This window comes from Lonchura striata, chromosome 15, assembly GCF_046129695.1.
Source record: "Lonchura striata isolate bLonStr1 chromosome 15, bLonStr1.mat, whole genome shotgun sequence".
NCBI classification, from domain to species: Eukaryota; Metazoa; Chordata; class Aves; order Passeriformes; family Estrildidae; genus Lonchura; species Lonchura striata.
The window spans coordinates 12,257,336-12,329,424 of record NC_134617.1 but is presented as its reverse complement, the minus strand read 5'-3'; positions in this window follow the sequence as shown (position 1 = coordinate 12,329,424).

The window sequence follows — 72,089 nt, the reverse complement described above, 5'->3', positions numbered from 1 at the left end:
ATCACAGGAGTCAGTGAAAGGTTCACTTCTCCAGAAGAATTGTTAAGACTTGGTTTGCTCTCTGACTTGAAAAGGAAGTTTCTCAAAGAGAAAGTGACCCAAAAGGGAGGGGAACTGCTTTTTTTCCCAGCATTACCCAGATTGTTGCAGCAGGTATCAACACAAAATCGATGTTCTTGGCTGCTCACACGAAAGGACAGGGAAGGGACCACTCACAGTTCCTGTCAGGTTGCTGTTGGATCGCAGTGGCAATTCACTGGACAGGTTATCAGACAAGATGCTCAGCTTGGCCATGGGATATAATGGCTGGAGGAAATGAATCTCTGGAGCTAACAGATGGTTCAAACCCACATCCTTGCAGCAGTGCACCTCAGTTGTCTCCCTTGCCCACAGATTACCTCTCTCCTCCTCAGCCTTGTTCCCAGCACCTGTGTGTCCTCAGCTGTGAGTGGAGAGATCTGCCACTGGGAAAAAACCTTTGAGAAAATCCTCCAAGGCCCCAGAAACTGCTGCTGCATTCTGGATTTGACTGGTGCTGTTTCAAGGCAGAAGACAAACTTCTCTCTTTCTAGAGAGCTAGAATTCCCACTCCTTCTGCTGTGCAGGGAGCAAAGGGTGCTGAGGAATTCTAGCAGCCCCCTCTGCCACTGTCCCAAGCAGAAGCTGGTGAGCAGGAACAACGGGAAGCTCTAACGAACAGATCAGGTGATTTTCAGTAGCTCTTGTTCTCATATTTATCTCTTTTACCTCAACTTTTACACTGACCTACTCCCATTTTTAAATGGAACATTTGTTTGTGAATGATATACAAATTCTACCACATATTGTGTGAGTGCCCCTGAAAGATCTCACAGCAAGGCTCTTTGCTCTCTCCTTATCCCAAGCCTGATGCAGGAAAGTGGCAGGGCAGAACCACAGGATTTACTGTGTTTCATTCAATTGTGCTTCAAACTGTTCAGGCACCTTCATTCCATCTCTTTCCTCTTTAAAGACTTTTAACAGTCTTGGAAAAAGCCCTAGAGAGTGTAAATTAAGTATAAAAGTAAATTTGGACTGCAGAATGCATGTTCTTGTACTTAGTACCAAGATGTTTGTGTTTTAAAAGGATTATTTTTATAGTGTATTAAGGAAGGTTAAAGAAATATTTGTATACTTTTGATTTTAACAAGAGGAAGAAGAAATGAGATTGGGTTATAATAGAAGAATTACAGTACAGCTGTTACTCCCTAATTAATTCTGTCTGTGAGTAAATCAAAGCTCTAATTATAGACATGAAATATGCTCAATATTGTGGAATATTTATGCAAAACATTATTCCTGGCACTTATCAGCTAAAATATAATGTCTCACCAGAGCCGAAGCAGCAATTTTTAAGTGTCATCATTTTTTTGCCACTTCTTTATAGCTCAATACATGGAAAGTACCTGATGAAAGTACATTTTCATTTTTAAGTACTTTGTAAATCCCAGTTGACAACTGGTACAATTCTTCCTCTAAGAAACACCTGTCTTTATCTAAAGGAAAAAAAACCTAGAATGTCTAAAAGTCCTTAAAATGGCATTTCTCTTACTATTATGAAATAATGCCCTTTAGTTCCACAGCACACTTAGCAAAGTCATATTTGATCTTCTTCTCTATGTGCTGTCCCATGCATTGGCACAGCGTAACCCATCATCCATATTTCCTCTATATCATTAATTAATTACTCCCTCTAAGTTCTAATCCTGAAAGTTACTCCGAAGAGGAGGACTTGATTCTACCCTGCTCCACTAAGTGAGCTGAAGTTATTCAGCTTTCTGCACAGACACTGCTGTCCAGCCACACCTCCAGAGATGGCAAAGAGGAAAGGGACACAGACTTCCCATTAGGGCATTAGCCAGAGGGCATTAGCCAAAGAGTAATTACACTTTTATGCCAATAAAAGATAATATAATTGACATATGACAGCAATGCCATTCAATTCAAAAGCTTTTGGGTGATGGCTTGGTGGTTCTTTCCCTGACAGATAACAGAAACATTCTAGTAAAATCAGACTGAGTCTCTAAATTGTTTGCATTTTGAATATTTTTCCTTTATTCCTTGAAAATGCAAGAGGAAGTTGAAATGCAGACCCTTAAATGTCAGTGGACCTACTTAATAACCTGTGCAGATTACTGTAGTTCCTTTGTTTCTTTCATTTATTTATTTTAAAACTGAGCTATGACAGTTTATAAATGGAAAAGAAAGCTCAGTAAACCTCACAGTCACCAGCCATTATCCAGTCTAATTTTATTCCATGGAAATTCAGAGCCTACAAAGACTACACAGGCTACTGATTGACACTCACTACAATACAAAAGTTGCGGCAAGCATCTGATCAAACATCATAAATACCTAAAAAATAAGCAAGTAGTACTCGAAAAAAACAATGATGTTGGCAAGATGGCACAAACCCATTTTTTCAAAGATTAATTAATATTTTCACTAGCTCTGCATCTTTCACAAAGGGTAATTAATGTTTACAGTAGATATGCATTTTCCTCTAAAAGGGTGGACACCACAAGTCTCTGCTAACCTTTAAGGTAATTCAAAGAAGATACAGAGCACAACGATTTTGTGAAGCACAATAACTTCTATTGCCCTAAGAATATTTTAGGGTTTTGAATCTGGCTTCAACTTTAAACTGCACAGTTTCAAAGGAAGTGTGATAATGATCACTTCACTCCTGTCCTTTGAAGTCTCTTCACCTCCTCTTGCTTTATACTCAGATCTCCCATTTATTTTGCACAAACACCTAGAAAACACAGCTTATTAATCTTTCTGGTATTATTAGGGCTGACAAAATAACTCTCACAAATGAGTTCAAAGTAGTGGTGAATGTTGCAAAAATTACCATTTCTGGAACACTGTGAAAAGGGAAAACCACCACAGAAATTATGTGTGTTCATCAACTGGAACATGTGAAAAGAAAGGAAAAAAAATCACTGACAGCATGGAACTGCATTTATCTCATTTACCTGCTTCAGCCAAAGGTACAGGGCAAGCCTCTGGCAGGCTGGGAAATGAAAGTACAACCCCTGTGCTAGAAACTCAGTAATTATAACTTCAGGGATCAGTGCAGGAATCAGAACAAGAGAAATCCAAATTTTGCTAGCTTGAAATATAACCCTGAATGATCTTTGTGAGCCTTTAAAACCAGACAAATGTCTGGTTTTTGTTCCCAGTCCTGTGTATGGAGTGGAGGAATAAATGGAACATACACATGCACACACACAAATCCACAGAACTCGCTGTCCCTGACAGAAAACTTCAGGCTGATATGTGCAATCCCTTGCACACTTTGGAACCAGAAATGTAGCAAAATAACTGCATTAAAATGGTGGGAAAATTAGCTTTGTACCTGTCAGCATTGTCAGATCCCAGAGGCTGGAGATGCTCTACAGAAAGGGGGAGAGTAAATCAGAGCAGTCCCAGCTGCTTCACCCTCTGCAATGGGGTCATGCAGCAAGACAAATTAAAGGAGTAATGTTTCTGGTTTGCACTGACACCCTCCTGCACAGCAAAGAAAACAAGAGTTGTGTGTCATTAAACCTTACAGTAAGTTCCCCAGTGGGGAAAAAGCTGGTGGGCATCTTGGGTATGAAGCCGAATGCAGACAGTGTACAACTGCAGATCAAAATCCCCCTTTCAGGCCACTCATCTCCTTTCACAACAATGCAAAGAATCCAGGTCAGAAAAGAGAGTGAACAGAATCCTTTTAGGAATATTTCAAGAAAATTGGGCTACCTAGCTGGGGTATGTAAATTTGAATTCCTTCTGATGACTTCAGGGTGTTACTTTAAGCCCAGTGAGAGAAACAAGTACAAAGTGACAGTGAATCAACTCTATAACATGCATTTATTTATTTATGCAGCCCATACATTTAGCTCTCCTAAGACAGTTAAATCAAGAATGCTAATGAATACAGGGAATATCCTGAGTCAGTCTTCTGAACATATTTTCAAAGTTCTATTTTCTTCCAGTATAAAAATTTCTGCTTATAGCATAAATGCTATTAATTATGGAAAAAAAAAAATTCACCTTTAAATTTGTAAGCAATCTTAATAGCATAACAAGTGGCCATAAGTAATGTCTATCTTCTGGTAGAATTGTGCTAATGATATGTACTAAAAATGATATTAATTTAAACAATTTATTCTTTAATAGTGTGAGGTTGGAGTATTTTGACTTTTAAGAAAAGTGGACTCCAAATACTTTTCCTTTTGCATAACTACTAGATGAAAAAGATGATGTTTCCAAAGTGGACAATGACGAGATGAGCCTGGCAAATAGGGAGGGAAACAAAATTTTAAAGGCAAGTATTTGGGAACTGATATGGTAGGTTTAATCAAAAGGCTGCTGTGTCAAACATAGTTAGAAAATAATAGAGTTGGCATCCAGACAACTTCTGGAGCTTCATTTGCAGCTTCTCTGTGCCTGTAAACAGCACAGCACTGGGGCGAAACTCCGGGGGTGCCTCTTTCATGAGCTCATTTTCTATTCTTATAACAATGCACCTTAATTCCATTTTTATGAGTATTCCTGCCAGCAACACATTCTCATTTTCCTAAACCCCTGTCTGGGGACTTCTCAGAGCTGGCAGTGCTGTTTTAGGGCCAATTTCTTGCTACCTATTCCCATCCACAGAACTTTGCCAAGATACACAGTTCCTACTATGGCACTGTCCTGAATCTAAATTAATTCTTTCTATTTGAGTTTTGCTGCTACAGCTTCAAATTTTAGTAACTATCTCCCCAAGGAATGTTATTATATCATCCATTCTATTAAGGGGACAAAATTAGCTTTACTTACTGGTAAATGCTGATTAAAGCTTCTAAGCCTGAAAAGTTAGAAAGGTTATGGATTTTTAGATCATGAACTATACTTATGTGCTTTATTAACTGCAAAAGTTACAGTGCTTTTAAGACTAAAAAAAGAAAAATTAAAATTTTATAAATATAGATGGAATACTGCTCAGAGGATGCTTTGTGGCAGCATTTTTAATAGACTCTGAGTTCTTTGTCCTTCTGTAGCACATAATTCTGCTCTTCACACCTCTCTTCTCCACATTCTAACTTCCTGCTACTCTTCTCATGCTACACTTAATATTCTGATACTTCTTTGTCCTCAGAGTTGTCTTCCCGATCACTGTTTAATCTCTGGTTTTATTTCTATGCCTCTCTTTCAAGAATTACATTTCTGTTCTTCCTTGCAATGCCTCCTGCCTGCTTCAAATTTTACTAATATTCACTTCTGCAACAACACTATGCCAGCAATCCAGAGATAGTGATTATATTAGCCACAGACTATTATAACACTCTTCCAGCTTTTTGCCTTCAGGGACAATGAAGGCTTGGTCAGAGCCACGTTTGTGACTTCCAAGTCTGTGAAAGATCTAAGAAAAAAAGCAACATAATAAATCCTTAATAAAAAATCATAACAAAAGGTCCATCCTCCAGCTACTCCCATTTTCAAGAACATATAGCTATTGCTATTTTGAATTTCCCTAGACACAGCCAAAGACAGGTGAGACATGTCAGCTGAAAAGATTCATCACTTTTCTGAGGGGTCAAAAGCAAGAAGTAAATCAAAATTTACTCCTAAGATCAGTGCCCATGTAGCAAACAGAAAGATGCCAGCAGTGCAGGGGCAACCAGCACCAGCCAGTGCATGCACCAAGGGCAATAAAAACAGGGTGTAAGGACCTGCAGTGAGCCAGCACAGCCAAGCCAGGAGCTGCTCGTGCCTTCCATGCCAGACCCAGCTGCCCTGGCCACAGAGAAAAGCAGATTATGTGCAATGTACTCGGAGCAAATAGGAGCCAGCAATGAAAGACTCTCTAGAAAGAGGCAGGAGCAAACTGAGGTGTGAGGTATCCTCATCCTTTCTCACATTTGCTGTGACAGTGCCAGTTCCTGTCCCAGAGGAGCTCCCCAGCACAGAGACTGCACAGGCAGTGCCCAGCCTCTGAAAAGAAACCCCAGGACTGCACCAGCATCCAGCTCTGCCCTGTGATGTGCAGTACACAAGCAATTCCAACAAGACTCGGGGAACTAGGTTTCCTTCCAATATAAACAAGAATGTATTTCCTAACACACTGTTTTATCAACAACATCCTCCATATCAGTGGCTGCTGAGGTTGCCCTGGTAAGGTCTGAGCAGATGTTGGTGTGAAGGCAGCGAGTCTCCTGATGGGGCATGCCTAACCATCTTCCCCTTCCCATGCATTCTGCTCTTCATATTTGCTATCATTCCAAGAGTTTTGCCAGTAGCAGTATGATTTTATGAGTTCCCACTGAGAATGTTACTCATGAGGCCTTTTAAAAAAATTAAAAATTAAGCATATGAATATATAACAGCTAAAGAGCAGTACTTTCTTTTCCTTGATAGTTTCAGAACACTGATATTAAAAAATAAGTTATATTTTTCAGAGTTTAGCTGCATAAAATACCATAAAACTGTATAGAATGTCCCTCTGCTAATCCTTTGACCTAAGTTTTACTGGGGTTTTAAATCTTTATTAAACTCATATTCAATACATTTCATATTCTGATGCTATTTTTTTTTTCTAATTATTTTACAGGAAACATCTGTGTTCAGTAAATTGGAATTCTCTAAACGCTGTTACTTTGTATTAATAAGCAAACATTTCTTGGTCCTGATGTTTAATTCATTGGTTTTTATTAGTATACTTCTAGGAAAATAATTAATTTGTGCCTATTAAGCACACCAGCCACATGACCTCACACTCAGGATGTGTTTCATTAAGCATAATCCCCAGTAATGAATCTTTTCAATTCTCTCATACAAAACACTCCTCCCCATTTTCATTCCACCCCAGATACTTCTAGAGAAAGTTAATCAAATTTATTAAGAAGGAAGCCAAAAAAATTCCCATTGTGGTATGAGGTGTCAATCCTTGCTGTATATAGATTTCTACTTGTCTCCTGTGTTGCCATGATTCCTCCAAAAATATTTTGGGAATACAGGGACTAAAGGAATGTTCTCTTCCTCAGCTTCAATAGCTGTCGATTGCTGCAGCATTTGCTAACAGACCTGAGGCTGTGGTGTGAAGTCCCCTTTCTCAAGGGACCAACTCTATCTCCAGACTATTAATTATCTCTTTATATCTGCAGCTGCAAAGGAGGTACAATCATGAGATAATAAGAAAATGATCTTTTAGGGGAACTAATTTCTTACTAAGGCACACATATTAGAATAAAGGAAATTAATCATCTATTTATTTACAGCACATGTTTAGCATTTCCATGAGTTTGTGTATCAAGTCTTGATTGCAGGATTATCAGAGTCAGTTTATAGCTAATCTGTTTTTAATGAAAGTGTGCTTGCCAGCCTGGTGTCCCCATTTCCAACTATTTTACTTCATTTGCAATATTTTAACCTTACTCTGTGCCAAACTGGAAAAAAAAAAGCTCATAAAGCCAAAGAAAAGTAGTAAAAGTATTTTGAAAGTCCTAATATAGAGCTTTAATTAAGGAAAGCATTTAAGCATGTATCTGATTTTATGCCAAGGCTTAAGCACATGTGAAATTAGTCTTAAACATTATGTTGAATTGGACTCCATGTATCATTAACATTTTGAATTGAATTGCAACAAAACAGTCATCAATGTTCCACAGGTTTTGCCTTCAGGAAGCCATCAGTTCCAGGGACACACTCCAGCTACAGCCAGTCTGCAGAGTCAAAGCAAACCAGCAGGGCAACAAAAGCACTGCTTGTGCCTACTCATGGGGTACCTGGTGCAGCATCTTCTGCAAGGAAAGGCTGTTAGAGTAAGAATTTCTGAGGGAATTCCTGAAGGCCACAGTAAGTTAAATTCTGAATAGAGCCTGAAAAGCTTTTGGTGCTACCTCAACAGTGCAGTAAAGCAAAAAGAGGAGATGATATTGAATAGTCTTTTACTTATCTGTCATTCTAAAACCAAAGCTGTGCCAGCCAATCTCCCAAAAATGTTTAACTTTCCCTGGCACTATTGAAACCAGGGTAATCAAATCAGTCACTGTCAAAAGTCTGCAATATTTCAAGATACAAATTCAGGTGATTGGATTAAAGCATTCAACAGATTTTTGCCTTCATACAAATTAGCAAATACACTTATTAATTCACAGAGAATGCACTTAGATTTAAGTGGCATATGACTGTGCCAAAATATGGCAGATCTGATGACCTGACTTATGATTAAAATTATGAGCTACATTTATTCAAACTCATTTTTTCAAATGATAAATCTTTTTATCACTTTGTTAAAAGGACAAGAGGTTAGCTCATGTAATCAGAGGCAGAACAGTATTATCTCATTCAGAGAATGAAGTAAAGACACATGGTAAAGAAACCTAAAAAATGTAAACATCAAGTTAGACAAGTAAACTACTTATAGTGAACTGTGTCAGGAAATTTATACATGTGCATATTCCCTACTGTAAAGCAATTAACTTTTACCAGCTTCCTTGTTCCCCCCCAACAGAAAGCAAAGTAATACTCTTATAAAAATGACTATACCATTCTGCCTACTAAACATGGCAGAACATGATCATATTTGCCCAGATGCAATTCTTCAGCCTATTGCTTCAACTTCAATATTGAGTATCTTTGTGTAAATCACCCATTTCACTCACTGCTTTAGCTGCACTGCAAGAGCTGCTGTAAAACAAAGTGCAAGCCAAGAAGGAGCTGACAAAGCCTGGTTTAAATGGGAATGCTTTAAGAGGTATCACCAGCAGTTCTGCTGTGCAGCCCTTGTGCAGCACAGCCCAGAGGAGAAGACCCTCTCAAAATAACATTTAATGGTATGAGTCAGTCACCTCACTTCAATGCTAATGACTGCTACCTTTGAGGAAAAATAGAATCAGCTTTGGATAGTTTGAGCTTTTTTTTTCCATGAAATAAAAATGAATGTAATTTATGAAAAACCTGCTGGTTGGCTTAGTCTCTTCCAGGCCACAGCTTTTGCAAGCTCAGTCCCTCATCTGCCTCGGTAGGACAGCCACCTCAGCTGGCCAAGGTGTCCTGCAGAAAGGGCAGGGGGACAACAAACCCCAAAAACTGCTTGTAAAATCAGCATATATTCTATTGCCATCTGTTGGAGGTTGGGCAGTTTTCTTAACTCTTCCAAGAACAATGTCTCCCTCTGGGGAGATCTCTTCTGTTAATGGGCCATTAAGAGATCTTCTGTTAACGGTCATTGAATGTCTCACTGCATGACTGATAAAGTTCCATCAGCCCATGGTGAGATGCTCCACCCAGAGGGAGGAGCCAAGCATCCCTACCTGCATAAAATCAGCACTTTTTGGGACACCAGAGCAGCCCCTTTGCTGGATTCCCAGAGGAGCAGCTTCTTTCCTGCTGGATCCCCAGAGGAAGACCAGGCCCAACTCCTCCATCACCAGACCTTCAGAGAAAACTCCACCCTTCTACAGATCCCTGCTCCAGCAGCATCTCATCTGCCACTCCAGGAGGAGCAGCCACCATTTAACTGGACTACTACCAACACCCTGACTCCTCAGGGTAGCAGGTTTCTGACTCCATCAATAATTTTGTTTGTACTAATTACATTTTTTTATATTTAGTTATTTTTTTCTAGTAAAGAGCTGTTATTCTCATTTCCATATCTTTGCCTGAGAGCCTTTTAATTTCAAAATTGTGGTAATTCGGAGGGAGGGGGTTTACCTTTTCCATTTCACAGAAGGCTCTTGCCTCCCTTCACAGACTCCTGTCTTTTCAAACCAAGACAGCTGCGTGGAAGGAATGCACAGGAAATGGAGTCAGTGACACTCAAGGACAGAGAAATCTCCCTGGGCACAGCTGCCTGTTTTGTAAGGCATAACATCAACAACTGCAAATCACCCAAGCAGCAGAACCACAGCCTCAGTTTTGGAAGCATGAGGGAAGTGCTAAGACAAAATCAGGTGAGGGACAACCAGCCTATGAGAGGCCTAGAGTAAAGCAGTGTAGGGTAGGAGCATAACCCCTCAATGGATTATTTTTCACGTGGAAAAATTTCTCAGAATTTTTCACTTTTGTGTGAAGTAAGGCCAAATGAGAAAAATGCACTCAGAAGTAGTTTCAATAATCTTGTATTCTTAAGAAAGTTCTACATACTTGAGATCCATTTATATTTAATTTTTTTATATAAACCCATTAAAAAAAAATAAGCATTTCCTTTCTTAATAAGAGACTGAAATGGAAAGGATTAGGAGCCTGTAAAGTGATGTGTGGGCTTTGTTCTGGCAGTGTGCAGAGGAATGAGACCCTGCACAGCTAGCAGGGTGCACAGTGCTGTGAGCAGTAACACAAGCTTGGCCCTTGAGGAGGGATTTGCTGCACTCCAGTGCCAGGAGCAGGACTGCCACTGCAAGCACCTGAGCTCTCCTTTGCCAGCACCTTTCAATTCTGATTTGGAGTGGAGCATCCAGAATGAGAGAAAACCATTCATCTGCTTATCCATTTTTACCTATAGAAAAAAACACCAATAAATTGTATCTATCCATTAATTTTCAATTTTTGTAGTCAGTATTTGATTACTTCCACTGTCTTGGCATCAGGCACATTTTTCAGACTGGTTTTCAGGACAACCAAAGAAATTAGGAATTTTTGATGGATAGCAAATGCAAAAATAAAAATGACCCCAGATAAAATCCAACTAAGGTAAGCAAATTAGCCAGTCTTTAACATTCAGTGGACACTATTCTTCTTAGTGATAAGAAAGGTTCTTACTTAATGAGCAATACACATCTCTTTCAGTACGGAAAGAATATTGCATGCAGTTGCATTAGTGAGTAATTAGAACACTTTTTGCAATACAATTGCCTTTTATTTTACCTTAGAAATAGTATATCCTCAGATTAGAATGCCAAAATATTTCCTTTATTTACACTTTAAGTCAACTGTATTAATATTTATCACAAAACTGAAACTTCACAAGAGAAATAAATTCTGTTAAGACCTTCATTTAACAAAACAGTAATTATTCCATTTAATCACTCACAGTTATGAAGAAAAGTATCTTACCTAATGTTGATGATTTCAGTTTTGTGGTCACTCACTGCTGATGCTTTCAAAACTATCAAGCCATGGCTTTGTCCCACCTTTTAAAGTTACTTCCCACATCATTCAATGTGGTGAAACCCAGCTGTGCCTTACAGATGGAAGACCCTTCAGGTGAATATCATTCCCTTCAGGACCATCAGTATAGAAATTTCTAGCACCATCATTGCTAAAATATTTCAAGATACCATAATGAATTCAAGACCAACATAATGACTTAAAAATTACCTACAGATTGCAGTTTTATTTCATATTAATTTTCATATAAATTCCATTTGTTTTGATGTTCCTAAATTTTTTATACTTTTTGCAGTCTGCTCCATTACTTTTACCATTAAATGCATTCTGTTTGCCACGGCACACACTGGACCTGGATAATCATTAGTGATGTTGAAGCTGTAAATGATAATCAGGGACCTAGAGCTTGGTAGGTGAAAAGAAGCTGCCTATCTAACAGCTAACCTGGAGCTTGGGGATCAATGGGGCTGCATCAGTGTGAGAGCAGAAAGCAGAATGACCAACTGCTGGAGTTAGAGAGAAATGTCAGTCAAAGCCAAGGGATTTGGTGCCGCAGCTCACCCTGGGTCGGGGGTGTAATGGAAAAATCTCTCCTCCAACCCGTGCTTCCAAAGAAAGGCTCAGCAGTCTCTGTTGTCTGGTCTCAAAGTAGTTTATTGCAAATTATCTAAAAGATTTTCTTCTGGGGCTGCTGTGGTTTGCTCACAGCTCAGGCAGAGGCACACACACACCCTGACATCCTCTCTGACTCCGACTGCTTCTTCTCTCCCCACCCAGGGCTGCTGCTGTCTTTTATATGGTACATTACGTGTTACATGGTTACAGTTCTTCCCAATGCCTATTACCTATATTAAATGGTGTTTTTCTATCTTTTATATGGTACATTACGTGTTACATGGTTGCAGTTTTCCCCAATGCCTATTACCTATATTAAATGGTGCTTTTTTACTCTAAACCAATCTGTGAGTGCCAACATCACCAAGAACATGGAGGTGAGGAAGAAGAAAGAGGAGGAACAGGACCGGCCCAAATCCCTCCATCTTAAAACTTCTGACCCCTATGTAAAAAACCAAAACCTCCCTGTACTGTACAGGACTTTAAACCCCCCTGTACAGCACTCAAAAATTCTTCCCTTTACTTTGTGACTACTTCTACTATAATATCTAAACTTTTGTGACTTGTTCTTCCTGCAAGGTTGGTATATCATTCCATGGCTCAAACCCAAAATCACAGCTGTTTCCAGCTGCCTGCCAGGGTCTCAAATACTTCTGACCTGGACCTGGAACCTCCAAAAATGTCTGAGGGCAATTTGGTGATGCTTCATCCCAGTTCCTGTGCTCCCTGCAAGCTCCCAGCTGTGGCAAGCACATTTCAGAGAGAAATGTACTTCCCACACACAGCACAGCTGGATGCCTAGCGTGCCCCACTGCTCCCATGCCCTGCAGTGCAGCAGTGCCACCGCAGCACCAGTGCATCCCTGCTGCAGCCACAGCCCGAGGCAGGAGCTCTGCTGCTGCTCTGTGTGACACAGCTCAGGCTTTGCTGGTGTCAGTAGTGAGAGCTGCCACCAGCTAATGCAAGATGGGTTTTAACGCCCAAGGAAGAATTAGTCAATAGATTTTCAGTCAAGTTAGTTTTGAAGGCAAGTATAACTGCCATAAAATCCAGTTCATTTATGGGATCATGACAAGATTCTCATTCCAATCTAACCAACCATCCAGTATATAAACCCTTCCAAGCTTAGCATTGGCATAGACAGACAGTTCATTAACAGGAGCTACTGGAGCAGATCTTCACCAATCACATTGGTAAGCCACCCCTCATTAGTTTCATAATTACACTGTATATGTCCCACACATCACATAGCATGTTTTTGAGCTATTAAAGTATAGCTTTCATTTTCTGAAAGGCTAACCACATTAAATCACAGAAGCCAGGAGTAGCATTCTCTTAAACAAATCATAACTCAGAGCAGACATTTAAACTGACTTTTATTCTGAATGACACAATCTAGGAAAGTGCACTACTGCTGATCTTCAGAAGCTGCTTGTTTTTCAGAGATCAGACTTTAATTACAGAGAAAATGACAGTTGTGATTAATAGACTGGTAAATGAAATAACTCTTTTGATTTGTATGTAGCATTCTTGGCTCCAATCTTTTCACTATCCCTTAAGAAAAGCTGCAATTGTGTTTTAAATCAAAGCGACTTAGACTTTGTATGACCAATGGACACCTGAGAGTAATTCATAGAGAAAAGGTATTTATGATGCAAGTCTGTCGGGACCCTGTATATCCTTAATTCATTTAATGAGAAGCCACAGAATTTTGCATTGAAGAACTGTTCACCTAAATATGTGCACAGTAGTTTTTTTTCCAGTGAAAAACAAAGCAAATGTGCAGAGACAAAATGGGGGCAGCTCTTCAAATGAAATGCCCTCTACAGATCCAACAGACACCTAGAACGAGACAGGCCCAGCAACAGCATTCAGAATTCAGTGTCTGGCATATTCCACAAAATCACATAGAAATATATTTCTCCCAGAACCCATTCTGTCTGACAGCTTCTTTTTCCCAGGAATTCAAACATTTAAGTTTTGGAAGTATTTAATCCTTTCCATCATATTACCCATGGTTTCTATAGGTACAATTTTTTATGTACTTATACTTTGTAGTCATTACTAAAACCATACAAACACCCCCAGCAGCCATGAAAGAAGTCTGCTGCCTTCTTCAAATGCTGGTAATCAGATATAGTGTCTGCAACCAGACATACACAGCAAGGAATCTCACTGTCAGCTCATCCCCCCAACACAATCCAGCAGAGGAACCAAGCAAGGAAAAAGGGTTTGATGTAGTTGCTTCTGAGTATCTCTGAGGCTACTAGATCATAGTGAATAATTACTGTAAATGGTAGATGTTTATATGGCTTTTCTGACAGGTTATTCTAAGAATAGCATAGTTAGTTAAAATATATCTGAAGAAAGCATCATCCCTAGTATTTAGCTAAGCCATGAAACATATGCACGCAGTTTCTACTGTAGAGTGCAATTAAAATTGTACAAATAAGAATGCCTGTATTTAAAAGGTTTGGGATTTTAAAATACACATTTTCTTATCATCAGACAGTTACACATTCAAATTGGAACTCTTCTCAGCAGCACACAAACCTGATACACAACAGTACTGCCTTGTGCCCCTCTGTTCCTGCACACACTGCCGCAGTGGCACTGGGACTGCAGGGCCATTGTCCCCGTTCCCTCAGACCTGTCCCACAGCAGAGCCGTGCATCCCTCTGGAGCAGTGCTTGGTGTTAATGACATTACAGGTTTATATGTCAGTGACTTGAGAGCAGACAGTGCTACACCCCAAGTTTACAGTTTCATGGGCCTGATTGACACAAAACCATTATACATTAAGACAGCCACTACTCTGGCTTCTAAGAACACTTCAACATTCTCTAGAAATCCAAAGATGAGAATGTTAATTAAAAATTCCAGATACATTTCCTCTTTCAAATTAAAAGCCTCACCTTTATAATCTTTTCCATTTATCTTTCCCAAACTACAGGTATATGCACTCTTATTTGAAACTAAAAACAATTTATATTTAAAATGCTGCTGTTGAGGCAGGACGGGAATGAAGAGGCTCTGACTCAGAAGGCTGTTGAGAGAAAAACTCCTGTTTATTCAAAATACACTGCTCTTTTATACAGAGCTCTGCAAGGACCAAAGCCATTGGTTCTGAAGTGAAAACAACCTACTACTATTGGTGCAGAGTGATAGAACTTAACTATAAACAATGTGAAAAACAAGAGAGATAAAGAATTATTTACATTCTTCCCCAGCACTTTCTCAGGCTTTTTGCCTGGCTAGAAACTCTCAGTTTCTTTCTTTGACTGAATCTGAAACCCACATTAAAATAGTTTATAAGTAAATATTTAAGGTATGTTTTTTTCCTTGACTTTCCATCTTCTTGGTTAATCCAAACTCACACTCCCTGGACTCCATCATAATTTTTTTTTTTTTAATCAAATCCTTCTCATTTACTTTAAAAATGCTACATTTATCATGTTCCTCCTAGCTTTTTGTTTTCCTCTAAAACTAAAGTAATACTTGGGGACTACCCTGCAATATGAAAGACTTCCTTTTCAGAAGAATAATGAAAAGGAATTATTGAATCCAGTACTACTCCACAACTGTAAAATGTCATCAGCAATTCCTATAAGATCACCAGCTGTTGAAAATTACTTGACTTTCTACACTGACCTTTAACATTTGCAGTTTGCAAGAGGAACTCTGTACTTTTACATCTGCTTAAAGCATATCACAGTGAAAATGAGACTAAGGCTAAAAATTACCTTGAAGAAACCTACACCTACAGGTGTGTGCTCACCTGTCGAGGTGCCAAAAAGCACTTGTCTGTTCATAATACTCATTCAAGCCTGCCAGAGAACACCTCACTCTCTTCTTAAATTTTAATTAAATGCTAAACCTGGGAGAACCTCTACTGCAGTTAAACTATATGTGAATGTGACATTTAGTGTAACCTTGTTTTCTAACAAAGGATGTCATCAGGACAGTGGAAGGGTTGGTGGTACCTGCTCATAAACTTGGTATGAAGGACAGCAGGATGTACAAAGGATGCAAATGAAAAGTGACAGAGGAGAAATTGGTTCTGTGCACAGGCTGTTTGCAGCCAGCATCCTCCAGCTCCACGGAGCACCTTGCAGAGCTCTCTGCTCCCTCTCTGCTCACAAAGCAGTTGTGTTCCCCTGCTGCCATAGCTGTGCCTGACCCAAAGTTCTGCTTCAGCTCAAAGCTGCAGACAATTAGTACCTTGTCTTCACCAGTCTGTTTGCTTGCTGAAACTAAGTGAAACTTGGACAACTTTTTAATGAATTTCCCATAAGAAGAAAACAGATCTTGATGCCCGCAGAGGTTTCATAAAAGCAAACAATAAAAAGATGCCAGCACTGTGGGGATGCTTGATCCATAACTGAAATTTGTTCCAACAGCTCACATTTATGGCATAGAAATTAAAAAAAAACTTCTACAGGGGGTTTGAAAAAGTTTTTTTTTTTTTTCAAATCCTGTCTCTATGTAAAAAAAAACCCAAAACACCATAGTGTATATAAGCTACTACTTATCACATTGTATATAAGGATAAGAAACTAATACAATGCAAAGATAATTTGAGCTCATTTTTATTGCAACCTCTTGTTTTTAAATAATCAAGCTATTTGCTGTATATATTGCCTACTCCTGAAGCATGCTGAGCATGTTCTTGCTTTTAACGGTAGAAAGAACTCCTCAAAGAGTGAGTGATATCTCCCACATCAGAAGAGAGGTGTCACAGAGTAAAGGAGAATTTGCCAATCACTGTTAATGTCTTGTGATACCAATTTGAGAATCCAGAGGTGGATCTACAAAGCAAAGATTATTTTGTAATAGAATATTTTGTAACAGAATATATTACATCTGAGAAAGACAATGCTGCAGCCCAGAGCTGCCAGAAGAAAATGCTGTTCTCAAAACAATACAATACGAGAAATAAACAAATTCTTGTTGATCAAGCAGTATCAAACATCACTCTTTGTAACAGAAAAAATGCTCCTTTTCTCCAGGTTTGCCTAGACAGCTTTAAGAAAAATTGCAGATGAAACTTTGCAGCAAGAAACCTTTCTACACACAACCCATCCCTGATCTGTGGCTGCCAGGTAAAGAGATTATACAACAGGCTTTTAAGCAATGAAATAAAGATGTTAGATTAAACTTTTTTGGTGTTAGCGATAGTCACTTTTGACATCCAGGATAAGAAATTAATCAAAATACGACAGCTACAAATAGCATTAACCCAACAATTAAACATCATTTAACAGCAATTAGATAAATCCTAACTTTCCTTTCTGAATTAAGAAAACAAAGTAGAATTTAGTTGACTATTGAAATTACAAATATATTCTGCTTCTTTACCTTATCGCTTTCATTAAATAGATTATAAATATTTTATATGTCTATAATTTAGAGAAGCCACATAATAGGTTTCTCACAGTTAGAAGTAAAACATTTTTTCCATTTTTTTTCACATTTTCTACCTTTCTTATTCCACATCCTTATTTTAAATTATGGCAAATTTTGTTCTACACAAATTTAGATCTATCCATTCTTGAATTAACCTGTGCTGTCAGCCTGTTGGGAGTCATTTTGTTTGAACATCTGGACCAACTACATGTTTCCTACTGAAAATAAATCATCATTTGTGAGGTATGAGTATTAACATACTCAAGACTGATGAAGATTAGACTGTGTATGTTTAATGAATTATGGCAAAATATTATATAAAACTTGTGTTTGGAAAGTTTATGGGATACACTGGAAATGAACAGCTTATCTGGGTCTCCTGAAAGGTAGTTTGTAGTTCCATAGCCCAGCTGGGTCTGTACATATTAAAAGTTTAACTACTATAACAGTGCCATCTGTATTCAATCAATATCTTTAATTATTATTTAACACCCCAATTTATCAAAATAAATAAATTGTAAAGAAAAGGCATGCCTCTCTGACTAGAGGACTTGAAAAATTATTTTATTCTGGAAATTAAGGAGAGTGTAGGTCTTCTTTTAGTGGGTAACTGATCTCAAGTGAGCCTTCAGGCACTGTAGCATTTTGTGCTCACATCCTTCCCTGAAGAATTTTCCTGCATGAGACTGGGAATGGGTGTTATGGAAATCCACTGCTCTGATTCTGTCACCTGAACGTTCCAGCTTACAGTCAGTAGCACACAGGAGTCCCTCCTTTCTGTTAGCTATTCAATCGATGTTCCCATAGGAACCCTGTCATTTTTACTCATAATATACATATCTGGTAACAGCAGTTAATTAACTGGGAGTTTATCAGTTACAAACCAATCTTAACATAAGTATTATTTCCCTGCACAGAATAAAGGAAAACACAAATAGGTTATTTGCACATCTTTTTCCTGAAGTGTCACAAATGCAGAGACAATGATAAACAAAAAGATAAAACTTTATCCAACATTGGTCTTAAAGCAGACAGCAGCCAAGTAAACTGGAAGAACTAAATGAGGAATGTTCTGTGAATACTTGTGCAACATGAACTCTTCTCACCACCTTCTTATGCTCCCAAATAAAAGTGAAGCTTTTCTATCACCCACCAATGATGGTTTTATACCTCAGTCATTGCTATCTCATCTACACATTGATCAAATATAATTTTTTTTTGGGGTGATGAGTTTAAATAAAAAATATTGTCTAAGATGGACTGAAACTCTTACCAAATAAAATTTGCAGGATTTCAATGGTTATACCTACTAAGAACTGTAACAGTAAAACTGATCTGAATTTTATCTAACAATTGGTACAGCAAGTTTTATTTCACAGCATTAGTGGTGGGGCTCAAAGTCTCACCTCCTTCAAGTCTGTGATTACATGAAAAGAGTACTTTTGTAAATAAAAACAAACTTTCCTGGTTGAAGCAGTTATGGAGAAATGCTCAAAAAGCCAAATAACAAAACCAAAAAAGACATGAGTAACCATCCAAAATTCAGTATTTTTAAATAAAAATCTTCTGTGTACCACCTCAAACTCTTGACTTTTCTGCAATTTTCTGCACCTGACTAATGCTTTGTTAATATCCTCACACTGATTATGTCTAACACATATCACAGCACTTGCTGCACCTACATCTTTGGGGCTATCAGAGGTGCACAATGAACACTTCATAACAGTGTGCATCATGCACTGCAGATCCACCTTATTAACTGGATAATAAAAGGCAATTAGAACATCAGTGATGTACTCAGAACTAACAGATTCTATCTTCTTGCTTAGTGAACTCTTGGAATAGCAAGAGAGTTAGTACTGCAGAGTTAGAGGGACAGAACTGGGCTTTTATTGAATACAGCATTTCAAACAAATTCAGAAATTCCTTGGAATACACATGTATCTCTGAGCTTTGCAACTTTTTCCATCCACTTCAGTGCATAATTTTCACTATGGGGGGATGGTCAGATATGGTCAGACAAGCTGTTCTCACAGCACCTTCCTGAGGTCAAAGAGCATCATCTTATCTCTTTCACCCTCCCTAATGCCACCATGAGCAGCCTGCAGCCAAAACTGCATCTCAGCCTGGCTCTAACTCGCAGCCTGCTTCTGCATTGCTGAAGGAGGACCGAGCTGTGTTGAAATTGTGACTCTGCATCAGCCACAGCAGGTTTAATTCTGACTCCAGCACTTTGCACTTACATGTAGCACTGCCACTTTGACTGCTTGAACCCAGCTGTCTAATCCAGGCTGAAAAGCCAGGCCCTCTGCAGCTGCCTCCTGCCACTGCAGAGTCTATTCCCAAGTCTCTTCATGCCATCTATCTTAGAATTTCAGAGCTTTTAGGCTTTTAGAGGTGCATGTCTCTCTCCACTGACTGAAGAGGAGAAACTACAGGGCCAGCTTGCAGTAAGAGCCAATGTAAGGAACACAAATACCATTATTCATGCCTAAACTGAATCATTGCATTCCAAAACAGCAAAACATTGGAAACAAGAAAGCAATTCCAAGAAAACTGTAAATGTAATATACTGCATTAGAGAAATATTTAGATGTAACCTGTGAGTTTAGACTTTCCTGAATTTGATGCTTCAGGCAAGCCATATGCATTGTTCTTCAAGAATATCCTTTGTCTTTACATAAACAATTATCAGCATTGGTGACTGCAGCAGAGTTTGCCCTTTCCTAGACATTTGTATTAATTATGCTTTGAAGGTGCTGAATTAATCCATTCTGTGAAATATATGTCATTTAATTAAAAGGTATTTTTCTTCAAGAACAAATATAATTCACAATGAAAGAGGAGATTAATGCTTCCTAAATCAGAAATCCTTTGGGTGAAAATAAAATAGGTTTTAGAATAGACATTCTTTCCAATTGACCTTATTGTTTAAATATTCCTGAAAGGCATCAGATCTGAACGGAAGGAGTACAGAACATGGCATGGAGTTTTTTTATTGTCTTTTGTCTAACTTTGAAGCAATAGAACAGGCAAAAACTGCACACCCAAAGAATGAACTGCAGCTCTCCAAATACCACACAATACCAGGCACAGTGTCTGCAATGCCACAGACAGGGCCACAGAGATAGATGAGAGTGGTTTCTAGGTCATAGGAGCATAGATCAGGAAACTTAGATATCTACTATCTCAATGAAAAGTCTGGAGCAAAAATATCACATAACCCTTAACTCTTCTAAACTCTTCACCTATACATAAACTGCTCACTTGGGTATGCAAGTAAACAAATGTATTTTTCTGTATAAATGCAAGAGAGAAACCTCCAGACTTGGTCTGTATAGAAAAAATAAAAGTTTTCTCAAGCTGTCCAGTGTAAAACTTATAGTGACAGGAATTAATAGGTGTCAGTTCACTAACAAAGCACCTCATCACTTTGAAAAATGCCCGTGATAAATAGTAGTATAATTCGTGGAGGTGGGATGAAGGTGGTGAACATGAGGTATATGCATTTCCTCAGAGGCTACAATATTAGGCAGTATTCCTACCATGAGTGGAGAAGACAAGAGAGAACAAAATTACCTTAATTCTCTGTTAGGCAAAAGGGCTTCTTGGCTGGTGCAGGGTTGACCAGAGTGTTCTGAGTAGCTCATTTCCCCATCCAAGGCACAAAAACTACTTGGATACACACACTGCTCTGCACTGTGCTGAGACACCACAGAGGAGGATAACAAGAAAGGAAATTTGATCAGATTTGGTACAATCCACAGTGTTCTGTATGGTACCATAAGATTTTGGGCCAAGCAATAACCTGGCATAAGCCATCAATTATGTTCTTGTGCTTTCTAACTAAGGAGAGAAAAGGGTTTTAAAGTAGATAAGAATTTTCCTCAGTGTGCAAATGTGTCTCTGCCAAGACAGTATTTGGATTTGTGATGGCCTAGCTCTGTCTATCAGGACACTCAGCAGAAAATCTCCAGGAATAACCATGAACCAGAAGTTTCTCCTGCAGGCACAGTTCCATAGCAAACTGGCATTTCCAACAGACTGGTCTGATTCACTTCTTGGACATGATTTTACTGTAATGACATGAGGCACAGCTCCCTGTACATTATATTCATCCTGGGATCACCTACTGAGGGCATCTCAAAGTCACTCCTGAGACTGTTGTAGCTGTTAAGGCACATTCAAGCTTCCTCAGCCTCTCTCTATCAATGTCCTAAAGAAAGAAAGTTGTCCAAAGCATGACTCTAAGTGTTGTGACGTGTAAATGCACTTCTAGTTGCCATCCCAGGATCCTCATTTACTCCCTGTTGTCCTCAGCCTCAAGTCTCCTTCCTGACCACAGCTCCTCCAGCCCTGTGGCAGACAGCATCAGCATCCCAGGATGGATACTGGTGACTCTCCAAATTTCTCCTTCAATGCCCCTGGAGCCACACTGATGTGTTTCACTCTGAGGCCCTAATTGAAGATTTTGTTGGCTGTACCCCAAAGTTATCTCCTGCTCAGAGAGCTAGAATTGTGAGAAACAACTATCACACACATTCAAACTTTTTATGCTTTGACTATTCATTTTTTTCCCCATTTTGGGACAAGTAAAAATTCTGAGGCTGTAGAACTTAGGCAATAACTTAGTAAGAAACGTAGCAGATATTTATTTTGAGTTAATCAGATTTAACATTTCTCCCAGAAATGTAGAGCCACATGCTCTTCTCAACAAAACACCACATTTGCCATGTGAAAAGTCAAGTGAAAAAGTTCTGAAGGAAGTCTTTGGCTTCCTACAGGTCTGGAAACTCACATCATTTCCTGCAAAAGCTTATTTTCTACATGGAGTGGCCACATTTTCTCAGTACCAAAATAATCCAAATGAAAAATAGTTGCAAAAATTCAGACAAGCAATGAGATTTGTTCATTTTTAATTTCTCTGAATCTTTCAATAAGTCACTACTGGATAAAAAGCCATGACCACATGCACAGGTCTGAGTTCCACTTTGATTAGAAGTAATACAATAAAATTTAATTAAAAACTACAGTAAATGTCATCAAAATTCCTTATTCTGTTAGCACTGAAAATCTTGTATACATGAAATAACTAGAAAGAATAACAGGTAAAGGACTGGTAACAGGTGAAATGGAAAATAAGGTTACAGGTCAGGAGCAACTATTTGAAAAGTATTTGAGAAAAGTCTTATTTATGTACTTACTGGAAAAAAGTTATGTTTAAATTTAATGTTGTGTCATTAGAGCAGGTTTTATTACCCATCCTCCTCCAGTTTTCCTAGCTTTTTCATCCTATATGAGTGATTCATTTAGACTATTCTTTATGTTAAGCACTGAGTTCCAAAAATGATTTATTACAGAGGATAAAACACAGTCAGAGCCAAAAAAATTATCATCTTATAAACTTCATAAAGATGAAACCTTTGCCAATATATTTTTCTGATAGTCTCTGTCTCCAAGTACCAGTCAGTGTCCAGACTGCAGAGAAGACTGGTTCTAACTCTCTCCCAAAAATGTGCTTTGTTATTATCTGAGCTGCCAGGTACCAGCAGGTCAAATAATCAGCAGTGTTGTAACTTACACAATAGTAAATTATAACCAAGTCTTATCTTGATTCACAAAGTTGGGCACAGACTATATTTGTAATACTATCATCCTGTTACAATGCTTTTACTGAACTGCATGTGGACAAAACAACTCACTTGACCACAACAAAAAAAATCACTTATGCCATGTGCAAAAGCTCATAACTCTATTTCTGCCAATTGGATAAGCATGACTAAACTCTTAAAACTGTTCAGCTAGATAATTTAGGGCTGCCTGGGAATATGTGTTATTAGACTAATTGGTGCACTAATCCTATGCATCAGAACATAACAGTAAAGAAATTAATTTTTAATGCTACAAATTTATTATTAAACATCATACAGAAACAACAAGAGATATATCTCAAAACACATTCCATGAACATATTACTTCACTCAAAACTTAACTTTTAAGGTTTACAATTCATTATGATTTTTAATGCTTAAGAAAAATTGTAAATACATCTTTAAAGTATACTGCAGATGTTCTTGGGATTAAACTTCCCTAAAGATAGCATGACATAAGGACAAACACAGTAGTTCTAAGTGCTCAGTGACAGCCAGGCACTGTAGTCAGAAGAAGCATTTGTTAACATATGTTAACACTGTAGAAGGTGACACTTACGTCGAAATCTCTTACCTGCCTTGGTTGAGTCTCTCCTGATAAGGTTTGTTCAGTGAAAGATGCAAGTCTTTATGTATAAATCAGAAGCAAAGGTGTGCTTGGCACATCCAGTTTTCAGCAGAGCTCAAGTGTGATATGTGTAAGTAATAAATTGGCTTCTCAAAGTAGCTCAGACCATATTAATTGGAAACAGAGTCACTGCTTGCAAGGTTGCTGATGCTGCTCCTTCTGCTTTGTGCCTTTGCAGAGAGCTAATGTATGAATAAGGCAGAGAACAAATCCCTTTCTCTCTTTACCTTTCCTTCCTTCTCTTAAATGGTGAGTTAGAGTTCAGTTTATTCTGCAGACGATGGCAGAGTACAGGCTGACAGTGCTGTTTCCTCCCCTGCCGAGACACACTGAATGTGTTGTGAATAAAGACAAAGCCCTCTACCAGAGCACCACACCACCGTAGGTGAGAGCTGCAAGGATGTGCTGTGCTGCTCCCCAGCAGGCAGACAAGCCTTAAACGCAGCCGGACGGGCTCACCCTGCTCCAGTAACTCCAGCTGGGGACCACACCTCCTCTGCAAAGGGACCTCCAGCTCTGCAGCAGCCACCAGTTCGGATTTGCCTCCTGGCAATGGCTATCTTTGTGGCTTTATTTTTCTACACCATAAAGAGCAATTTAGTTCCAGTTTCTCCTGACGGCTAACTGGATAAACTGCCAGCTTTTCTTATAGTCATTTAACCCCTGTGAAAGCCCTACTAACACTCCAGGTTCAGGGCTTGTCCTGGAATTAGGCCTAAAGGGTACCTGCCAAATAGGTTTGCACATGAATAGTAGAATTTGCAAATATTTGCAAATAGTAGTACTTTCCTCTCTACTCCCTTTTCCACTGTAAGTAAAATATTCCTAGGTCAAATAGTTAACTAGTGGAAACTAGCAATGTTGCCATTGAAAAAATAGGATGAGGATGAGAGTAAACAGGCAGGAAAACTACCTTGTTCCCAAATAGTATGCAAACTGACCAATTTCAAAAACCCTACTGAATACATGGGACAAGAGTACTGGTTTGCGTTCACAAACAATGGACTTGAAGTTATTTTAAGAAGATATTTATTTTCCATGCTACTGTCTGTGAATGCTGAATACTAGGAGGTGGAGAAGTAATAAAGAAAAGGTATTTTTAAAAAATTGCAATTTTTAATACTGCATTTTTCAAATATGCGTATATATAACCACATACAATCCTATGCTTTAGTGCCCACTATGAAACCCTATCAGCCTCCTTCCTTGATGGCAAAAGCAGAAAAACAGGAAAACAAACACAAATAGTTTTCTTTAAGTAATAGTTATTGAAAAGAACCTTCCCCCTCTCCATCCTCCCTGAATGTGACAAGAATTTCTTCATCAAATATTTCCCCATTAGTGGCTGTGACACCTGGAAATCTCCAAGTCCTTTGAGCACTCAGGTTCTTTGACCATGGGGAGAAAGGGCACATTAGGGAAGAGAAGGCATGATAAGCAATTCCTGACAGCATCTCTACTGCCCTGCAGAAACTATGTTGGATGGTTATAGAGCCACAAAACATCACATGGAAACCTTGAAACTGAACAAAACTCTTGATTTTGCAGCAAAATTACTCTGGGGTGTCAGATTCTACAGTGTCATTGGCTGAGGAATGAAGCCACTCCTCTCTTGTCCACACAAGAACCTCCACAGTCGTGTACTGGAGCAGTACTGACCATCCATGGTGCTGAATAAAAACCTCTTTGGGCACTTTGCTAATGAAAGTGAATCCATTTCTCATCAGTTCCATTCCTGGTCACTTTGAGACCTATGTCTGACTAACACAGGAATTATTGTGATGTTTCAGCACTCTTGTCAAATTTTGCTTTGTTTGAGAACATAACTAGCAGAAACATGATAGCAAGTGCTATCACTGAACCATGCCATTTGTCCCAGGCTGATACTTACACTGAATGTGATACAGCTGCCAATCCCACTGCCACTGTTTTAGGTGAACTTTAGTAACAAGGAAACAAAAATAGCATTTGGCAGCCTATGCCAGTTTTGTGTTCATGTCCATAACAAAGAATATCAGGGACAATAAAGTTTTTACAATAGTGATCTACTCATTTTCCCAAGGATGCTGGTAGCAAGTTTGTTGCTACTGTGAAACCTGATTTTATGAGGAAGTTGCTATTCCTATGGGAAATATTAAGCACTAAGCACTTGGCTGTAAGTTTAAGAAGTTAAATTGTTTGAGGGAGCTTGAGCACTGGCACTTGTACTTAAACCTTTTTGCTTCTTCCTTCCTATGAGCAAAATATCCTGAAGCTGGATCAGTGATCTTTTGCTTTTCTACTGCTGTGCAACACAGAGGTGTTATGGTGTAACATGATAATCAATTTCTCTAGGAAGAGGAGATGGACATACAAAAGGTAAAGTTTCTTTTAACACCTCGTTTCCAGAAGGAAGAGGAAGCTCTCAGTTCTCACTGGCTTTTAGTGGAGTACTCAGTACCTTAGAGCTTTCCTGAGCAACTGCAGAATCCCAGCCAGAGCAGAAACACATTTAAGTCATAAAACACCATTAATCCTGTATTTACATAGTCAATACCCCAAGGGCTGCAGATAAAACTGCAGGAAAAATAAACAAAATATTATTAAAACCACTACTTTATAATTTATTCTATGCCTTCATTACTTTATATAAATGTTTCCTGCTTTTTATTAAAATAAAATGCATCAAATCCAGTGGCACAGAACATTTAAGCTCCTCATGGAATTTCTTTTATTCTGTATGACAAGCTGAAAGGAATAAATCCATTATCTACACCAGAGCAAAATATCCACTCCTGAGCAGCATAAACACTCTATTTGTGAATATTCAAAGACATAAAATTATCTGCACAAAACTTTTCAAGCAAAGAAGCCATCACTAATACTAGAAGCATTTCACAATAAAATATTTTTGACAGTCACTGGAAGAAGCTCTTCTAATCATCCACCTACTAATTCTTCACAAAATAATGACCAATTACTAAATAAAAAGAGGATACCTTTTAAGAGACCTGGAGAAGGAACAGAAAAAATTCTATGCTAGGTCAGTTGCTGAAGAGCAAACAACTTAATACTCACAAACAACTATACTAAAAGACCCCTAACAGAACCAGAAACTAAAGATTGGTCATATGATTTCTACAGTAACATTACTCACATCTAAAATTCTATGAGTGTGGGAGCACCATTGTTTTCTCCTGTGAAAATTCCAGTAGTTTTGCCAAAATATTGTGCAGTGCTGTCTGATCTGCCCAACTGCTTCCTGTGGTTGGGACTTGTACATCTCAAGCTTTTAGCAGAAGAGCCATGAGATACAGCTTCTCCTATTTGCAAGGCACTGCTTCAATGTGAAATACTGCAGTAGAACTGAAATCATCATCAAGTTATTGCATCATGAGGAAAAGATCTCAAGATATTCATTGATGACCTACATTGCAAAGGAGAAATTAGATCCTCTGGGGAATTAGTGAATAAGAATGACTGTAAATTAAACTTTTGAGGTTAAGTTGTTTTAAATGGTAACCAAGAAGGTGGATTTTGTTGGTTTTGGTTTTTTAGTTTTGATTTAGTTCTAACAGAGTGGGCCATATCACATTGATATTAAACTGTATTCAGCTGATGGCGAGGATGTGCAATGGGTCAAAGGCAATTGAGAGAAGGTATCTTAAACTTACTAACACAATAACCTCAATAAATACACCTGCTAAAGTATCACCTCTATCACTGACCTACTTTTCATATCACAAACACAATCATACCTTTCACCTTTTGAAGTTTGCCCGTGATCAGCAGCAGTATGACAATAAACAGGACTGTTCCCAAATCCCCATGCTGGATAAATCATTTCTTTCTAATCAGACGCTCTCACATGAAAGAATGATGCTGCATATATTAATTGCATATTCCATTAGATCTTCACCTTTATCTACTGCAGCACGATGGCCCCTACCAGTTCTTTAATATTCCTGCATTTATAAATGTAAAATATTTCTTTACAGTTACTCTTTGACTTAAACATCACCATCATATATGAAGTCTTGGAAGACAGAGTGTGTAAGAGTAGAGTAGAAGGTGAGGAACTGTTTATTGCTAGTTAAGGTACCCCCAGCTGTTTTGCTAGACTCTGATCTGCACTGCCTCCACTCAGCTCAGAAGCTGATTAACTGACTCCATGTGATTTCTGACAGGTATGAGCACTTCACTGATTTGTGTGTCAATGAAAAAGGGCCTGACAGATCTCCAACTTTCAGAGCTGAAGAGTTACTAAAAATGAAATCAAACTCAGGGCAGGCAGATAGGAGGTTCCCTTTCTTCTTTTCAGTTTATTTACTGTGCCCCAGAAAATGTCTCTGGGTTATCTGCTGCAGGCCAGCAATCTTGCCATCACAGCTCCAGAATGGCAGATATTACTAAATATACTAATAGTCAGGGCTCCTGAGAAATCACACCAGTTCCTAAAATGCTGGCAGACTGAAGGACCAGATAAAGCATATCTACTTTTTCCCAGAGGTGGCTAGCACTGGACAGGCTCTCATTGAGGACTTGGGGTGCTCTACACCAGTCGGAGATATTGGTTCATTTAGTCAGTGTCTACATCAAATCACAGAATCTTCAGGAGCAGTTTAATTTCCTCTTTCCACAATCCCTTTTCCTCCTGCTCATTCATAGATATTTTAGTACTTTTTATAAGCAGAGAGTTCATTCTTCAACCAGCGCACAATCTTTTGTCAGATTTTATGTTTGTTAGGTTTGTAAGGGATATATAAGATGTAGTTGGATGACAAAGTCTTAAATTTTTAGTTTAGGAATGATTGCTTATCTACACAGAGGGGGAGACAAAATTCTGGCCAAACCCTGCATACTTTTTGTACATTAAATATTCAGTGGCTTAAAAGGGTATTTGGATGGATGAAGAACAAAGAATAAGTCATTTCTTTTCTACATTTAGTGATCCATACAAACTACTGTATCTGGCCTTTCAAATCTGCTCTACAACAGAATATTTTTCACTTATAGCACAGAATTTTTTTACAAGCCAAGGGTTATTAAAAGACCAACCTCATGTATTTCAATAGTCAAAAGCATAAAAGCTGTCTAAATTACACTTGGTATACTTCAAATATTAAAGTAGCCAATTTGAATGATAGCTTGAAAGTCACTAAGGATGGAAAAATCTGAAGTTTAGTAGAGAGAAAGTTGACAACAATTCTATTATTCAGGATACTACCTTTTCAGCAGAAGAGAAGACAAATACATTAGGTATAATAAAGAGTTCCTTAATGAAAAAAGACAGAAATTTGTCATTTTCTTTTGTGATGTTCCCTTTTAATAATGAACAATACATTTGACAGAAAAAAAAAGAGAATGTGTCAGGAGAGAAACACTGTGCAAGTAAATTTTTACAATTACGTTGGTCACCAGATAACATTGTAATAGCTGGGTTATTCCTAGAGAGTAAAAGAAGAAAATCAAGATCAATTCTGCCTTTAAGCTACTGGGACCCTTCACACGCATGAAATGCTAAATGTGCTCATTATACATCATTATTTCATTACTATCTAAATCATCTGTGTATTAGCTCAGATAACTTTGCACCCAAGGGAGTGCTGTAGCTTTTGGGGGCTTCTGACATTTCATTCTGGAAATAAAAAAGTGAAGAAAAGCAACAGATCTGTACTCACATTTGCAAAGAGAACAAGAAAACAATGTATGCAAAAGTGTTGCCTTTAGTCTGAAAATGCAAATAAACCAATTTCCCTTGTTTGTGAAGCGAGATGAAGATTAATTTGCAGCTGCAAACTTCAGGTGACTTTGGCATATCTAAAATTAGGGATGATTCAGAATCAAAAGCCTGTACAATCAAATAGGAATAAAATTAGCCACAAAATCCCAACTATTGGAAGAGTGTGTGTGAAATCCTACAGCAAAAGAAAACAAAGGCACAATATCCAGTATCTTCATGAAACTAGATATTCTGTTGAAGAAGCTTGTGTAATTCAAAAGAAAAATAAATGCTTAAAATTATGTGCAAAGGCATTTTAACACATCACTTTTACAGCATGTGGAAAGTGAAATTCAAAGGTGCCCAGGCATAACCTCAGAAGAGGATGGGTCTGACAGGCATCCTTCCTGTGGAATCCTGCAGCAGCCCAAGATAGCTTAAAGAGGTTTAATTTAAACCTCTGTGCATCAGCATTAGTTAATCTGGCCATTAAACTTTAGAGTTATCCACTTCTGAGTAGCTCTGCTCTTTAGGTGATGTAATAAATCAAACCATGCCACACTAATGGAAAGCTAATGATAGCAGGTTAACCCATTTTTTCCACCTGGATTTCACTGCTGCTGGTGTCCAATCAGGCTGTCAGCTCTACCCTTACCCAGGAGATGAATCCAGTCATTTGGACAGTCCAGCCCTGCTCTCAGCCTTTCATTAGTTTTCAGTATCTTCTACAGAGCTTCCCAATTTTCTCACCAATAGAATATACTGAAATCCATCCCTCAATTTAGCAAGGAGTATCAAAGCAACTAATCTTGGGTGTCTGGCAAACAATTTGTAATGTTCAGGCTAACTGACAAACAATTTCTCAAAATTCCTCCAGTGGCTTAGGCTAAATTTAAGCTTTTGAAACAGCCAACTGTTTCTATGCACGGAGTGATATGGGCAGAGAAAATTTTTAACATATGTGTTTGCCTTAGTCCCTTACTGTTTTGTTTCCCTGGAAAGAATTTCGGCTCAAAGTTGCTGAGCAGCAAGTTTAGTGAGCAGGAGATTGGGTGGATGCTTCATTTCTACCCAGGGCCAACCCACCACAGGGTTCCAAAAAACTGAGTCCTCACCTTTCTTACCAACTTTTTCTCTTATCCAGTAGACACCATTGTCTGACACCTTTGTGCTGAATTTTGAACAGAACCAACAAGCATGATAACAAAATCGATTTTTCTAAACAGTGCTTTAGACAGTCACCTTTAATCCACCCAGAAACATCCAAATAACAATAATTAATGAGTTAACCAATCATTGCTTAAGAAACTATTGACATGGGTTATCCAGTCACAAATTTTCCTCCCAATTAGAGTGGGGACTTCAAACATTTTGGGTCTTTTACTGTCAGTTTCCAAACTGATAGTCTCCTGAAATCAACAGGCACACTTTAAACCCTTTTCTTTCCCATTCCTTGCTATTCTCAGCTGATAGGATTCACTTTAATTTCACCTAACTAATGAGGTCCAACAGTAGGATAAATGTCTGGATAGATCCCAGACTGGTCCTGATTGCTCTGCATCATATACATTTGTTTATTCAATGACAAGTAAACCAGGACAATTTTAACAAAAAGTATTCTAAAAAGAGAAGAACTCTATTTCTTTTTGGTCCCACACCCCCCTATTTCCCCCCAAAAAATCTTTGGATTCATTTTTCCTGGCTATAAATGATTCCATAAATTTATTTAATTTACACAAATATGTGTCCAAGAAATGCATATGAAGAAAAAAAGAACACTTTTTCTCACCCTGCTTAGCCACCAGACTCTGACTGAAGGAGTACTACCCTTTGAGTATGCTTTGCATGCTCCTTTTCCCTCACTGAGGAGAGGGCAACAGGTAAGGTACATTCAGTCTAAGACTGAAAAACAACTTGACTCCAGACAGCAATAACAGGATGAAAACGTGTTTTGTTTTGTTTTTTTCTTTTCTTTCATTACAAATGAAATGTCTTGGAGCAGATTATGGTGGGTGTATGGCAATGCATTCATCTACTGCAAGAACACAGCAGCAGGAGAGCTGGATGTCTTTGCCCCTGTCAGCTTTCCTGAAATGCTCTGTGCACAGCAAAAACCAAAGCCACGTTGGATGATGGAACAGGAACCCCCTGGGAGCTTGGGGTGCCACAGCCAATAACTGCACAGGCCCAAGGTGCACAAAGGATGGAGTGGGTGGGGAAAAGCCTGACACCACTTCCCTGTGCAGATGGTTCTGAAAAACACTTGCATGGATTGAAAAAGCTCAGCCAACACAGCATGGGCATCTCTGTGGATGGTGTTTAATCTTTCTTGTTCCCTTGGTTTTCTTTGGTGTAAGATGGTCTGATGGCATCAGAGAGCAGCTCTTACTCCTCTCCCTGGTTTTAGCTCTGCATAGCAGTGGGGACATGATGCAGGGGAGAAAAGTGAAGAGTCTATTCTCTTGCTCTTTTAGTTCTTCAGATTTCTTTGAGCCACGTTCTCAAAAGCTATATCTCTAGCCTTTATTTGGAGAAGGCAGAATCGCTGTCAGAGAAGAAGACTCCTGAATATTTCCTCACCCAGGTGGGAGCAAGTGTCAAGAGGTAAAGCTGACTCAATCCCCCACACAGCTGCAACAAACACAGCAGAAACATTCCCAGTCTTTTGCACGCTCCATGAGCTGGGGAACAGCTGTATGTAACCAGCGTTCTGGCCACAACATCTGTCACACATAAATACATAACAGCACCTACATTCATAATCATAAAAGTAAAAAGTGTCATGCTTTTAATTGCCTTGTTTTCAGTTGTTTATATTTCCTAACTTGAGCTGTTTGCAATAAAATCCATTTACGGGAGTCTGCCCCTCAGGGACTTTATCAGAAAAATTGCCTCCCTTAGTAGGATTTTCAGACACTCACATTGGAATATGTAAAAATAAAGGACTGTAGGGAATAAATATAAATCAAATGTGGACCTCTAATGGCTGGCTTTGGAAAGTGGGAAGAACAGTGATGCAGAGAGTAGTGAAATCTATTAGGGTAAGATATGAAACAGAACAGAAACTGAAGGTTTTAACTTAAATGTCAGAATCAAGAAAAAGATGCATAAAGGAGTAAAATTGAAGAGATATAAACTGGAATCAGCTTTGGGAAAAGGAGATAGAAGAAAGATATCAGAGAGACTTTGAGGACACGAGTACAAAGCAAAAGTCCTGGCAAAAGACCGTCACTCACTGTTAAAAAATACCTGTGAATACTGTTATTTTTTCAATATTTTCTTGAAAAGATGACAAAATTTGGCTTCTTGTGCTAATGCATAACTACACATTACAGTCTTCAAATATTTCATGCCTTACTGAATGCACAGGACAAACATGCTTTGTGTTTCTGCCAGGGGGGTTTTAGAATATAAGAACAGATGAGGCCAGATGAGAAGTGTAATCTGTTATCCTGTCTCAGCATAGAAAGCATTTTATAAGTGTAGGAAAAGCATAAAACAAGCAAATTTAGATAATATTTCTGCAAGTATAATGTCTCAACCTCATGAGATCGAGTTTGCATCTGCATCATGGTGTTTAATAGCCCTTGATGAGTCCATGATTTTCTCTAATTGCTAAATGCTCTTTTTATACTTTTGATATATATAAAATCCCAAGTTACACACTTGAATTATGCATGGCATGTAAAACACAGCATTTTGGTTCAAATTTGCTTTATAAGAGTTTCAGGGGTTGCCCATTGGCTCTTCTGTTACAAGAGGTGATGAATAATCAGTCCTTATTTGCATTCATTTGGAGACCTTTATTGTGTGCTTGGTTCAGTTGTTTCTTTTCCAAGTTCTAGTCCATTTAACTTTTCCACACAGGGAATTCATTCCGACCATCTTATCATTTCATTATTTTTCTCTCCATCTCTTATCCAGGACTGAAATATCCTTGCCAAATTAAAGAGGGAGATCACCTTCTAAAAATGTGTCTTTCTTTTTTCAGTCATTTTTTAATTAGTAACACTGAAATTGATCTGCCATTTTTTGCATAGCGACTCATAGCAGCAAGGTTTATTTTCACTGTTACTGAGTGTTATTTTATATTTTTGAACTTTACCACCTTGCTATTTGTTCCCTGAAAACATAAAGATGCCTTTAATGATTTTTATAAGAGTCCACCTGAAATCTTCCTCAAATGTCCATTGCCTTTCATTTGCTTTTAATCAGATGTTATAGGAGCAATTATTTTTTTAACATTACAGCTTGATTTAAAGCACATAGTAAAAAAAATTATCATAAGCTTTGGAAATCTGCATATGGTACACCAGGCAAGTTATTCTTAACTACACATCCTTTGGCTGTTTTGAAAATTGCTAATGTTTTTGTAATTATGTATTTATATGATTTCCTTCTACAATTCCAAGTGAACGCCTTTCCATTGCTACTATTTTTTCGCTTAGTACAGATTTGTTAGTACAGAAGATATGTAATGATTACAGACATGGTCCTTTTTAAATTCTATTTGCAGAAGCTGGAGAGTGCAGAATAAAAAAGATTAAGATTTCAGGGAAGAGATGAGCACTATGATGAACTGAGATATTTTACCTTTTCTGACAGTTTTCCCACAATGTTGGTGGGAGAGCAATTAGTTCTATTTGTTCAAACTGTTCCAAAACTGCACATTTCACCTGCAGGCTTTCTGCCCACATAGAAATATTTCAATACTCAAATTCTGTGCACATTTTCTAGTAGTCATGGACACACCAAAGATGATGAGTTTTAAGTGTACAAATTGCTACAGAACACTGAATATTGAGGGAAGACAGGAGAAAGGTGTTAGATATCTATAATAGAACACCCATAGTGAGTTCTGGCATTAATCTCTTTGTACTTTCATTCCCAAGTTAAAAGACCATAACATCCATCTCAAAGAGGTTTTATGAAACTTCATTGATGTTTTTGAAGCACCTACATACCTTAGTGATAAATATGATAAACACCATTTAAAATCTCATGAGAAAATTAGCATCTCTGAATTGGGAGCTGCATTTGAACAGTTAGCAAAAAATATAACATGAGACAGAAAGTGAACTTCAAGGACAAAAAAAAAAACAGAGCAAAAACTTCCTCTTCTGTTTTGCTCACCAAATGAAACAGACCTGTAAAAGCAGCAGCAGAGTACTGAGGATTTAGAAGTTCCAAAGGAATTATCTACAACGCTACTTCAGACACACAGGAATTTTTGAAAGCTGGATTAAAAGACAGCAGTGATGTCCCCAGAAAATAATTTTGTACAAACACAATGCACAAAGTGCACACTCCTCCTTCTAATTGCAATGTTCAGTTTACAAGTAAAGATAGATGAATGTAGTCTCACACTAATTATTTCAGGACAAATACTGGAGTCTGACTCATTAATCAGATAAAACTTCCACTGAATCTAAGTTGTCTCTTTTCTTCTACAGTCTGCAGCACGCAGCCTATCCTGTGCTAGTTTTCTTTTGTCTGACTTCCCAAGGACAGGGAGATATGGTTTATACAGTAGAGAATTGAACATAGTTTTTATCAATTCAAGCATTTTAAATAGATAATTCTTTGCTTTGCTCCCTAGGCATTATACAACTTTTAATTGGTATATTTGCAACTCTTTCAGCTGGACACAGTCACCTTTGGTTTAACAGCTACATAACAAGTAAGGCAGACTGATGCCCACCAGATTTTTGCCTACTGTGCTAAATCAAGGGCTAGTTTGTGCATTTTAGGAAGCTTTCCACAGGGGGCAGGAAGCATTGCATGCATCTGTCCATGCACAATGCCTCTGCTCCTGTTGTCTTTCAGCAGGTGCTTCTCATATTTCCTTTCATACCTCACTAGATTTGCTAAAGACTATGTCTTTAACCTATCATTTTTGTGAATCCCTGTGGCTGTTGTAATAAAGGGAAAAATATGTGTTGAACAGAAGTATCTAGCCAAGCAGAAGAAAACAGGTGGTTTCAAGCACTTGCAAGAAAAACAGGAAGGATAAAATTCATTAAAAAATACCCCAAAAGATGACACAATCATCTCCCTGTCATTCCACAGCTCAGTGGAGACCTTCATTTTATTTTTTGTTCTACAAGTGCAATTTGAACCTATATGCAAGACAGGATCAGCTCAGCCTTTTCAAACTTGTCTGCTGAGAGAGGTGACTTTGCCATGCCTTGATATAAAATGCAGGAACACAAATGAACCTTCCCTCTTCTGACTGTAGATCTCCAGCTACATGGGCAGATATCCAGCAAGAAGAATAAAAATAATAACTGCTTAGGCAGTTGCTACAAAAAGCAGCACCTCCAACATGTGGAACTGAGAATTTCAGAGCAGTGCCAAGAGCCCCTCTGCAAAGAGGAGCTGAACAAACTGTGGTGTGAACATTATCAGGTTCCCAACAGTGAATCCTTCCATGAGCTCAGCTCTTACCTCAAGATAATTGAATCAACTCTTCCTAAAATAAAGCTGAGCATTGCATCACCCAACCAATAACTTAGTGAGAAATTCAAAACCTGCCAGAAAAATTTCCAGATGAAGTACTGATCCCACAGGTAACTTAACAAACCTCTGAAACGCTCTTTTGGAATATCAAAGAGACAAATTTTAGGGTCTTTGCTCACCACCAGTGGTGCCCTGAGACCTCAAAAATTCCCTCTGGTGCATTCAGTAATATAATACATCAAGAGCAATACAGATACTGAGCACTGGTGTCCCAGTGGAAGATTGATCTCTATTGTCTGAGCCACCAAAAGGACAGAGATGAGTTATACTAATGTTATTTCATAGCTGTGGACAGTACCCCTGGCTGCAAATATTGCTACATATTTCATCCACACACCAAATTTTAATTTCTTTTTTTTTAAAGAGAAAGAAATAAATTTTCTTTTATGCAGTCACCTAAATTTAAGACACAGATGCCTAAAAGAGAAATCAGCAGACACCATCTGTACTTTAAATTGCCTCCTGGCCGCTTTGTGGCAGTCAAATAAATCCTTATTGCCAACTGTCACCCCAACACACTCCCTGATCTTCAGGCTGAGGTCCCAGACCTTGTCATGGCTGAAGGTAAGTGCTATCAGCACAGGTATAATATGAGAATCTTAAAAGTAAAGCATCTGTTCACAAAGGCTCCACAAATAAGCTTTCCATAAAATTCTCTTTGGAGCAGTCCTGCCCTCCTTACTCAAGCACAGCATTGCCACTCAGCTCAGATGAACCCAGGCTGCTCAAAATAGGGACAACTGGGACCCAAAGTCTGCCACTAGGAACATAACAGAGAGGGCAAAAAGCACAACATAAATATTTCATTGCTGTGTTTGACTTCTAACCATTTCCTTCAACTCACCAGGGGAGATTATGCACACACATGCAAGAAAAGAGGGAACAAATTATTTCATTTAGCAGATTCTGTTCATATTCTCAGCTTACAACATATTTTTTCATCTAAGTCCTTTTAAAAAAAAAACAGTAAAAACATTCTTCAGCAGGTCAATCAAGGACTCTTTGCATTCTGCTCACTGTCGTTTTCAATTGTTTAAAAGGAAAATAAAATATCCAATACCTGTCAATCTAATTTTCTGTTCAATCTGATCTGTAGTGTTGAGCAGCACTGCTACTCCTGTCAGTCACCTTTTCTAACCTGAAGAAAAGCAGAAGTTACTGACTGACACCAAGCAAAATTTCCTACATTCTATCCTCACAATCCAAAAGGATTTGGGAGTTTAAAGTATCAAATCAGTGCCAGTATGAAGTATTTCTAAAAAGTAGGTGAAGAAAAAAAAGCAAACAACCCAAACACTCAAGATTATCTACCTTCATTTTAGATGTGGCCCACAGGAAATTTCAAATCATAGGCAGTGCCTGCCAGCTCCAAGGACACATTATGTCCAAGTCTATATTATTTTTTAATTATACAAGTGAATAATCTTGCCTTAATCTAACAGTTTTAACTTCACATTTTCTGAAACAAATATTTCTTTTCTGACAAAAGAAGAGTTGATAGTTCCTGAACTGTTTTGTGTTTCCTCCATGGGCACCTACCTACCTATCATTCATCTTTTCAGAAATTCATGCTGTGAATCTCCAGAGAAAGCCATGAAAAATATTCTTTCGAGTTTAACAAAATAAATGTAGCCAATAAAGGACAAATATTATATTTGTTATTTTATACATAAATGTGCTATATATAAAGCCATAAACTCTAAAATTGAGAAAAATATTTAATCCAGTCACCCTGAAATAACATTTGTGCCACATATATTCTGCCCATGTTTGCAAGTTTACTATTTATGGTTTTCAAGTGGCAGCTTGTCTTGTCAATGTTGACTGTCAGAATCAACCCTGAAATTTTTGCAGCATCTTCTCATTCCTTGCTTAGTGCAAAGTTTAAGCTCCTAAAACCATTTGAGGGGCAGAGCCTGCAGTCATTAGCCACAGAGTGGATGGAAAGCTGCAGCAGTGAGAGCTCTGCAGAGCCAGGCTCAGCTGCTGTGAGCACCAGCCCCAGCACTGCACTGCCTTCTGAGAAACTCTGCCACCTAATGAGGGTCCTCTGGTGCACACAACTTCTCCAAAAAGGAATGTTTTTCATTCTGTCAGAAGAGACAGAAATGTGCAGCACAGATACTCCATTAACAGTAATTCAAATAACTTAGCTCCATGCTTCATGCCTTTCACCTGAGCTTGTCCCTCTGACTGCAGGACAGAAGGGCATTGGGTACCTTTAGCCAACAGCTGTCCCCACAATATCTACTCAGCTCAGCCATGGGACTGAAATTCACATTTCTTCCTCTAGATGAAATATATCCCAGGTAGATAATTAAGTTAGTGGCATTATCTGGTTTTTATTGCCTCATATGCTTTACACTTAACATTACTTCTTGGTGCCCATTTCAGTAATTGATTCAATTAGGAGTGTGTGCTGTGGAGAACTGTTTCTGATGAGCATGTTCCTGTATGAGCTGAGGAACATCTACAGAGAAATTACTTCTGTGAGAAGAGACAAAAAAAACAATGAACACACACGCACACAAAAACAGGAATTTTAAAGGTTATTGAATCAGTTATGCTACCTTGAAATACATATTCATAAAAATATCTGCAGGTGCTGTCAAATTCCCATGGAAATTTAGAATGTATTTTTTGAGTGATTATAAGGCATATAGATTTGGAAATTTTGAGAAATGTAAGAAGATGATAAATACAGTGAAGTGAAAAGAAAATGGCAAATCTCCTTCTGGGTCAGAGTGAGTCAGGCTGCTGAATTCCACTGCATCTTTCACCAGCTTTTTCCTGACCATTACACAAAAGACACACATTTGGAATAGCCACTAAATTGTCCACCTAGACACATTGGTGCTTTTATTAAATGGTTGCGTGGACAGGAGATACACCAGTCGTGCATTACCTGCCCTAACTAGTCTAAAACAATTTAAAGAAAACTTATTATATGAAGAGCAACTAAATATATAAATATTTTGCTATGCTCTTAAAACTATGGAAAAGAAAATTCCCAAAAGTAAAGACTAAAACAAAGGTGTCCACTCCTCCCTCCCCTTTAAAATCTGTCAGACAGCACAATATTCCCTTATGCAGCCTGAATTTCCACCTACAGGGGACTTTCTTCACAGCATCATAAATTGCATTTATCAGTGTGATTCCTGACCTGCAAGGCAGATCAAAATTAAATGCTTCCAAAGCTCACATTAATTAGTCCTGGAGATGTCTCCATAGATTGTGATTTAGCAAATATTCTTCACCTGCAAACAAGGTATGTGTTTGGGGAATATTATGTTTAGGCAAGATATTTTAGCTGTCTGACAGTACAGGTTGATCTGTATTAACTGTTGTTTTCTCAGAAACTGGGTGCAAGTCATGTCCTGATTTCTGCACTGGAAACAAAGAGAGCCTGTTCCTTTTCTAAAATAAGGCTGGACTCCAGAAGGCTGCTCATGGCCATGAGCAAGTGTGGGCAGCAATAAATAATATGGATGTATTTAGGGACCCTGTACACCTCTGGCATTTTTCAGGAGAAGTTTTGCAATAATTGTGACCTGGTAAAGCAGGTACCAGGCCCAATTGTCAGGCAGAGACAGCTGTAAAAAAACCATATGAACAAGCTATGCAGGTAAGGTGACAAGGGTTTGTTTTGGCAAACTAAAATAAGCACCAATAAAAACAAATTGCTGGACCAAGTGAAAATTACTGCACTAGAAAAAAAAGGAAAAAAAAAAAAAAAAAAAAAAAAAAGGAAAGGTACAAGAAAAGCTCACATTTCACTTTATCCCCTGCCCTAAGCACCACCACAAGTGAATGTCCTGGGCACTGCTTCACTCATTGGAAGCATTTGCTAACACCTGGTATTTCATTTGCTAATGAAATTAGCAATGGTGTTGAATGCAGAGGCAGCTGACACTGCTTTACATCTTCTAAAGGCTTTCCTGGAAGTCAGTGTGCAGGACCCAGATTCCCTCCGTGCTGGCAGCAGATGCCCCTGGGGATGAGGGCGCGGCAGAGCCGGAGCCCGACCCGCGGAGGCAGCGATTCAGCCTTGGGAAACACCAAATTCCAAACTCCTAATTCCAATTACCACACTTCAGTGGCTTAAATGAAGTGATCCAGTGGGTTCAGACCTGTTTTCTAGACACCAACCTCTCAGTGAAAATCTTTATTCTTCTTTATAGCCCAGTTTGTTTTCCATCTCCCTGCAAGGCTTGTGGTTTACAGAACTAATTTCTCTGTTAGGATCCCACCACAGGACAGGGTATGACAAGCAAAGATTTAGGCTGCCCTGGAGAGTAATGCTGCAGATCTGGGTAATGAACCCAGGATCAGGATAAAAGAGACATTTGAGCTCACATCTCAAATCTAAGCAATGATTCAAACTGTTTATTCTCCCATTTTACCACAGTATATGATACATTACTGGGATAATGATACATTTGTAATTAAGGGGAAAAAGTATGCTAAAAATCAGGGCTGATTCTAATTTCTGAATATCCTTCGGCTGAAAAGACAAGCAGCATGAAAATTTAAATCATTAAATTCACTTTCACTGATTTTGCAATATGCTTCTGTCAACTCAACGTGTCTCTTATCTTTACTTTGGAAAGAAAAACAATTACTAGTTGCCTTTATTATTCTGAGCTTTTCCACCTTTCAGACCTGCACTGAGTCTGTATTACCTAAGTAATTCTTGCTCAGAATGAACTCTTGTAATAGAACATCTGCCCTAACTTGATCTGTACACACAAGTATCTACCAGTAGAAAAGAATCAAGTTAGTAAAGAATTACATTCTACATGCAGAATATAGTTATTTATTAAACAGGAAAGGCTTTCTTTTGTTACCAAAAATTACAACTTATGAGTGGATGCTACATAAAATATGAAATGACATAAAATGCTAAATAACATGTTTTCTTTATTATACTCAGTGCATTCCCTACATGACTGACAAGTTGGCTGCATGCACATGAATTTGTTTATGAGAGATTACAGGTATTCATGTCTGTGGACCATCCAAGATGAAATCAATTGAACCTTGACAGCAATCCTTCACCTCCCCCTGGCAGTTTATAATTAAAACAATCAATGTTTTGGAGCAGGTACTTTGTTACCTTATAAAATCTGAAGCCTCAGGTCTTGTAACAAACTAAGTGGGGAAAATTAATTCCTTTTCCTAAATGAAGGGAATTGATGTTTCAGTACAAAAAGAAAACATGAGAATGGCTAAATAATTAATGAAAATAATGCTGAATGATAACAGTAGAAAATCACAAGTATGACACAAATAAAAACTTAGATGCAGGTTCTTAATAGAGAGAAATTTACTCTTCTAGCAAAGGACAGAAACTCCAAACAGAAAATGAGGAGAAATGTTTCTTGTTTGTAGATTTTTGCAGTAGATAATTCAGCTGATTGAAGCTGCACTGACTTGCATCCCTCCCAGACTAACAGCCAGAACATATCCAGCATTTTCTTGCAACATTAACAGGCACTGAGCTCATCTGAGCTGCTTCCCCTCTTCCTTGCACTGATGGAATTCCAGTAGATTCATTGTAATTTCTCTTACTTTATAGGAGAAAAGGTATGAGCAGGAAGGAGTTTTACTGCTTTCTCCATATGTTGTGTATGCTATAACAGGTACTAATTTATTCCTTCAAAACACTTTGCATATTTTGGATAATGGCTTGCCCGAAGTCTGAAATCTGCCAGTGCAACTCAACAAAAAAGTGGAAGATACAGAAAAAATAGTTATGAAATGTAAAATGCTGAGCAAGGTGCATGGCCAGAACTAGACCCAGCCTTGTGCATAATAAAATGAAATCCTTAGATGATTTTGAAAGCAGCTAAATAGTGAACATCTTACATTCCTTGGGAAAAAAAAAAAAAAATCAAAATGCATCTAATTAATCTGATTCAACTCCACTAAGATACAGGACATGTGGATTTTTTCCTTTACTGTTAAATATTCTTTTTCTCATTCTCAACCCTCCACCTCCTGATCAGAAATCACTTCTCTGTGAATACTTTAGGGAATAAGAAAATCAGTCCACAAGGCCAGTGTCTCACATGTAGAATTGATCTACATCCTCTCCTTTGCATGTTGGCTCCATTAATTGATACAGTACTGGATAATTACAATGCACTAATAGCTCTGAATGTGCTTTTAATGGAAATGGAAATGTGGAAAGCTTTACACTAATAAAAAGAAATGGAACAAGATTGATGCAGTAACAATAAATATTAAAAGGATGGCAGAACTGAAGACCCAGTTGTGTTTCTAACTGTTCAATACCAGTCTCTTCAATTTTTTTTATGAGGTCAGTTTTAACATGCCATTTGAGATAAATACACATTCCTGGGGTATGCTTACAGGGAGCTTGCAGCTGAAATGGATGAACCAAATCCACACACAATACATCTTTTCCACATTGTTTTTTTACCTATTATTGGAATCAATTCTGGACTGCAAAGTTCTACAATATCTGGGATTTTTTTTATTTTGTTTTGGTAGGTTTTTAAAATTTTATTTCATTTGAATATGATTAGAACAATCATCAACCCTTTAACCTGTTGTTAAGAAACTAATGGCAGCATTTCTTCCTGCTTCTTTTTCTAGTGACTAAGCATTAAAAAAATTAACTAGTCTGTATTGTACATTCAGCTACCTAGAAATTATGGAAGGCTATTTTAACCAGCTGGAGAACAGTACAGTGTGGGCATAAATTCACTTTCTTGGTGAGACACATCCATCTTCATAAAGTTTCTCTGAGAAGAGAAACAAACATTTCTAGCCAGATATTAGGTTTCAAATTCTGATTTTTTTTTTTTTTTTATTAAATATAAATGGAAACTCACAAATATCTAAAAAGGTGTCTGGATAAATGTTCTACAAAAATTTAAATTAACTATTAAAATACAACAATAGGCAGCCCAGGACCTAGGGCTCCCATACCACCAACCTGACTTTATTTTGACCAATATCTTGTTTCCTCAGAGGTCTAATTAAATCACTGGAACTATCATGCAAATAAAGCTTTGCCCACTTGATCCTCATAATCACTTAACTAAATTGTTTTAAATGTAATATTCTTCTCCATTTCATCACTGCATTTAACTTTCTAAGATATTTAAATCTGTAAGGGTAAGAAATGAAAATAACAGCTTGATTCTAGAGATACCTTTTTAATGCATGCATGCTGTTTTATACATAAAACCTTGAAGTTAGCATATGCATGCTAATAAATTAATCTTCAATTCATAGAAGTACTAATAACTGCTTCTTATTTACTTCTTTCCTCCAGATTTACTGAAGCACCTCAACCATTTTGTTCTTTACATATAAACACATCAGAAAAGCAAAATTCTGGAATAAACTAATGGAGGAATGAGGCAGAAGGGCTGTGATAAAGTTCATACAACAAGGCACTGGGACACCAGAAAACCAAGCCACAGCTGCAGGTTTGGGTTTTCAGCTGCAGGTAAAAGCAGAGTTCTAAAGGAGTGTAACCCACCTGAGATGCTGCCTCCCTCAAATTAATCATTTAACCCTATTCTCTGCTGAATAATTGTCTAAGACATGTAAATGAAATTTGTGTCATGTTTTCAAGTATTATACAATCTAGTAGGCATAATTTGAAGTGTCTTGATTTTTAACACAAAGCAGTCTTCTGTCAGCGCTGAAAATGTGAAAAATGAGCCATTGCAGAAAAGAGATTAATATTGTCATAAGAAAAAAATGAATTAACCTGAAGGCCAACACAGAGTCAGAGCCTAATTTGAAAATTACTGCAGTAGACATTCTAAGAAAAAATACTTTTCTTTTTTCTTCAAGTAACTATTTATACATTGGAACACTGCTATGGTCACTGGGTGCAATCTAAACAAGGATCCATGTACTGTTTGGTCTCTTAGTGTAATAACTGGAATGAAGACATAAGACCAATACATAGATCACAATTACAGAAAGATCCAAGAGCATGGGGAATTTCAATATAATTATTACTTTCTGTATCTGGTAAGCTTTAATCTACAGATCCAACTGTAAAATGCTGCATCACATCTATCCTTTCTCAAATTTTACATTCTTTAGACTTTATGATACATGTTGTCAAAGAACTCCATCAATTCATTCTAAATGCAACAGTTTTGCAAGATATAAAGTCAAAATTAAGTACAGCAATATCAAGAATCACTGTGAAGATATTTGCTACCTCCTAAATGCAAATAAAATTCAGAATATTGTTTTAATTTCTAAAAAAATCAATGCCTGAAATATAGTGTGAATGGACTACACTTGATGCTGTTAGTCAAAGCAGAAGAGTGTGCTGATCTACTCAGATATTGAATAAATGGTAAGATTTTTCCAATATGTTATTGCAGAAAGGGTAATTCAAGTACACTATTTACAGGGAAATCAATAAAAACCCATTCATTTGAGAAAAATGTTTTCCATCAAAATGAGAAATGTATGACTTGAAATAAATTTAAGAAGTTTCTTATTTCTCTCATTATCCTTCTCTATTTTTTCAGCCAATTCTAGATGACAGACAATGAAATTTCTGTATTGATAAGGGGAAAACAACCCTGCTATCCTTCTATGTGTTTGCGTAATTACATTGTATTTTCCCCAGAAAATCAGTGTATTACTCAAATGTAATTGCTTGTGTGTCTGTATGTTTTATATTTATTAGAATCCATGATAAAAAGCATTAGGTGAAGTAATATATTACAAAAAAAGGAAAAAAACATGTTCCAAAAACATGATTCTCTTCAATAATGAACTTATGAGAGGTGAAGTGTCTGTTCCCCTTTTCTGAGCACTCAGAAGGACACACCTGGAGAACTTTGTCCCATTTTGTGTCCCCAGTCCCAGCTGAGAAACTGAGTTCAGGAAGACGATAAATAAGATACTTATGTGAGGGAGCCAATTTCATTTATCTCACAGAAAAGAAGCACCTGCAAAAGCTACAATGAGGAAGGAAAATTCCAGTTGAATAATGAAGAAAAAAAATCATAATGAGGATGGCTAAGTACTTGGACAGATTGTCCAGACTCTGAAGAATATGAGCTACATTAAAGGGCAGTCCACAGTTAAATAGGTTACCAAGTTTACAAAAATAGCAAAACAAGATGTCAAGTTAATGAAAGAGAAACTTTCCATGAGGAAAAAAAAAACCTAAACAAACCCCCACTGCCAGATTGTGGAAATAAGTTCACAAAACCTGTTATTAAAACTCTGCATGGAGCCCTTTTTTCCAAACTGGATATGCAGAACAGACTGCTCTGCTACCCTGTGCTATACTGATCTGTATGTAAATAACATCTTACAACATTAAAAAGCAAAAACATTTCTAATATTTCTTGCATGTACTCAGTTGATTCTGGTTATTCTGCCCCAAGGACTGGCTGTAAAATCTGGATGAAGCAGGCTTCACAATACCTTTGTGAGATACATATGAAATACTGCCCAAAATTAGCAGATGGTCAAACTAAAGAATAGAGATTAAATACCGTTAAGCTGATCATAATATAAAGTAGAGCTGGGCAAGATATTTTACCAGAAGAGATGCAAACACAGATGGCAATTTTTTAAAACAGATTTATGTTTGAACACATCAAATTAGGTGACAGAACTCACTTTCAAATTCAAAAATATCCAAACCATTTTAAATTGAAAAGAAACTGGATAAACTTAATTCTGACCTGATGTCTGTCTTAATAGTATATCTTATTTTTGAAGAAAATAAAGTATAACATTCAGGGATAAGGGGGGAAAAATTCTTGGTAAGAAAGAAAGGGTTAAGATTCTTGGTAAGGCAGAATCTTTTGGGGGATAAACTTTACTTTAATTTGGCAATATATTAGCTCTGCCCAAAGAGTTTTACTTATTCTCAAAATTCTACTGTTAAGGCAGTAAGCACTATCTCTTGGTACATTAAGTTAAAATTCAACATACTGTGAGGCTTGCCTAAAGAAAATTCTACAGATTTGAAAAGGAATGGTGAAGCTAGAATAAGCTACAAGTTGAACAAGAAAACAACACAATCTTTTCTGATTCAGAAACAGATGATAGAGAGATTTTCAATTATAAAGGCCACAAGTACAGATTTTCAATGAAAATAATTAAGATGCAACCAAAGTGGTTCTTGTCTTTTGAAGCAAAAATGTGGTCACAGTCTTAGCCTGCTTTCCTGGCTCTTTGATTCACAGACACGCCTGGGCTGGTGCAATTTGATTAACAGTTTACATGCAGATAAATTATCCTCTGGCCAGCAACTGCCTCTACGACACTGCTCATGGTTCCTCCTGCCTGAAACGGAGATGAAGATTCATCCACTTCCAGCAACATCTTGATAAGCTCAGCAGCTTCTGCACTGGCCTCCTTTCACTCCCAATTCCATTCCACACTCCCTTTTTTAGCCCTGAAGTAACCAAAAGTTTGTTGTTGTCTTTCAGCAGTTTCATCACTACGGTTAGAGAAGCCCTTCCCTAACAAGTAACAGAGTTAGGGTTAGAAAAACATGTCTAGGCAGGTTCCAATGAAGCAAAACGCTGAACTACTGCCTATTTTATGCAGCTGTATGAAAATTAGAGGCCATAAAATTTATATGGCTTGCACACAAAAAGTTTCATGCATCAGCAAAAGGGACACATTTCCTAGCTTATGTTTCTATTAAAAAAAAAAAAAAAAAGAAAAGTGTTTCTGGCTTTAATTCCCAATTTTCTGCTTGTCTGATGCAGGTGACACTCCCTTGGAAGAAATTCTGTAACCTCACCTGTGAAACTGGAATTTTAAGATACATCCACAATCACTTCTGATTATACAGGATGTGAACATGATAAAATGTCACAGAATGGAATTATAATACCATCTCAAAAGATCATTACATTATGTGAGGGTTGGAATCAAATATACATTTTAATTCAGAGGGATTCATGCAGAAATCCATTGACTTATGCCTTGCTTTGGTCAGACCGTTTGCTTCATTCTCCACCCAGGGAATAGAGGTTCCCATAGGAGCTTAACAGGATTTCAGGGCTGCTCTGGTTAGAGCCATTACAGATATTGCAATCATCTTACTGGGATACCAGTGATTCCTGTGAGCATTTGATCATCCTCTCCCTTTTGTAATACTGCAATCAACATGCAATATCCTAATGGACTAATTAAGCAATGACGAGTCAGGCAGGAGGCTTCCTGGGATTTAATGACCCCTTGGGAGGAGCTGATATCCCAAAATCCAGCCCAGCATCATTAACTTCATTTGTTTATTAATCTTTAGGAAATGCTTCATGATGAGAATGCTACCTCTACTACAAGATGGAAGAATTAAATTTATTGAATATTTTAAGTTTCTCATATTTCAGCTAGAAAATTTCAGACATGTCTAGAGAATATAATGATTTGTATAATTCTTTAAATTATGTTTCATGATCGTGTTGTTCATATCTGGGATTTTAAAACAGGAAGTATACATGTGTATTATTGAAACTTCAAGGTGATAAAATGATACTATTCAAAATCTGAATAAAAATGTTGTGGTTGAGCCCTAAGGAACCACAGAAGCATTACAGAGGTGGATTTGGTCAGAGGATTACTGACAGACACACAACTTGCTGCTGGTACTACACAAAGAGTCCAAAACCTGATAAGGAGGCCTGATGGGATATTTTCATGACCCTCAAAACTCATCTTCATGTATCAGGGCTAAGCAGGCTTAATTTCTTATTTATAACAATTCCATGAAGTGACACCTTGATCACTGAATGAACCCATTTACACTGAATTTTGAGTTTTAGTCTGATTTGAAAGCTATGAACATTTACAGAATGTATCTCCTGGTAGGGGTGAAGCTGCTGAGGACATGGAATGGTTTTAACCCCATGACAACATGGGTGTTTATCACCCCAGATTGTAAAATAAGTGATTCTTTCAATTTTTCAAAATACCATAATTCCCATTCAAAAGAAAGTTGTAAATACCAAAACACTTTCACCAATTTGACATGAAGTATCAAAAATTCTTGCTGAAGAGAAATCCCAAACTGTAATTTTGAGCAACTCAGATTGTGTCTCAGGTAAACTTTATTTTAAATAACATGGAAAAGTCCCCAGTTTAGAAAGCCCAGTCTTTTTGCAGAGTTCTTAGCCACTCAGTTCTGAGCTACAAAGCCCAATTTCTCAGCCTAAACCCAAGCCAAAAATTATCACATCTTGTTGTGAAGACTGAAATCCCAAAATTGTAAATTACTGATGGGAATGAGGGGGTACTCAGGGACTGGGATTCTGGATGTAAATTGGTTTTCATTACAAAGTTCAGGGAGAAAGAAGAGTTGATTGAATCTTCTGTGCTAGACAAACATTTCTAAATAACATGTTCATATTACCAGTACTAAAACTGAAAAATCTTGAGCAGCAATATGAATAACAGCATTAATATCAGTCCTTCATAAAAAAAAAAAATAGCTTGTTTTGACAGTTAAGTAAACCAGCATCAATTATGTGAAAGTACTCCCCCAGGCATCTGCACTTTCATCTGAAAAATAAGGACTTCATCCAAAACCAGTGAAATTAAATAGATTATTTCTCTGAAATGTTTTTTTTTTTTTTGATTATGGTATTAAATGAGAATATCATTGAAGAAGCATGTGTTCTACCTCAGAACACTAAATTTACAGCTAATAAGAGGAATTTTTTGCTTATTGGGTTTCCCGTATATAACTGCTAAACTGCTTTCACTCAGCTCATAGGAAAAAGAATAGCATTATTTTAGACAGGAGAGAGCATAAAGGGAAGATAAGCTCCATGTAATCAATATGGTCACAACACTCTTGGCAGTTTCTTTTCTTTCCATTGTTCTTGTGTCAGACACCTTCTGACATGCTAACAATGGTTCTTGGTTACAATGTGGGGGGAAATCCCTTATTCAGAGCTGCATATATTACTGTGTAATGCAATATCTTGGTAGGAGAGGAGAAATTAGGACTAGACTTGCCACTGAAGATTTAGGTAGCTTGTGACAAAATTCCATTACAAGAAGGCAAGAGGTTATCCCTTTACATAACTGTGTACCTGCCATCAACACAGCCAACTGGTGCCTTGCACAAAGTGCATGCTCCTGGTTTTTAGCTTCAGCACTTCAAATGGTGCCATGAGCAGAGACTTCTAAATGTCATTGTCAGCCCTGGATTACAGAGCAAGCACTGTTCTGATGCTCAGAATGGTCCCAGCTATTATGTGCTGTGTAGTTTGCTGCAGACATGGAAATATTCCAGTTTTTCCAGCACAGCAGATGTCTTTTTCAAAGATATCTGTCTGCTTACTTGAATTAAAGTGAACTTTACAGAATATCACTGAAAGCACCATAAAGCAGCAGATTTATTTGGATCTTAGCCTACTGAATGCTAGCTGATCTCTCTAAATCTCAGCACTTTTACAGTTGCCTAATAGCATAGCATAGGCACAGCACTAACAAAGAAGATTGCACACTTGAACTATTCTATTTAACTAATAAAACAAAGGAAATTAGCAAAGCCTAATTAGCTCTGATCTTACTCGAGGTAAAAGAAGGCAATGAGAAGCTATTATTTCAAATGTGGAATATTGAACGGGTGGTTTTACAGCACAGCAGATGACATCATTACTCTCTCCAGATAAACCTCTCAGTATTGCCACATTAATGAGCCACAGGATGAAGATGCTCCTTTGAGCTCTATGGAAAGATCAATATAAAGAAGAGATGCTATGCAGGCTCTTTGGTTCATTTGTGGAGAACCAGTCAATTGACTTAAGAATGAGACTCCAACTTTGACAAAGGAGCCTCATACAACCTTCAGAACCATCATAAACACTGCAAGTATTGCACATTTATCAGGCAAACTATTCTGGATATATAATGTCAGAAATTATGAAAAGAAAGACAACTGCTTACAAATCTTTCTTTTTAAGTTGTGTCTCCCATAACAACCTAATGTGAAGTTTTCACTCCTAAAAATTTCTTGTGTTTCAGTCTAATGATGAAAGTGAATATATTAATGCTTCAGAGCTGTTAAAGAGTCTCCTAGCATTTCACAATTATAGTGGTAAAACCTTGGGAAGAAATAGCCTAGAGGAATTACTATGAATGTAGTTTTCACTGTTGCAAGGAATCTTCCAAGAAAAGTATTTTGGAGATTTTATTCTCACTCTCCTCATACAACCATGTGTGCATCTTAAGTCAATGTTTATTTCCTGCAGAAAAGAAAGCTGGGATTCTACCCTAATAAATGACACAACAGATGTAAGAAGAAACAAATAAATAAAATGATCCAACAGACAATTCTGTTGACCTGAGCTGAATACAGCACCAGTGATGGTAAGAGATGAGGGATTGTACTGGCAAGGACTGGACTTGTTCTGTAGTCAGTCACTGTGGAACACTCAAAAAAAGCTAGGATACACTGCATGCTTGTTCATATCATCAATGATGGGCAACAAATGAAAATACCCTATTTTATTTCTTTTGTAGCCTTTCAAAACTACAAAAATAGGCATTAAAAAAAGAAACCAGAAAACCTCAGAAGGGATTTACAGGTTCTATACAGATTGTTCCTCAATAATCCCTGTCCTGAAATTATTAAAATATAACACAGCAAATCAACACTCAACAAAATTAATGGGATTATTCAGCCAGCCCTCCCCCATATCAAATAGTTCCAGTTTACAACCACAAAGAAACAGCCCCAGGGGAGTCTGACAAAATGATTATGAGCCCCTGCCTCCCTTTGGTGTCCATTCCCAAATGCCTCCCTCTTCCTTCCCCTGCTGCTCACCACTCTAGTGTGCTGAACAGAAAGAGCTCGGCTTGCTGTGACACGGGCTCAGCACCAGCAGTAACACCATTCACATCTGTCATTTCCTCAATTCTCTGAGAATAAATAATAATCAGAAACTAAAGAGCACTTTAAAACCAGACTGAAACAAAGTCAGTTTAATCAACTCTAAGCACGTTCAGAAAATATGAGGATATTTCTATGGAATATTTTGGAGTGGACATAGTTCATTCTGTTTATCACAGATTTTGTTTTGTATCCTTTATGAGGCTATAGAAAAGCTTTATTGCTAAACTGTTATGGTTTTTATTCTCATTAATCTACCCTCATTTGTTTTTTTCCAAGTGCAATAATGCTTTTGATTTGAAGAGTCACATTCAAATGCCACGATCCCAAGGACTAAATGGAGAATATTTAAGCACAGGCCAGCGTCTCACTGGGATTTGCAGAACCTTCTGTAAAGTAAATAAGGCCCTTGTGGCTTATCAGTCGTTGGTGTGCTCAGCTCCCTAAAGGAAGAGAATTGAGGGGATTAGTTAGAGGAGAAATGAAATGTACCTAATTAATTCCCCAGATCCCTGCAGATTATATGGCATGTTTGGAACAGCGGGAAATTGCGACTGAAATTAAAAATACATACCTACAGCAGTGACACTAAGAAATGCAGCCTTTTCTCCTACTACCACAATATCAGTGATATATTAATAAGGTCTGTTACATTTCACAGGTTTTTATAATTGTATAACAGAATTTCCTGTCACACTTTTTTTTTTTTTTTAAGCACATAGAAGAAAAATTATGGCAGTTTCAATTTGTCAAAGTCTGAAATGAATTTTATATTTCAGTTCCTCATTCTAACCCACTGTGGAAAAAGTACTTGAGTTGCCTCTACATATTCCTACTTCATAGTGGGGAAGAAAAAAATTCTGTTTATAGAGCATATGACAGAACTTTCCAAAACTTATCTTCAAGAGAAGATTACAGAAATACAGAAATACAGAAATACTTCTCTGAATTCATGCCAATGTCTTCAGAATTCTGCTATTGTTTATCTTTTCAAACTGCATAAATTGAAACTAATATACTGCCTGTGTCAATTACAGATTCCCTGTGTTTTCCTCCTATGATATGAGTATAAATAAATATCTTTCCTTGTTTGTCCATTCTTTTCTGTGGTCGTCTCACATGCTTTCATTCATGGAATATACACCAGGGATGAAATTAACTTTCCTGTGGAAGCTGTGGAATGCTGCTCTCAGTGGGTAGAAATATTTAGAAGTAGAATTTCAAAAGGGTCTTAACAAAAGAGGAGCTGAAGAGGAACATTTGCATTCCCCTCACTGCCAAACTACAGGACAGCATGGAGAAGGGACTGGGAATGCAAAAACAGCTCTGGGAAACGTTCTGAGAAATAGCCACAGACAGGAAATCAAGTACTTTTTCATAGAAAGGTAATCTGAACTGACCACAGGGAAGGACAGAGAGGAATTCAACAAAACCACTGCTGTGTGAAAACCACTCAACTACATCAGTTCCCATTAGACAAAATTACTCAATTTGCAATCCATCAATCATTTGCCATAATAAGGGAAGTAAGTACATCACCATAGAGGGCTGTCACAGGATCCATGTCTTCTACTTTCAAAATAAATATTCAGGGATTCTTCCAGCATTTATTTCCCATAAAATAGCTAATTGTAAAATTTTTAAAAAAATTGTTTTACTACAGCATTTCAGTGTCAGCAGGAAGCCATTGTTTTTTTACTTTATTTCAACAGCATTATATCTAATTCAAAAAATAAAACAAAACAAACAAAAAAAAACCTCAGTTGAGTAGTTGTGGATGTGTCTGTCACACCCCATTAACCTGACTCTACCTACCAATGGTTTCATAAGAGCCACTGACTGACAAATAATTTCACAAAGAGACAGCAAATTAACACTATCAATAGTCTTCACCTGCAGATTCCTGGACTCTTTATATTTTAGAACAATATCACTCATATAAGACCTAAACACTTAAAAATATTTAAAAATGTTCAATAAGCAACTAATATTTTGCATCTCAACTAAAGCTTGCTGCGATGTAGAAAGATATCTGAGATATTTTTCATGAGGATTATGAAGTATTTGATTACAAACATCAACAAAAATACAGAAAACCCACACAACTGAAAATCCTTTCCTGGTTTCCTCTCTCTAGTATCATTATAATTCAGTGGTTTCAATCACTTGAAGTTCATGCACACATTATCTCCATTTTTGAGAAATACCAAGTTACTTAATTTTTTTTCCAGTTTGATTCCTGAATGAACTTTAAAATAATCTGCATCACATTAATTCAAAACTGTAACATGCTAGCAGATTTCATGTGCTAGTCAGAATTTTAGCTCCTGAAATACCCAAGATTAATTTGTAAACCAAACTGAAACCCAAAGTACCTCAAAAATCTCAATAAATTTAGGTATCATAGCTAAGCCTATAAGCCAAAAAGGGAAAGGATGTGGGATCCTGCCTATAACCATTTGCCAGTGGCAGACAGAAACCTTAAAAGATTTATCCATTGTGAGAGATGGAGTTACAGTGGAGTTCATCAGAAATGGAATTCTCACGTTTGGTTTTTTAAGGTTTGGGGTAGAAGCTTGAATTCTATGTTGTAATTCAGCTCTTGCCAGGTACTGCCTTTATTCACCTTCATTTCAGTCACTTGAAGCCAGTGCTGTTCACAAATCAGGCCAGGCCCACCATTCCATGCACCTCTAGATCCCCTCCACCAACTGTTGGCAGAAACTCGCTTAAGCATCTGCTCAGCTCTCATAAAGCACCTGAAGACAAGCCAGGCTGAGCCAACCATCTCCTGGAAATCTGCATAATAATTTCCCAGTGCAAATGTTTCCAAAGGGAAGTATATGTAGTATGACCAAAGTATTATGCAAATGTTGTTTTTACAATGATTTAGCCCTGCCATAATATCTCATGCTGTTGTACAAGCAGTGCACTAAGCCATGTCATTGCTGACAAAAGCAGGAGGAGCTGGACCAGATATCCTGCAGCCTCAGCCTGAATGTATGGATGCCTTGGGGGCACACTACCTATTAATTTAAAATTCTGAAACTAATTATGTATGTCAGGGTGACCTCTTTCTAATCTACATTCATCACAGAACACGAGCCTTCTGTCTCTGTTGTTCCCATAATAAAATAGCTGCTGATAGACTATATAATTGACTGTATCTGAAGTGGACTCCTACCATGGTGCTATATTCAAATTGTATGTAATCCCAGCTGAATAAAGATAAGCAAAAATAATCCAGCTATCTCAAGTAATTAACTTCTAAGGTTACATAGTAACATTGGAAAAAAATATTACCAATGATCTTAAAAACAATGTAACAGAGTGCATAGAAGTCACATTCATTGTTGAGTTACCAGGAAATTATTTGCAACATTTAAAAATACGTGTAACATAATACACAGTCAGTTCTTTTTATTTATCACACAAATATCTTGATATGTTCAAGACACACTGATGAATTATGCACCTATAGGCCCCTCAGTCTGACAGTGGGATTTTTAGAATGCCTAAAAGAATTAAATACTCAATTATCACCGATTTCTAAAGGAAACAATATTTAAGTCCCATTGAATTTTAAAGAAAACAAAGGAGCAAGCATGGTAGACCTTTCATCCTCTGCTGGACATCTACCCAGACTACAATGAAAACCAAAAAAAGAGGTGCTGCTGCCTTCTCCAGACTACCTTGGAGAAATCCTTAGTCACATTTTTAAGAAAAATCAGACTACAGTTCATTCACATGCTCAGCTTAGAATACTAACAAAATCAAATCCCAACAAACTTAAGTTCTCTTTTCTTTGGCACTGTGACTTCAGTGAGGCTGGTGACTGAGGAAATTCCAAATGACTTGGAAATAATTTAGATCTGCAGACCTGCTCACTTTTGGGAGCAGTCCCACAATCTCAAGCCAAGTGATTCAGACACATCACAGTCTTTATAGGATCATGTTTCTTCTGAAGATCTTTAAACTCAGAATGACTTCACTGTATTGCATGTGTGAACAGCAAAATGAAATTGAAAGATCATCATTAAAGGCAGACTGATCTCTGAAATATCCTGGCTCAACAAGCACACAGACTCCAAGGTGTCTCTCTCTCCTCTAAGCTGCACTAGAGGCAGAGGGACAGAATGCAATAAGCAATCAAAAAAGCAGACTTGGTAATAATAATGTGAGGGAACATAACTGATACATCCTTTTTGAAGTATGTTCAATTTCTAATGGCGAGGAACAGAGAGCTTAGTGAGGCAAAAATTCATCTGTTTTTTCCTCTTAGAAAGCAATTATGAGTATACAGCTACACTATAGAAAATTGGAATAACACATTAAAAGATGCAAACAAGATCCATCTTAAAAGTCAAAAGTACATTTATACTTGGAAATTAATATTAACGTCTTTACCAGGAGTGTATCAGATGTCCTAAAAATCACAAATGCAGCAGTCTGTTTTGTATAAATGAGCTGCAATGAGGAAGAGATAATAAATACATTAACTGATCTGTGATATAGTGGACCATAAATATTTGATTAAATCAGTAACAAACATTAATTTGACATTTAATCATCAGTTAAAAACATTAGTATTTTTAAGAAGCAGGTCAGTGTGTGCTTCTATGACACATATCTGAGCTGTGAGTGTAAAATAGTTACACACCTGAACCAAACCAAAGCTTTCTCATGTCTGTGTGTATCTTATTTACCAAATCAACTCTGCTCTGCAGTAACATTACTCAGTTTCTCTTACTTGCAGCTTGATTTCCCCAATATTTATTTATGCTAATAATGAAATATTAAAAGTCCTTTTTTCACTGGAATGCATTTATTAGCACTGTGGAGTGCTCCATTAGAATCCATCTCCTCTGGAAATGATGGACACTACTTTTAAATGCTTCATGCTTTTCTAAAAGAAGCACTTCAGACTAATAGGATATTTGGCTCAAGTGAAATGTAGCTGTATGAAGCTGTGTGGATCTTTCACACACTCCAAGATGTACACAGCTCACAGCTGTGAAAGAACCCCCAGAGGCCTAAGGACCTATACACACCACTTCAGGTAAAGATGAGAGGTTTTAACCTCATCTTCCCCAGTAGATGCACACATGTCCTTTCCAAATAAAGCTTCCCCTGGATAATTTTGCACAAGGGAGAACAAGCAAATGTCACCTTAAGCACTGCTGGTAGGGTCCAACCACCACAGTGACAGATGCAGGGTAAGGGTAAGGACAGAATAAAACCCACAGCACACAACATCTTCCTGTAGTCCTTAAAACCTGGCAAAACACTACTTTACAACTGAAGTTACTCTTCATGCAGTTTAGCTGCCTATTTTGCCCATTTGAAATGTCACTCACTAGCATTCTAAGAAAACATGAACCCATTATGTTTACTGAAAATCTCATGTGAACTTTACTGAATGCAAAGCTGAGCTCCTGTAACAATATACTACATGGGCCTAGGAAATCTGGGTTTACAAAATTCCCTACTGAGCTTCAGAAGAAAACATAAAAGACAACTTACTCTGCCAAAGACTGGTATTCTGCCCTCCCTGAAAGGAGGTTCTCCGTAGAAGCCACTTTTGATATTTCGTATTTTGTGGTCTCTTAAAAGTCAAAAAATGTACTATTTCAGGAAACATTCATAAAATATCAAGTACTACAATAATTGAGAAAATATTTCTTCAAAAGACCAGCCAGATTATCTAATACTTTCTGTTTAAATTCTTTGTGTTCTTACTACAGCTTCTACAAAAGATGACATTTCTTTGTGAGATTGCAGTACTTTATTTCATAGACTTCTTATGTCCAAACAGCCTTTTTTCAAGGAAAAGTTTTACCTTCTTTGTGTCTGTTTGCTTGCAGCAGAATGTGTATGTGTAAACTACATATAAATTTCCAATTAGAACAACACATTTTCATTTCTTTCATTTTTGACAAAAAAAAAATTCTAAGGAAAGATGCAAGCAAATGTTACATTTGTCTGTGAGGGGTTTTTGATGTAATGGCTGAAGAGCAGAACCACTCAAATCTTATGGACCTTTAAGATGTGTAGCCCCAGAACCAAAGCTTTGTTCATACATTAGGGAACTTAGCTAGCAATCCAGAAGCTGAAATTCCAGACTGCAACATATTCACAAGTCACAAGAGACCACCCAGTCTACTGTAATTTGGACATCACTGTCCCTATTGAAGCCCTCAAGCATTTTCTGATACACCAGACAGGTTCCAGTACATAAATAAACTTATTACAACAAAAATAGGTTGGCTTCCTCCTTGTGAATAACAGTTGTGAATCCAAAATTCATTGTTTACCCAACAGGAATGTTGTTAGCATATGATAGTTTTACTTTTTTTAAAAACCTACTTCTGTGTTAGCAATTATGGTGTAATTTAAGTGATGTCCCCCTTAGAGTGGTAAATCATCTTTTCACTAATACAGCAAGAAAGCCATCAATATGAAAATTGCTTATTCAGAATCACCTTAGGTAATGTACTTATAATGCAATCCAGGGCTTAATTTTAATCTGTGTGTTGAACAACCTGTGAAGCAGCAGCTTCCAGAGGTATCACTATCCTGATGTTCCCTTAGTGGCTTTTATTATTCTTTTGTCAAGAGTTTTAAATTATTATTTAACACTGGAAAAAGTCCACCTTTTTTTCCCAAGTAATCTCTCTATTTTACACACACATTGTTGCATTTAGGAAACCCCAAAGTGTACCTAGCTCTCATTGCAGGTAAGAGATTTAAGAATGAAAGTCACCTTGAAACTTGCTAGAATTTGAGGTCCCAAGTAATCTGAATTATTTTTACATCCCTTTTTTTTTTTTTTAACTGAACACATTTAGCATCTGTGCTCAGCACAGCATTCAATGAAGGACACCTACTGGCAACCCAAGAGTCTCTCTTAACAGTAATTAACTCCCAATTCTCAACTTTGCATTTCAGCAGTGTTCTCTCTAGGTGTTCCATGACATATGACAGCTCTGTAATTCCCTTCCAAAACTGATGCCTCATTCCTTTCACAGTTTTGGGCTGTGCAATGTGAATACATGGAATTAATAGAATGAACTCTTCACCGAATGTCTCTCCATTTCAGAATACTTACATATCTTTTCAGCACATATTAGTACACGCCAGACTAGGCAATGGGCCTGAATCAGTGACCCTTCTTTAGTATAAAGAACAGGATTCTTTTGTTGACCTACTTTAAAACATGAGATCCTATCTATTCTGATAAGAATTTTCTCCCAGTTATCACTACCCTTGGGGAAAGGGATGGCAAGTCAGAACTTCACCATCCACTGCATGACAAAAAGGCACTTCTGAATCTTTCAGAGGCTTCCTCTGGTTCAGGAGGCAAGTTTTTAACGTGGTCTGTGGCAGTGACAACACCCCTGCACTACAGCCAAGACTAATCTGGACTTTACTATATGCCCACCAGGCTATCCAGAGCATCTTTGTTCTCAAAGCTTTCAGTTTTCTTATTATTCCCCTGTTCTCACTAACATAATGCCCAGTAACATCTTAAATGAGATTTGCACTGACTTCCAAAGCAGTGAGAAGTGAAAAATAAACATACTGAAATAATAAAGTGCCAAGCACCATGACCATCAGGCATTTGCATTATATTGTACTTTTGAGAGAAGAGAGTCATCCCCAGAAAATGAAACTTTTGAACAAACCTCTCTATACAACTGATCTGTTGTGATTAGAATTCACTGTTGAGTCTATGCATTTATTTCTTAGGACTTCATCCTGAAGTTCAGAGTTCCATTTCTTGGCACAAACCTTAAGAGCATTCAGAAGTGGCTACAAAGCTGTGTCAGTTCCTTTATCCATCCCACTGATGATAAATCCACAGCTACAACTCACTTTCAAACTGTCACAAAAAGTTCAGCTGCTTAAACACCAGCCCTGTAAAAGAGTTTTCTATAGCACCTCTCTGCAGCATTGGCACTTCTTTTGTGCAAACTTCTTAACTAACTGAAGCTAGGAAGTGCATAACTACCTTTTTCTCCATTAGGAAGTGATTCCTGAAGAAATCATTGTTATGGCCATTGACAGAAAATAACAAAATGGGGATTTTGTCTTTTTGTTAGAATAGGCAGTTCTTTACAAGTTCTCATGTAACTTCATTTAAACCCTTTGGAATGGGAATCTTTTCATCTCCTACAGGCAAAGACCATCCCCACATTCCTTTTTCAGTGTCAGAGGAAGGGCTTGTCCACATGCCCACTTGTGGCAGTCAGGGATAACTCTGGGTTTGTCAGTGATGCCTGCACACATGTTCTGCAGAACAGAACAGTGAATCCTGGGTTATGACTGATCCAGCTCCATCAATAACTCACAGCTCCTGTACACACAGAGCCAATGCCATGCTCAACATGTGCCTATGGCTGTCTCACTGAAGGCTGTGGCTGATGCTTAAATTGTGCTAAATTTGAACTGCTTGGCAGAAACCAGCCTCACCCAAAGTCAGTCCTCACTTCTGCTTAGTCATTAATTTATGCACTATCAGTCAAAACAGCAGCTCATGGAGATCACACTTTTCCAGGAACCAGTGATGGGAAAAGACATATCACTAGTGATGCTGTAATAAATCTGATGTTATATGCTCAGAAGTACCTGTGTGTTTCACAGTGATTACACAGGCAGCTGTGGATTACACATGGACCTACACAGGGAGTTGCTTTGCTACTGGGATTTTATAATTTCAGATTTTACCTTGCAGTGCAACTGTACCTTTACACTGTAGGAGATGACACCAATAACATCTGCTGTCACATATTCACAAATCAAAAGAAATACCAGTACTCAGAAAAAATTCAAAATCTTCTTGTCATTAACAAGTTATACAGAGGATTTCTCACATATTGTAGGTAACCTGTACACTAATAAATCATACTACATATGATACTTTCTCAAGTTGCATATTCTGCTGTAGGAGCTTGGTGTGAGAGCTAGTTACCAATATTTCCTTTCTTCCAAGACAGAGAGAGCCATTAAAAAAATAATTTCTTGAGCTAATTTTAAATGATTTGAGCAGACTTACAAGTTGACTGGCAGTAATTTTTCTTTTTAAAATAATTTCATTCTTAAGATTCCTCCAAACAATATATTTTTTTTTATAATCCATTATTTGTGATTCTGGGTGGACCACATTATAAATGTAGCAATAATCACACATTCTGTATAGCCTGCTCACACAATATAATGCAGGTAGGAGCACAGGAAAATAGGTCACAAGAGCTTACTGATGTGCAGCTGTCAAACCTTTTATTCATCTCAAGGTTTGGTGGTTTCTGGACAAATGCACTATGATTGAAATCCCATTGCAGAAGTAAAGCTTTCAAGGTGAAATAGTATTTCATTTTCATTATCATGAAAGCGAAGAAGAAGAAATATCTGTAGTCACAGAAAACCACAGCAATATGTTAAGACTGGCAATTGCAACATTGTTAAGTGTAAATAGAATAGTGTTCATGGCTGTCTTTTCCTTTCCCCTGATCCCCATCTCTTTCCTTTTCTTTCTCTGCACTCTTCCAGTAAACAGAAGTTATAAACAAGAAATGCTGCACCAAAAAAGAAGTGCTTTTGAGACATTATTCACAATATCACTGCCTTCTCTGGAAAAAAAAAAAAAAAAGCCACCACTTTGTCTCAGGCATTTTAGAAAGAAATGAATAAAACAGCAAAATAACCTTATTGCTACATATTAAGCAAAAAAAATATATTTTTACATATTAAACAAAATTGGAACATTTTTTCTGGTGATATAAATCAAGCTTCTTCTGGAAGAAGGCTGCCCTCTGTCCTTAAACCCATGAATTTGTCAAAACACCACTCCCAGTACTGCTTTCCAAACAGAAAAAGAAGCAGCTGTCTCCAGTGCAGCAGGACTCTCATGCCAACCCTCTCTGTCCTTTCCCCTTGGGCTGGCAGGAGCCTCTGGAGCTGCCAGGAGCAGCACTGCCAGGCAATACTTATCCCACTGCCACATCTACCCATCAGGGTAATGCTCTGTCCTGCAGCAACCAAACCAGGAGGGTGGGCTGAAAATCACCAGCCAGTGCCAGCAGTGCCCAGAGCAAAGCAGGCATGGTCACAGAGTGAGCTGCACAAAGGATGTAGGCACTGAACAAAGGACTTTCATTACTTGTAAAGAAGATGTCAAGATATGGCCATGTGGGAGGGATCAGCAATCATAATCATCCAAATTTTGGAAGCGTAACCACTAGGAGGAGAAAAGGAGGCAATGCAAAGGGCAGCAGGTTTAGGTAAAAATCCTTCCCAGGGATGATGCCCCCATCCAGCTCTAATGGGAACAGGTCAAGCACTACACAGAGCAGGCACAGCAAGCCTGTGCCAGCTGATGTCAGGATCACATAAAGGTCCCCCTTTCATTAAGCAGGAAAGAGTTTATTTAGTAGTACAGAGTGTGGCCTCAAGGATCTCTGACCAGAAGCCACCCTGGCCATCTGCAGTCAGACACAAGTGGCTTTCCAGCATAGACTTCCCTGCAATTTCTACCCAGCAGCAAAAAAAGGGCTGTTGGCTCTGCCAAAAGAGCCTGGAAGAAGCCTATAACCAAGGTGGGACAAAGATCTGCTTGCAGCCAGCTTACTTGGGGTTTTTTAATTCACTTACACTCTGCAGTGTGAATTTTTCCTCTGTCCTTACCATGTCCCAATTTAATTTTGCATATTCTACTCATTGAATGAGTTTGGCATCTCACTAGAGAGAGGAAGAGAACAGTAACGAGGGCAGAGCTGCACCAACCTCAATACAGGCTTCTGGCATGAGAAACTGTTCAAAATACTGTACAAAAGCCTGGGAGCATGTGAACTTGAAATATTTTCTTAGGCAGCACTGAAAGCCCCAGACATTACATTTTCTTGGCTGTAACCACACTTTATGGCACATAGATGTTTATTGCAATACAGGAAAAAAAGAAAAAAAAACCCTGATTTTTATCCTTTCCATCAAAAGTGAGAGTGCTACAATATCGCTGCACCATATTGTTAATGGATAGAGATGAATTGAGGGATGTTGCAACTAAACATCACTGTTTCATTGATCTTGAAACATAAAATGCTTAAAAAGCCGACAAACTGTACCTCCACGATACAACAAAGACCTCTGTTCCTAGGAAAGTTTGTCTCTGACCTCTTAGGTACATGGTAAAGGGTAAGCCTAAAACATCTGCTGCAAGATAGACTTCAGAGAAATCTAATTAACACCATGCCCAGGAATGATGAGAGCAAATGTACCCCGGATAAATTCACTGACAGGAGATCACTTTGTTATGCCAGCACAATTTCAGCGTGGAAATAAAAAGATTTGGAAAAAGTCTTCATTGAAAAAGGTCATATAATATTAAAATGACAAATTATGTCAAAGGTAGGAGAGAAACACCTCTAATGCAAGAAAAATCAAAACTGCACAACAGAAAAAGAAGCTGAGGGGAGAAGTCCCATCCTCACACTGGACCTTGCAACTGTGAAGGTCAATATATTAAAAAATGGCTGCAGACATTCTAGTGAAGAGAGCAATGCCCTGAGCTGTTATGAATGTTTTAAAACCTGTTGAAGGTGTTGACTGTAATTAAAGCCCAAATAATAGCCTCAAAATACTGAGAACTGATATCACTGTATTATGCTTCCATTCAGCAGCAGCTCGGAATGTGAATGACTTCATTGCCAGTGTGGTCTAGGATAAACCCCCTGCAATCTACACTGGACTGCTCTATCACCTAAACAAGAAGGAATGCAGCTCTTTTGTTTCTAGAGATTGCCATCTTACAGCTTTGCAGCTCCCTTAAATAAAAACAAACTCAAGCCTGGTTTTGAGTACAAGTGAATAACTCTCGTTGTATGTATGGCCGATGTTTTACAGTGATTTTCATTTTATTGATTGGCGTTGCCCAAATCTATTTCATTGCCTCCCCAAAGGACTGAACTCACAGAGGGAAAGCAACAAGATATATCAAGTTCATCAAGTTTAAAACTGTTTCTCAGCATTTGTGCTGCTTCTCTTCGCAATGACCTTTCACTGATAGCTTTTCAGAATCATTTTCAGAATGACTGAAGAGAGGGAATGGCAGCCAGGTTTGCTCTGAGTTTTGTGATAGGTGTCCGAGAGATGAATGTTTTGATTAAAAGAACCTTGATTGAATTTTCTGATAGAAAATTGTTCATAAGCACAAGTGCCCCTTGTTTTTGGATCCTAGGTTAGTTTTCTTGCTTACAGAGACACTTTATGTAGAGGGGAAGAGAGCAGACACTAAACCCAGGCAGTGCTCAGGCATGTCATGGTTAAATGGTAGGTGGCAGCAAAAAACAGACTGCCAGGCTCCCTCTTCATTTTAGTGCTGATTTGGACAAGAGTTTTCCTCTTCAATCAGAGTTCACAGGTTCCCATAAATAACTGGTGACTTCATAGGACTGTCCACTAAATATTTCACTTGTGACAGGTCACGTTTCAGGAAAGAAAACAGATCTGACACAGATCGCAAGCAACACACTCATTCATTTTGACTTACAATTAAAAAATTGTCACCCCAGTGTTATTAAATGGTTCCAAGGAGATTGATTTTTTTTTTTCCCCCAAGGGTTCTTTTTGTTTTGTTTTAAAGGTAGACACATGCATTAGAGCAATCTTTTGATCACATATTTATGGAGTAAGTAGTGTCTAGTGGGTAGAGAGCAAGCTGCCAATGAGGCTTCCCAAATTTTACTTTTAAGCTAAACCACTGATCTCTCTATTGCTTTTGGCAAGTCACTTTTTGTGTTAGGCTTTATCTAAGCATAATCCACTGTAAATAATGCAGGTATGCTGAAATCTATTTAATCTCTGTAAATCATATTGCAGGACTAAACAAAGCAGAGACCCAAACATCCCTGTGGTGGGAGGGGTATAAAATCCCAGCTGGAATAGAAAACCCAATACTGTCTTTATTAAGGTTTTAAGGGTCAGTCTCAAAACAAGCAATTTTCAACTATCATTCACATGCTACATGCTTTTCCTTGATTAATTTTTATTAAAATATTTCCTTCAGCCACTGACAAAATGACACATTCTGTTAAGTCCTAATAGTAAGGGCAGTTGGACTTTTTTTTAGTTTCATGCCCAATTTTTCCATCAACTTCAGTCCTGAATAGTTCCTTTATGTTATGGCTTTTCATTCACTTTGAACAGAGAAAAATAAGACTATGCAGGTTAAGATAGTGAAGAAGCAAGCTTTTGATACAGAAATTTGAATAGCTGTTATTTAGCTTTCATTTTAGTATCCTGAGACGGGATCGAAGACATCCCATCCCATCTCCAGCATCCCATAACTGCTACAAAAATGAAGGCAGAAGGCTATTTTCAGTTGGTAATTTCTGTGCTGCTCATATGTAATAGCAATAGAAAAAAAAAAAAGAAATTAAGTTATCCATCAGCCTTAGAAGGATTCTCCATGCTCATGAGACAGTAAGAAAGGAGCCTTTGAGATGTTAAATCAAATACAGACATTGCTAAACAGGAAGGAAGCCAAGTATTGGTCAAATACACACAGGTAGACAAAGGAAGCAAGCATGCTGGAGAGCTCTGAAATTAGTAAAAGAACTTGGATTTGCTTTTGAAGAAATAAAGGCTAAGAAGGTATTAAAGAAGGGATGAAGGGTGAAAAAAATGCAGAGAAAAAGCAAAACCTGGGGACAATGTGCCTTGACTGAAGGAAAAGAACAGAGAGCAGGTACAATTTTAACCAAGAAGCAAATACTGAAAAAGAAGGCTGACAACAGTGTGAAAAATAGAGAAAAAAAAGGAGAAAGAGGAGTAAAATACACAAAACTTTGTTCTGTCTCAAATCCTTTCAGTTTTCTGATTCAACTCTTCCGATATTTATTCTTCACACCTCTCATCTTCCATATCCTCCATCTTTCTACAACATTTAGCAAGATTCTCTCGGCATTCTGCCCTTCTGTCCCCCAGGCCCCCAGTGTTTGCTGCACAGACACCACCCAGGCTTTAGCTTTGATGTCATTCTTCTCTATACCCCAGACCTACACCTGCTCAAACTAAAAACTGAGCTGCATCTGTGACCTCTCCTCTTACCTATACAACTAGGAGAGACCTTAAACCCTCATCCATCCCTAAGGTCTCCCCCTCTCTCTCCCATTAAACAAAGTATCCACAATCATCCCAGCATTCTTCTCTATCCTCTTCTTGGTGCTCAGGTTTCTCCTCAGACATCCAACCCCTATGTAGTACCTGAAATCCAGAGCACACCAAACCCTCACAGAGCTTTTCTACAAAATATCTATTTAATTATGCCAATTTTCATACTAGTCTCTGAAAACATAAAGGTCTGTAGGAAAAACAGGTTCTTTACATGCTTCCTCCTTTTCCTGTTCCCTCAAACATGAGCTGCTCATCTCCTGTTCAAAGCCCTTCTAACCCTCTATCTTGCTTGTCTTTCACAAAATATCAGGTCAGCCCCCACCTAAGGTTACGCCATGACCCCAGCATCTTATATTTGCTTGCTACATTTTTAAAAATCACTTTCTCTCCAGCTGCTCTAACACTGGGAAGATATCCCATAAATATCCACAACATTGTATATTATTCCATTATACATTTCCCAACAGCTCTTTAAACCATACTATGATGCCCACAAAAGTTTTAACAGTGCTTCAGTCACTTGTTTTGTAAGTACACAATCAGCTAATACTGTTTGTTATGTCCCTGTACGTCCTAATCTATTGTACCCTGTCAAATACTTAAAGTCTTTTTGATGCATGTTCGTACCATGTCTGACATAGATCTGAATTTCCAGATGTTAGTACTCAGAGCCACAGTTCCTGTGTGCTGTATTGTTAAATATATATACAGACACTTCAGTAAATCATGCAAGCATAAAGCCCTATAACACAAAGAATGAGGTCCTTGTCAATGAAGCCAAAATTGAAACCACTGGCTCCAAAGCCCAGACTTTTACAACAGTTCTATTACTAAAATCCTGAAAAAGAAGCTCTGAATGAATTTATTGGGAAGCACTAATGAATTAAAGCACAAAACACAGAGACATGAACTTTGTTTGTATTATTTCTATTATGATTAAACATCAACAGTTATAAGAAATTAGTATTTTCTGTCTATAGTATGTTTATTATTCTTTCTCTTGCTCAAATAGGAAATGTGAAGCCACCTGAATTCTAATTCAGAAGAGAAAGTATTTTTGAGAGATGTGCTTTGTTTTTAAAATATCAAAAGTATTCAAGATTCTTTAATTAAATCCAGATTTAATACAAATGAATGAACAAAATGTTAAAGATTCTAGGGCTTCAGAAGCCCTCAGCTGACCACAGATTCACTATTTACCACACTTGGACATATGCTTGATTCCTCAAAGCCATATTTTAAAATAAGCAATAAGTCTAAAAAACCTCAGTGTTCTAAATGAAATCATTATTCTGCAGACTGAACCTAATGCTGAGGTAATGTAGAGTCTGACCTTTCCAAATAAATCACTCTTAATAAATGTTCCTCTCTACTCTCAGGAATAACAGAAATCTCTAAGGCAGCAACAAACGAGAAACTAGGGCAAGATGCAATAGTGAAGCAAGAGGCAACGTTATTTAAAGGTGAAAGGATTTGGACATGACCCTACTGGGCAAAAAGAGGCAGAGAATGTGCATTTATCATGACTGCCTAGGGCATCTTTTTTGCAGAGTCCGGTCCTCTGGCGAACAGTTTACTGCAATTCCCATCTTCTAGTTTTGAATTTTATCAACTTGATTTTTATGTCAAAGAGACAAGAGGTACACTGGATGCTGTACATCAATTTACAGCAGGGAATTACCACTGTGTATAGCAGACATTCATAATACCACTATTTTTACAAGAATCAGTAAGTTTTAATTCCCAGGTATGAGGAAGACTTCTTTGAAAAAGTTAGTGCAAATTTAAAATCAGACAACTCCACGGATAACCTTCTTTTGGTAGGATGATGATTCGTTTCTCAAAGTAAATCAGAGCTAAAGAATGGAGGCAGAGGCAAGACAAAGGATGTTAATAACTTGACTGAAATTAAGATTAGTCAAAGGGTCATAGCAGGGGAGAAATCCAGAGTACACAGGGCAGCACTAAGAACACACTTAGGACACTTTGTTGGAGTTCTTGAGCAAATTGCACCACTTACTGAGACGGGGAAAGATCCTTTCTCTTGTAAAAGGCTGTAATGGCTTGTCCTTGGTGGGTGTGAGCATTCCAGACAAAGCAACTCCAGTTATACACTGGTTCTGCTTGGACACCCATAGGGGTAATAGCATTCACTGACATCTTCTGAGTGACAGGCCCAACACAAAAGGACTTCTCAACTGCATCTGGGATGAGGTTAAGATACACACTCAATCACCCCCAGCAGAAATGCTGACAGAGAAGCTCAGCAAAAAAGCAACTTGCTCACACAATCTAAATCCCAGAACTATGTAGTTCAAATTGAGATTTCAAAGTGATGCCCTCTGCTCAAAGTCATGCCAATTCTTCCAGCAGATACCTGCTCTCCAGAGGAGTAGCAGTTATACACCAGTCAGGCCCCACACCTGCTGTTTACTCAGTGTTTACTTCAAAGTTTATTCACTGAGTTCATACTTAGAGAAAATTCTGGATGGATTTTCTTTTCCTCCTTCAAACACTAAACAGATTCTTTAACAGTTTGCACACAGATCCACTGCAATCTCCTTTAAAAGTCCTCCTAGAGAAAATATATAAATAAAAATTCTTGTGTGTAACTTTACTCCTATAGAGGACGGAGAGACCTATGCTGAGGTAATACTGCAGTTATGCATTCCTAGGTAATGAGCTTTATCTCTCAGGATCAATTTTCCATTAATAGCATTCAGTGCTCCATCCAACTTTCAAATTAATTTGACCCTGTGAACCTGGGGTGTTCTGATGCTGATTTTGAAACTAGTGGAATGTAATGTCAACATAATACAGAAAAAAATTATAACAGCGAAATATTAATGGCCAAACTGATGATTACTGGGGGATTTTAAGGCAGCACAATGGCAAGTAGACAGCCCAAATTCAGATGACAATTAAAACAAATAAGTCAGAAATAAAAACAGAGGGTTCTTCTCTTTCTACCTTAGCCATTAAGTCAGTAAGAGAAGCAATTTAAAACTGCTTTGTCCAGGACTGTCTGAGGCAAGAAAAGAAAGAGTGCTATGCTATTGATCTGCAAGAAGTTTATTTCTTCCACTCTGCAATGTTAAAGGAATCAATCTCTTAACTAAAGGAAAAATAAAGTGTTGGTAATGAAGATGGGGGCTGACCTTTGGTAGGACAATGAGTGTTGTACTGGTGGTGTAACAGCCTAATGCCAGGTCTGAGAGCATTTCTGACATGCCAGCTGGAGGTTCTGAGCACGGCAATCAATTCCCGACAGCAAAAGGGACACCTCAAAAATGTTAGTAGGACAAGAAAATTATTAGGACACTGTTTGCATTAATCTCTGTGTTCTGCATGGCATAGGTGCATTTTATTACTCACAGTCTAAAAGTCTGAGGACATATTCAAGGGAATGCAAGTGAACCTACTATACTCAGTGTAGGCTTTGAGTACATTGACATATATATGTATATATGTGGCTGCATACATGAGCTTGCATTCCTACTGTTCTATTTAATTTTTTTACTATTCTTATTATTTTTTTTAGTGGGCATTGTTTTGAAACAAAAAAAAACCTGCTATACCAAAAAAAGAGTTTGTTGGCAAGGGATACTTAAGCTTCTAGAATCATCCCTTTTGTCAGAATCCAATACCTTGTTACAGTAAACAAAGATTAAACTGTTTTCACTTATCTGGAAGTGTACAGCAAAAAGATAAGAAACGCCAATTTCTTTCTTGCATTTTTAATAAGCAAGCAACACCGATCAATAAACCTTTGGCACTGAGGATTTTGCTGTGATATGCAAGTCACAACTATTTTAAGAGTCATAATTAAAGATGTACACAAAATAATTTAAATCTTGAAGTTACATAAAATACCTGCTGTGTTCCAAGAAAAATGTTATCAAAGAAATAGTCTGTGTTATCCTTGAAAGGATATCAGTTGATCAGTGAAATGAGAAAGTGCAGGCACATAGAGTAAGTCCTGCAGATCTCTGGCAACTGGGGGTTATATGGAAAGGATACAGATTGCAGGGTTACTATAGAATAACTCCACAGACCTTCAGAGTAAGAACTGAGAAAATCTGTCCTCTATACAATTCATCAATGAACAGAGGCACAGATAACAGCCACTGAGGTTACAGACATCAACCAATCCCTGACCTTTTCACTCCACTTTGACCACAGGTAGTCACCTTCCTTTAGCTGTATCTGCATAAGAATTATAGCCTTTTTCACAGGACTTTTTGGTGGTTATTTTGTTTTTTGATTTTTTTTTCTCCTTTCCTCATTTTTCTCTCTTTGAACTCTCAGAAAATGATACATCATACTAATTTGAGTTCAAGGATGATCTTTGTTTTCACTTACAGCCAAGGAGAAGAAACAGAAGGTACTACAAAGAGCTGAGCCTAACAACAACAGGCTATGATTTCCAGAACTGGCACCAGCAAGCAATCGAAGGATTCAGTTCACACCTCTAGGAAAGCTCATGGAAGACTTGCTTTCTCTAAGATCTCCACAAAAATAAGTAACCCCATCACCCAACAGGCTAGAGGATCCCACCTGGATAAGGGTGTGCACTCTCTCTCTTCCATTATAGCACTGTGCTGTTCCAGGAAAACATCTGCAAGGGCTTAAGAAAGTTATAGCTACCACAGGATGCTGCAATACGTGTCTTCTGCAAGAAGGGCTGCTGTCTGCACTTCTCAACTGCTCTCTTGCATTTCCCAAATCTGCCTGGTCTTCCTCAGGAAAAGGTAGATAAGGCCAAGCACAAGGCAGGTGTCAGTCCCATCACATGGCAGGATGCTCAATGCTCATGGGATGCTGTCTCTCACTCCAGTGCAGAGCATGTCACAGCACATGTCACAGTTGAGATGGCCACAACACTGAGTGTCACCACACAACTTCAGAAAGCCTCAATTCATACAGAGTAACCCCAGATCACTTCAGAACACTGCAGGCATCCACCCTTCTTGTTCTTCAGCCCAGCCTTTTATCCCCTCATGTTGATGCAGTGCACCTGTGTGCCTCTGCTCCCTTTGGTGGTTGTCAGTGCCCCTGGGCACTCCATGGCTCGTTACTTCAATATGATTCACCTGAACACCCCAGCTCTGCCCACTGGGGATCAGGCTCCCACAGCCCCATCCCAGTCACCACAAACTCTGTGCCTACAGAGCATGGTAAGTCAAGCTTTACCAAAGAGACAATAAATTTAGCTGGTCACAACAACATTCCTTTTCTAAACTCTGCTTCCAAGAGTCTTTTAGGTCTGTAGCATACACACTCATAAACTTATTCCAGAATTTCAGATAGTCCATCATATTACAAAAAGAATACTCAAAGAGAATACTAGTTCTGTTTAGGAAATTAGGCTAATTCTTACAGCAGAGTAGGAAAAGATTAGGTTTCATATAAGTTTCAATTAGTTATTAGTAAGATTGTTAATAATATAACAGGAAAATTTGACATAGTAAAGCTTTAAATAAAAAGTTCAGAAAATATTAAAAGATGGAGAGATCCATCCAAAAGTAGAGTTTTGGTGTGTCTTGTTATGATAGCAGTTATAAATAAATGCAGAAGGCATTAAAAGCACTATAGTACTTTAGCAGTGGTTGGTTTATGTCTCCACAGCACACAAGGCCTCCACTGTAAAGGGAGAGGATGTAGCTAAGTCACTTTTAACTTTTTATGCATGGTTAATCTTAGAAAGCTTTGGACTGAATCCATTGTGGAAACGCTCTCAGTTTGTATGAACATTTGGATATTAAGTCCTCTCTGTACCTATTGAGAGCAAGAAATGCATAATGGTTTTTAAGGTTTTTACATAAAATTTATAATATTCACCAAGTCAAGCTTTTCAAAAACAATTTTTCATAGCTGCTAATCTTAGTGTGTTTCAATGCTATTAAACAGAGCACCATAAAGGTGTTTTTCTCCAATGTTCAATATCTTTTTAATCAAAATATTCTATGACTTAGAAATAATTCCTTTCAAGCTAAACTTTTCCTTAGAGTCAATTAAAAGTAGCAACATAGAATTAAAAACACCAGAAAATGCATTTGCGAAACTCTGTCTTATATGGGGTTCATTAGTTACAGTTCCTGAAGATAATCTATATTCAGGAATACTTAGCCATAGCAACTGATTAATTTGGATCATTACTTACAAAGACCTAAAAATTCTACCACCGTAGACAAAACCTATGCATCTACTTAAATAGACATAATTACTCTGTCAAGTACATAAAATGGTATTCCACCCCACTAACTTTGTTTGTTTTTTTGTTTTTTTTTTTTTTTTTAATAAGCACTGTGATGCATTTGTATTCTTCTGAAGTATCTGTTCTTCACCGAGTTCCTTAAGCATGCTGAATGCAAGATGGCTTATTTTGGCATTAAAACAAATTAGGATGTTTTAATGGGCCTTTGCTTTCAGTGTCTCTCACTATGACAGTGGTTGAAAACTCAGAATGTTTATTAAAAACCTGTATGCCCTTGGGCAGCATTTTTGTTACAAAAAGTTCTTATTTTCCTAACAAATTCCCCTCAGAATTTACTAAACTGACTGATTTTGGCTACACGAAAGTACGTTACTCACAGGTATTGTATCAAGTAGACCAAACTTCCAATAATAACATTCACATCTAAACTTATTATTAAATAATATCAGTTTTGCAGAGCTCAGATTCACTCTGTTCTAGAGACTCTGCCTTCATCATATATTCTTGTTTCCTGAAGCTTCAGTGAATTTAATCATTATTATATTTACTTAGTAGCCCCCTTTCTTGAGCCAAACAGCAAAATGGGATCATGAAGACAAAGTCAGCAAAGAACCCATTAAAGTTACCATTCCTAGAATGCCAAGAATCCCTGAAAGAAGCACCCCACCATCAATCACACATCAGCCATGCCCCAAAACATTAACTGCACCTGAGGAGGAGGAAGGAGTCCTGACACACTTCTTTCAAGTCTTATATTTGCTTCTAATTCTCAGGAAAAGCAGCTAAAAAATACAGATACTATCTGCACTTTTACACTGCCTAGTGCAATGGGCTGGGGCCTCTGAGAGGCTTGAAGAGTAAATAACACAGAGTAAATAACAATGACATACTTTTAACTGCAGAAACTCATCAACCATGCTAAAACGTACATCACACACTGCCACTGTCTCACACTGTTCATTAAAGGAGAATGAATCCTGAGGGAGGCATCACTGAATATAGATATGTCTCCAACACACCAAATCATACCCTCAGCCTGCAGTAAAGCTAATAAAACCATATTAAATACATCCCAAAAGTTCCCTTGGCTTAGTCCAAGCCACTTGGGCAATTTATAATTTAAAGGAGAATATGAGATTAGAGAGTGGTGAAAACAGTGTGATCTAGAATTTGAAACAACAGTTTAACTGTTTTGTCATACA